General features: G+C 39.7%; 2 protein-coding genes and 1 long non-coding RNA gene across 3 annotated transcripts in view; all 3 read right to left on the reverse strand.

The window, feature by feature from the left end:
* Window positions 1-9,696: 9,696 nt before the first annotated feature.
* On the reverse strand, window positions 9,697-59,820 carry LOC140549424 (scavenger receptor cysteine-rich domain-containing protein DMBT1-like). The gene is given in 41 exon segments (XM_072673066.1): window positions 9,697-10,279; window positions 10,578-10,649; window positions 11,618-11,680; window positions 11,911-11,988; window positions 12,248-12,310; window positions 12,579-12,641; window positions 13,565-13,654; window positions 13,784-13,942; window positions 14,035-14,088; window positions 14,728-15,036; window positions 15,254-15,325; window positions 15,479-15,784; window positions 16,744-17,058; window positions 17,326-17,649; window positions 17,832-18,146; window positions 18,377-18,691; window positions 21,707-22,009; window positions 23,816-24,118; window positions 24,243-24,551; window positions 30,949-31,038; window positions 31,892-32,017; window positions 32,147-32,305; window positions 32,399-32,452; window positions 32,722-33,030; window positions 33,187-33,258; window positions 33,471-33,776; window positions 34,424-34,738; window positions 35,044-35,397; window positions 35,717-36,031; window positions 36,198-36,503; window positions 37,274-37,573; window positions 37,685-37,985; window positions 41,348-41,352; window positions 42,650-42,952; window positions 43,060-43,368; window positions 44,809-45,108; window positions 45,465-45,797; window positions 55,210-55,512; window positions 58,895-58,897; window positions 59,267-59,581; window positions 59,740-59,820. Coding segments are annotated over 41 exon segments (8,499 nt in total). The 5' UTR covers window positions 59,798-59,820; the 3' UTR covers window positions 9,697-10,229.
* Window positions 59,821-64,060: 4,240 nt separating this feature from the next.
* Window positions 64,061-65,269, reverse strand: LOC140549435 (uncharacterized). Its single transcript, XR_011978981.1, has 3 exons — window positions 65,201-65,269; window positions 65,031-65,093; window positions 64,061-64,136 (listed from the first exon to the last, which is right to left on the reverse strand). It is a non-coding gene; the product is annotated as an uncharacterized lncRNA (long non-coding RNA).
* A 604-nt stretch (window positions 65,270-65,873) lies between these two features.
* LOC140549730 (scavenger receptor cysteine-rich type 1 protein M130-like) overlaps window positions 65,874-72,089 on the reverse strand; it is a 15,823-nt gene continuing 9,607 nt past the window's right edge. Inside the window, exons 9-20 of the mRNA XM_072673474.1 lie at window positions 70,956-71,270; window positions 70,512-70,826; window positions 70,085-70,412; window positions 69,258-69,583; window positions 68,744-69,052; window positions 68,504-68,572; window positions 68,095-68,409; window positions 67,362-67,415; window positions 67,100-67,246; window positions 66,512-66,622; window positions 66,306-66,371; window positions 65,874-65,995 (exon numbers count right to left, since the gene is read on the reverse strand). Coding sequence (XP_072529575.1) covers window positions 65,874-65,995; window positions 66,306-66,371; window positions 66,512-66,622; window positions 67,100-67,246; window positions 67,362-67,415; window positions 68,095-68,409; window positions 68,504-68,572; window positions 68,744-69,052; window positions 69,258-69,583; window positions 70,085-70,412; window positions 70,512-70,826; window positions 70,956-71,270 — 2,477 coding nt within the window. The remainder of the gene's footprint in view (window positions 65,996-66,305; window positions 66,372-66,511; window positions 66,623-67,099; window positions 67,247-67,361; window positions 67,416-68,094; window positions 68,410-68,503; window positions 68,573-68,743; window positions 69,053-69,257; window positions 69,584-70,084; window positions 70,413-70,511; window positions 70,827-70,955; window positions 71,271-72,089) is intronic.

A 72,089-nucleotide genomic window follows, 5' to 3' on the forward strand; every position in this document is an offset into this window, starting at 1 on the left:
ACAGTAAGAATTTACCAGCTGTGGAGAGTGTGATCATGGAGGACAGAAGAATGAGGAGCACACAGCTGTCCATCTCCCTCTGACCTGCACACACTCCGTTCAACTCAGCAGCAGAACAAACTCCCCCAGAGAGACTGAAGACACTGAGAGAGAGAGAGAGAGAGAGAGAGAGACCCCCCAGCCGCCAATCACACTCACTATGACCTTATTAGAAAGAGGAGAGGAAACCATCAAACATTTTCAGTGACAAATCAGAGGAGGCATTTTTTCTTTCTCCATATTTATCAAAAGAGCGTCAGCGCTGATCAACCCAACTCCACCTCCCTCTTTAGAGGAGTGTGTGTGTGTATGTGTGAGTGTGTGTGTGTGTGTCTGTGAGGAGAGACGCTGGCAGCAGTGTGGTAGGAAACCCACCAACATACAGGAGACTAACTTCAGAGAGAGGAAACACTCCAGCTTTAATGCTGCACCTGCAGAGAGCTGATCCATACACTGATAAAGCCCCTCCCAACACTCTCTCTCTCACACACACACACACACACACAAACACGCACACACACACACAAACACACACACTCACACACACACAAGCTGTTGGATAGGATTCACTTGTAGTTACATTAAATGTAAAGTATTACTGGATATTTTGGACTAATACTTTTGTATTTTTGTGGTTTAAAAATAAAAACAGTTCAAATCCTACATGTTTTCCCTTGATGTCTACTTCTGACATTTGTGGGACTTTTTTATAGAAATGTATTTATTTTTTTATTTCTACAAAATCGGTTTCCAACTTCTCTTTAACCATCAAAATTAAACAGACTTTTTTAATTCCTACCTCTTTAAAATGGATATAAGATAAATTATGGCTTCAGAATCTCACATGTAGGCCTAGCAGTGCTTCACTTTTGTAAATGTAATGGTAATTCTGTAGGAACTCTCTATGTTACATTCCCGTGAAGTTATAACAGCCTGTGAAAGAATTTGTTAGAACATAAATGATGCTCCAGTGGCCTCTTTAAGTCTCTTTAAGTTCAACCTGTGTAGAGAGTCCATACCTGAACATACATATTAAATATTATTGTGATTGAACAAGTCTATTCATATGAAATATCTGCAGAAAGCTGACAGGTCAGAGGTGACCATCTAGTTTAATTTATCAAGTCTTCATTACAAATTCACAAACAAGTACAGGCAACGATGCAGCTTATTCAAGTTTCATCTTGATAGGACAAGCGGTTTTTGAGAAACAGATATGTGAAAGTTATAGCGCCCCCTATATTGCAGTGGCACCAACGTATATGTATTACCCAGGAGTCCTTAAGTGAACACATGTTTGAAGTTTTGTTACAATCTTTACATTTTCAAAATTTACAGAGTTATAGATTTTTATGCACGAGGCCTTTCTTGTGTGTTGATCTACTGAGGGTGGTAGAACTGTCTATTGATTGTCAACAGAGATGTCAGAAATACATAACTCATAGTTAAGTTTCTGATGTGGTTGTATTTGCAGTGTTGTTTGGGTGTGAAAAGTTAAATCCTGTGATATACATGCCAAAATGAGGCCCAATACACCCCTAATAGGACTCATTGGAATACAGGAGAGAAGTAATAGTAAGTTAAACTTGTCAAAAGGTGTGCATATGATTATGATTATTAATCAGAAACCGTCATCCAAGGTGGTCAACAACTTTTATTCAGATTGACCTTTTGACCTTTGTATAGTAAGCCCTAGACTTTGAATGGATGTCAAAATACCAGACGGGAACTTCAGAATATCATTGTGGTGGAAATGTTAAGTGTTTCTGAGTGCTTTAGTGCACCTTTTAGAACCACAGCTAGCACATCTTAGTCTCAACATATACATGTGATTATAATTTTGAGATGCTGATGAGTTAGTGATATAAATGAAAAATACCATACTTCCAATAACTAATTAATAGTCGGAGACCACGTTGAGTAAAAGAGTCAATAGAATCAAATTCTAGATGAAAAAGTATGAAATATGGCCTCAGTCAGTGATATGTGGGGTCCAAGCTGAATCTCACAAGTAGGCCTAGCAGTGCTTGACTTTTGTAAATGTAATGTAAGGAGGAGCCCCTAGGGTACTATTCTGTGAATGGGCATCTTTGGAATACAGGAGACAAGTGAAAGTGAGTTAGAATTTGTCAAAAGGTGTCCATATGTTAAAGGTATTCATCAGGAGTCTTCCTCCAAGACATTAACTGAGTTTTGTTCAGCTTGACCTTTTGACCTTTGTACAATAAGCTGTAGTCTTTAAATGAATTAGTCAAAATTCCAGACAAGGAGTTACATTTCTGACATAACATTATTTTATTATTACTATTATTTACTATTACTATTATTATTATTACATTATTATAACAAGTTATTCAGGTCAGAGAACTGAATCAAACACTATGGATTCTTTATCTGTAGACTTTATAATATCATAATAATAGAGATTTTAATGATTTTAAGTGTTTGAGCTCTTACCCAGAGTGACTTACAAAAGTACTTCACTGTTTACTCAGAAAAATAACCTTAGCTAGTGTATCAAAAATACCTCTAAGCTTACATACTTCTAAATACAAGTCAGTATAAGAAACATAACCTGAAATAATTACTGCATAAAAAGTCAAATTTTTAACAACATTAAAGTCATGTATTATAAGTAAGTCATACCGGGGGACACGCTGCCGGAGCCTGCGGAGGCAAGGGGACCCCCATTCACGCGGTCAGGCAGGGGCTGGATTCCCGGAGGCGTGGGGGACGGAGACAGCGCTTCGGGGTCCGGGAGGGGTATGGTCCCGTGGTGCGCTACTGGGTGCCGGCCCGCAGGCTCTCATGAGGACTTTCAAGTTCACAGTCATGGTCAAGTCATGTTTCAAGGGACTCTTATGTTGACACAGACTTTTATGTTGACACTTTGTGTTATCGTCATGTGTGTGCTCACAATTTAATTAATACGTTCCACCTGTGGCTGGTATATTTAAGGAGGGCTAGCGCTAGCTGCTAGTCGCCGACAATTGAATCTATTGGGCTCATCGACGGACTCAGTGAATAGAAGTGAACCTTATGAACTTATTGAATCTATGATTTTTTTTGCCGTGCTACAGAGTGACAGTATATATCTAAGACTAGCATGTCTCTTTTTCATGCTTTGGATTGGAATGATCATTTCCATGGTTCATCACACTATATTGGAAAAAATCAGTTACCAAATCAATTACCAAACTTGGCCAAATGACTGCATCTGGGCAGAGTGATAAATCATGAACGTTCTTGATTTCCTCCCCCAAACTATTCCTTTAAAAGGTTCAGGTGAGATTTAGGAGTTTTTGCTATCAGTGGTGATAATTAAAAACACTGATTATAAAGACAATACAGATTATTCCTTCATTTGTCACTGTCACTCAAAACCTTGTGGTTCTAGTTTTCCAGTATTTTTAAGTTTTTAACAAAACTGGTAGTGAACATGGTATTCAAATTTGATGAGTGGACCAATATAAATGCTCCAAAATGAAAAAAAAAATATATATATATTTTTTTTTTCCTGTAAATTTATGTTTTTATTAATATTTTTTATTGCTATAGTTTTTTTTTCTTTCTACTTGTCATTTATTCAGTTTAGCTGATTTTATCAGGCCAGCTCACAGATACACATCATTTAGTACCATATAATATAATACTGCTTTACCTCTTCATTAACAATTCATTTTTATAAAAAAAAATTATTAATTCTACATAGTAGCTAAACAGCTGAGTTTGTCAGCTCAGTGAGGCCTAATGCACTGATTGGGGTCTTTTTCCCAGAGAGAGAATAAATAGTCAAGTCGGAGCTTAATACAATGTTTGTATATATATAAAATGTTGAGCACAAGTTTCGAAGGATGATATGTGAATGTGTCAGCGCTGATCAACACAACTCCACCTCCCTCTAGAGAGGAGTGTGTGTGTGTGTGTGTGTGTGTGTGTGTGTGTGTGTGTGTGTGTTGCACTGGTAGCAGTGTGGTAGAAAACCCACCAACATACAGGAGTCAGGAAACACTCCACTGTAATACAGCTTTAATGTTGCACCTGCAGAGAACTGATCCATACACTGATAACCACACACACACACGCACACACACACACACACACACACACACACACACACACACACACACACAAGCTGTTGGATAGGATTCACTTGTAGTTACATTAAATGTAAAGTATTACTGGATATTTTGGACTAATACTTTTGTATTGTTGTGGTTTAAAAATAAAAACAGTTAAAATCCTACATGTTTTCCCTTGATGTCTACTTCTGACATTTGTGGGACTTTTTTATAGAAATGTATTATTTTTTCTACCAACTTCTCTTTAACCTTCAAAATTAAACAGACTGTTTTAATTCCTACTTCTTTAAAATGGATATAAGATCAAATTTGGCCTCAGTCAGTAATACGTGGGGCCCAAACAGAAGTAGGCCTAGCAGTGCTTCACTTTTGTAAATGTAATGGAAATTCTGTAGGAACTCTCTATGTTACATTCCCATGAAGTTATAACAGTCAGTTATAAAATTTGTTAGAACATAAATGATGCTCCAGTGGCCTCTTTAAGTCTCTTTAAGTTCAACCTGTGTAGAGAGTCTATACCTGAACATACATATTAAATATTATTGTGATTGAACAAGTCTATTCATATGAAATATCTGCTGAAAGCTGACAGGTCAGAGGTGACCATATAGTTTAATTTATCAAGTCTTCATTACAAATTCACAAACAAGTACAGGCAACAATGCAGCTTATTCAAGTTTCATCTTGATAGGTCAAGCGTTTTTTGAGAAACAGATATGTGAAAGTTATAGCGCCCCCTATATTGCAGTGGCACCAATGTATATGTATTACCTAGGAGTCCTAAAGTCTACACATGTTTGAAGTTTTTTTACAATCAGTCAAAAAAACTTTGCATGCACGATTTATATGATCCAAGCTCCGCCCCTATTTGTAATTAGCATCAGGTATTAATGCACCGTTAAATTTCCAACATAGTTTGGTAATTATTAAAAAAAATGATAGACTTCTGATTCATTTGACACCAGAAAAGTGAAGATTGGTCGGAAATCCTAGGACAAGTTTGCATTTAAATTTGAGTGTGAAATGAGACAGGCGGAGCTGTATGGTTTTTGAGGCTTTTTTGGCAGGGTGTACAAAATGTATAAAAATGTATCTCTATAAATAGATGTGGATTAAAATGCTCAACACTTTTCTATAGAGGTATCGTCAGGCCGAAAGGGCAGCGCTCTCTCATTTGAGAGAGGATGATGAATACCATTAAGTGTTTTTTTTTTAGAGTTTATCCAAAGGCCTTTCATGTGTGTTGATCTTCTGAGGGTGGTAGAACTGTCTATTGATTGTCAACAGAGATGTCAGAAATACATAACTCATAGTTAAGTTTCTGATGTGATTGTATTTGCAGTGTTGTTTGGATGTGAAAAGTTAAATCCTGTGATATACATGCCAAAATGAGGCCGAATACACCCCTAATAGGCCTCATTGGAATACAGGAGAGAAGTAAAAGTAAGTTAAACTTGTCAAAAGGTGTGCATATGATTATGATTATTAATCAGGAACCGTCATCCAAGGTGGTCAACAACTTTTATTCAGATTGACCTTTTGACCTTTGTATAGTAAGCCCTAGACTTTGAATGAATGTCAAAATACCAGACAAGGAGTTACATTTCTGACATAACATGTAGTTGCAAAGTTATTCAGGTCAGAGAACTGAATCAAACACTATCGATTGTTTATCTGTAGACTTTATAATATCATAATAATAGAGATTTTAATGATTTTACCGTGGTGCGCTCCTGGGTGCCGGCCAATCAGGGTATTGGCCCTGAACGGAGTTGGGGTCTTCATAGGGGCGTAACCCGTCACTGTCAGCTTATTGAATCTTGTGTACCCGTTGAACCTGGCTGACTCATTGAACCTGAGGAACGGACTGAACCATAAGAACCTTTGGAGCAGATTCATGGTAGTGAGATTAAGTCACTTAGCTTCACTTACAAAGCAGATTCATGGTCTTGAGATCAGGTAACGAGCTGTACATAGTTAAGGTACTCATGGTAGCGAGCTGAACGTACCGGAAGTATTCAGGGTAGCGAGCCCCGTGATTGTATCGGTTCTGTCTTTTGGGTTTGGCAGCTGTTCCCTCAACAAAAGATGCATCAGTAAAAAACATGTCCAGATTCTCCAAGAATTCAAGGTACTCTCTATCTGAGCAACACAAATGAGGATGTGGAATTGTGATGAATGGGTTGAGAGATTTCTTTTGGTGTGCTACAGAGTGACAGTATATATCTAAGACTAGCATGTCTCTTTTTCATGCTTTGGATTGGAATGATCATTTCCATTGTTTAAAAAAAAATCAGTTACCAAATCAATTACCAAACTTGACCAAATGACTGCATCTGGGCAGAGTGATAAATCATGAACGTTCTTGATTTCTTCCCCCAAACTATTCCTTTAAAAGGTTCAGATGAGATTTCGGAGTTTTTGCTATTAGTGGTGATAATTAAAAACACTGATTATAAAGACAATACAGATTATTCCTTCATTTGTCACTGTCACTCAAAACCTTGTGGTTCTAGTTTTCCAGTATTTTAAAGTTTTTAACAAAACTGGTAGTGAACATGGTATTCAAATTTGACGAGTGGACCAATCTAAATGCTCCAAAATGAAAAAAAAAATCTATATAATTTTTCTTCTGTAAAGTTATGTTTTTAATAATATTTTTTATTAATAAATGTATCTATCTACTTGTCATTTATTCAGTTTATCTGATTTTATCAGGCCAGCTCACAGATACACATCATTTAGTACCATATAATATAATACTGCTTTACCTCTTCATTAACAGTTCATTTTTATTAACAAAAAATATTAATTCTACATAGTAGCTTAACCCTGGCAAGTAGGGGAGCTACTGGCTGCAGGACCCTATCACATGTACAAATATCATAAAACAATCAGTTTTAATGAACACTGACTGAATTCACAACAATTGAACTACTTTGTGATATTCTTTTAATACCTACTAGAGGCTGACTGAACCCAAATCTAGCATTTTGTGTTTTTATGAACATGATATGTCAAGTCTATTACCTGATGGCCCAAATCAGACAGTGCATGCTTGAGTTTCAAACAGCTCAAGTTCGTCAGCTCAGTGAGGCCTAATGCACTGATTGGGGTCTTTTTCCCAGAGAGAGAATAAATAGTCAAGTCAGAGCTTAATACAATGTTTGTATCTATATAAAATGTTGAGCACAAGTTTCAAAGGATGATATGCCAATGTGTCAGCGCTGATCAACACAACTCCACCTCCCTCTCTAGAGGAGTGTGTGTGTGTGTGTGTGTGTGTGTGTGTGTGTGTGTTGCACTGGCAGCAGTGTGGTAGGAAACCCACCAACATACAGGAGACTGACTTCAGAGAGAGGAAACACTCCAGCTTTAATGCTGCACCTGCAGAGAGCTGATCCATACACTGATAAAGCCCCTCCCAACACACACACACATACACTTAGCTCTTAGTTAGGATTCACTTACAGTTAAAGTAAATATAAAGTATTACTGTTTTTATTACTGTTTCTTTAAAATGCATATACAATAAAATATGGCCTCAGTCAGTGATATGTGGGGTCCAGGCTGAATCTGACAAGTAGGCCTAGCAGTGCTTCACTTTTGTAAATGTACAGTAAATGTTGTAGGAGCTTCCTGGGGAACATGCCCATAAAGTTATAACTGTCTGTGAAAGAATTTGAAGTTAGAGCATAAATGGTGCCCCCAGTGGCCATTTTAAGTCTTTTCACGTTCAACTGATACAGTCCATACCTGAACACACATATCAAATATCATGGTGATTAAACAAGTCTGTACTTATCAAATGACTGCTGAAAGCTGACTGGTCAGAGGTGACCATATTTATTAAATATCAAGTCATCATCACAGTTTTATCTTGATAGGATAACTGGTTGCTGAGAAACAGATTTGTAAAGATTATAGCACCACCTAGTGTTGCAGTGGCACAAGTATGAATATTACCCAAGGCCCCCAAGAAAGCACACCTTTAAAGTTTGCTAACAATCTGTCAATTATTTCAGTGACAGCTTTGTATGTATGATCTATATGATCCAAGCTCCACTCCTACTTTTAATTGTCACCTGCTATGAATGAGAGTATTGCAAATTTGAAAAGACAGGATCAAATTCAAGGCACCAGTTGGAAAAGGTGAAGTAATTCCTTAGACCAAAATGTTTAATTGAAACAGAGGGCAAGATGTATCCCTGTTGGTCATTGGGCAAAGAAATTATTTTTATTATTGTCACAAAATAAATTGATGTTTTCATGACTTGGAAATGAAAATACCCTCCAAAATCAACCAAGAGAGCATCCATGATAACAATATTCATAACAAAAGTAACAATAGCTGTAATTAGCAACATTAAATTAACCCTGAAATGGAGGAAAATGAGACAAAGGAACCAACAAAATATCCAAGGGACCAACCAATGATCAGGCAGCATGGACCAAAGCTTTATTAAAACAAAGAAAAAGGACAAGGGGAAAAGGACCACAATAATGGATCAGAATAATGTTTCATAGGTGACTTAACCTCTTTTAGTCCAGACTGCTCTCACCTCAGTCTCAGCTGAATAAGATTCATAAAAGACAAGTGTAAGATCTCCTCCTTTTTTATAAAGCTCTATTCTACATCACAGAGATATATCAGCAGTCTATCAGAGCAGAGAGAAATCTCACGCTTTTCTCAGCTGCGTCCAAAACTGCTCACAGTTAAGCGCTGATGTTGAGCTCCACTTTTCCTTCTCCACTTCTCCTAAGGAGGGGGTTAGAAACTATACTGAGATCTGCTTTATTTCTCCTCAGACAAAGATAAGAAAAGACATTTTTCCTTTGGGTCTCTAAAGTTACACAGTGTAGTTAGTGTTCTGAGCCTGAAGTAGCAACAATATAGATGCTATTCTTCCTATGATAAGTCAGTGGCGCATCAGCATGACTTTGAAGCTGTTATTCTTTTGTTGACTGTACTTCTGGGAATGTAACCAGCTCAGCACATAATCTCAGCACACATCGTTTTCCCACTAAATTCAGAACAAGGTGATTTGACTTTGCTGCACTCAAAAGGCTTAAGGTATTTGCTAGCTTCTGGCTGTAACTTAACGTCCCACCTTAAATGGTGCAGAATTTATATACTTATATATATACAGTTTGAGGTGACAGATGTTATATATATATATATATATATATATATATATATATATATATATATATATATATAACATCTGTCACCTCAAACTGTGGTGGGATGATGTCTATCTAGATGCCACACCTAAGCAGACCTTCCACATCCCGTGCAACATGAATAGCCTTCACTGAGCCCCAAGAAAGGCAGAACACTTCATTCATCCATTTGGCCGCAGTAAGTCTACTGCAGTGTGTGATTATTAGTAAATTTAGACTAAGGAATCTCCTCATATCTTCATCTTAATGGATGGATATAATCTGAAACTCTACAGAGAACACAGAGAAAACAGAGTGCAGACAAAAAGAAGTGAAACACATCATCTTTAACTGGTGTCAAAATTCACACTTTATTATCAGACTTGCTATATATTGTTGAAAGTACTGCGATCTATAACATTTCATATAAGCCAGTTAATACATACTTCAACCCCATCATAGGCAAACACTCTATAGCAAATAGTTTGAACTTATGCATTTATTTCTGATTAATAAACAGCATTTGAGTGATTGTCTTCAGAAACAAATAAATGTAACTCTGATTAGTGATTTCATATCAGTAGGAAATTGGTGGAAAGGAAATTGATACATTTATTGTTAGTTTTGATTTAAATATCTTTGGATGAAATGCAGATTATGTTAAATGTACACTTGCAGTGATTTGACTTTTTTCAACTATACAAACCATGAAATCAATGAAATCATCAAACCATAAAATCTAAGCTAATGTATGACGTGTAAGCATTTTCTGCCTTAAATTTATTACGTGTTCAAAATAATGAAAATAAAAACATGTTTACAGTAAAAGTCAAAAGTATGTTTACAAAAAAGTAAAAAAGTAAAAAAGTATTTTACTTCTGGTTTAGTTTGAAATGGCACAACAATTTCCTGAGCAGACAAACTGGTTGGACTCGATGCAATGGTCTATCTCTCCTTCTCAGACACCTCCACCACCTCTACCACATCATCATAGTCTGGAAGTAACAGAAAAGAAACAGATAAAAATCTTTATGTTTTAAATTGTAATTTAATGCTGGAAGCCTCAGTTTCTAATCATTGCATTTTCTTTTATTTAATAAATTCTATCCTTTTAAACACATAAATGACATTATTTCCATCATCATCATCATCATTACTCTGTAATCATCCATGTATATCATGAGTTACAGTGATGCAAATCCATATTTTACTAACAACACTCTGCAATAAGGTGAGCAAAGAAAAATGTTTGTTTTATCTCTCTCCACCTCAATAAAGCCATTGTATGCTCACCTTCATCACCTGCTACACCTCCTAACTCCTGTCTAGGAGTGAGGACATCATCATAGCCCTCAGGAGGGTACACTGCACCAACATATGTAGACAAATGTTTTGATGACAGTGAGCAACAAATATGATTTCATTATTGAATGGATGGTTTTTCACAATGAATTTTCCATTTTAAAAGAGTCAGACCTGGTGTACTGTGTGGGCTCTCTCCAGCAGGAGTCACATCGTCGTAGATCTCCACTTTGTTTTCTGTCAAAATGAAAAAATGACAGGCAGCCTCAGTGACAAGAGACTTGATTTTTACTAAACACCAACTCCAATTAAGATATTCATTATACCACAAACTGGGTACTTCACAAGAAAGAGTTGGTGGAGATCTCTTTTTCTTGTCTAGCTAAGGTTTATTAACTGGAAAAATTATATTGTGACAAAATTGTAAAAGACCATGTTTTAGACCATGGCTACTGCAGTAGTAAAGTAGTGAAAAATAGTGAAATAAGGCTATATAATGTTACCAGGCTATTATGCAACATGCCCTCTATACACTAATATCGAGATTATTGTAAATAAATTCACATGAACAAGAATGTGATATGTTATGTTCAGAATCACTTTTCCCCAGAAGACTGAAAGGATCTAATCTAATCTAAAAAGTTGAACAAGTGGATAATCGGGTAGCCAGTGCCACCCCAGCCACCCTAATGGCCTCAATCAATTGACAGTAATTTCACCAATTAACTATAATTTAATGCTGGAAGCCTCAGTTTCTAATCATTGCATTTTCTTTTATTTATTAAGGTGAGCAAAGAAAAATGTTTGTTTTATCTCTCTCCACCTCAATAAAGACATTGTATGCTCACCTCCATCACCTGCTACACCTGCTAACTCCTGCCTAGGAGTGAGGACATCATCATAGCCCTCAGGAGGGCACACTGCACCGACATATGTAGACAAATGTTTTGATGACAGTGAGCAACAAATATGATTTCATTATTTAATGGATGGTTTTTCATAATGAATTTTCCATTTTAAAAGAGTCAGACCTGGTGTACTGTGTGGGCTCTCTCCAGCAGGAGTCACATCGTCATAGATCTCCACTTTGTTTTCTGTCAAAATGTAAAAATGAAAGGTAGCCTCAGTGACAAGAGACTTGATTTTTACTAAATACAAACTCCAATTTAGATATTCATTATACCACAAACTGGGTACTTCACAAGAAAGAGTTCTATTCCTGCTCTTTATCTTTAATATTGAGTTAAATGTGCAAAGCTGTACACTGTAGTATCATAAATAAAACCATACAAATATTCACATAAATATTCAAACAGGAACACACTTGCTAATCTATCGGGTCTCTGTCCAGCAGTGATGACATCATCATAGTTGTCTGTTGTGTCCTCTGTGCCCACCTCACCTAAATCAAATAAAAACATTGACATATTTCATAAAGTTTGCGTAGCACAACAGATAACACCAGTACCTACCAGTGAGCTAGTGAGAGTCAATTCCTGGTCTGGGTGGCTATGCTGTGCTACACCAATAAGAGTCCTTGGCCAAGACTCTAAACACTACATTGTCCCACCTTTGTAATCTGAGTAACCTGTAAGTCACTCTGGAGAAGAGTGTCAGTTAAAAGTATAAAATTTAAATGATCAGTTTATAAAGTCACTTACTTCTCAGTCCACTGGTGGTGGTCTCATTATAATATTCAGGCTTTTCTTCATCCACTGTCTTTGCTAGAAGAGAATGAAGAGAATGAGCTTCTCCATTTTCTCATTCTAAAATAAATGTTGATTCTAAAAGAGGCTTTTGTGAATAATCTCAGATGCCTGACACCAGTAGCAGCTGTGATTCAAATCATGAACGCACATCTAAGATCCTTTCATAAAAATGTTCTTACAGAAGATAAATCAACACAAGCTACTGAGGAATGTGATTGATGTTTAGGGTAAGCCTCCTGTAAAAATACACAGAAGTAATAAAACACATGTTTTGCTGACTTACTTGAGAGAAGCTGCTCTTCCACATTTTCATATCCTGAATTCTGCTCTTCAGAGAGGATGTTTCCTGTTACATTAGAGCAGAACAGTCGTGGAAAACCTTCAGAATTCCAGACAAGTCTCACAGGAAACACAATTCCACTTTGACTGATGACCTAAACTACACACCACAAGATGAACTGAAAATCCACTACAAAAACTACATTTCCCATAATGACATGGTGTCTTGGTTTCAGTTTCGATTATACCAGGCCTTACAGAAACTGTTCTCAATAAAGGTCAATCAATGAAAAGCCAGTTAAAACACTCAAACTCATGAAAAACATCTTTAAGGAATTTAACAAAAAAACTGAATCAACCGTTTCGCAATTACAGCCATTTTTTCTCATAGACTTTCCATTCACACAGTCTCAAATGTAACTAAGGAACTGACAGATAAGCAGTATCATGACCACTTTTTCCTCGTTATTTCATGGCAGATGCAAGATGCACTGGTAACACTTAAAAAAGGAAGGTCAGATTGGACTAGAAAAAAAGGTCTGTGACAAAAAAAGGGAAGAATCAAGAACACGATTCTTTGAACAGATGAAAGCAATATTAAATTCTAGTCTCGTCTTAATCTATAATGGTGGATGAAACTGAAAAAAGAGACAGAAATCCAAAACTCAGTAAATAGTAAAGAGCATGTCCAGATTCTCTCCAGACTACTACACTCCTGTTATTAACTATTTTATTAAAGGAATTTTTAAGCAGCATTATGAAGAATTGGTCTGGAGAGGCAATGACAGAGATGCTATTCTCCATATTACAGTCAATGGAGCATCAAAATGATGTAAGATAAGGTAAAATACTACAGCTGCTTTAAGGCATGTAGTTATTTACAGCCATTTAAACACAATTATTTCTACATGCCAGCTAACATTAGCTCCACTTCCCATATTGTGAGCAACTATGGACAGCCTCCAGTAGAACACTCCACATATTATTTACCCCTTTCAGTATATCTTTTATTGACATGTTTATGGTCAATCTCCTCATAGACTGGCTCAGACAGAGTCTTCTGCCTCCTCTTAGAGAGCACTGTGAGAGAGACAGAGAGAAACATGGAGTCAGTTCAGCAGAAGAGAAGACTGATGACAGACTGAAGGACTGATGATGTTTAGAGAATGTACAGAAAGTGGATTGTAGATGATCTCTGAATCTCCCTACCTCTCCTGAGCACTCTGTTCTGGTTAAACAGCACAACCAGAAGCACTAAGGCCAGGGAGAGCAACATTCCCAGCACCAGGAGAGACACTGGATAGGCGTAGGGATAATGAGAGGATGGAATTTGTGAAGGAGAGATTGTCTGCTTCTCACTCAGATGTGCTGGAAATATACATAAAGAGTAAAACTCAGTGGAACATCACAGTGTATTTAGAGATCTGTAGAAAGATCACTTAAAGGAATAAAAGGAGTACCAGTGATGACAGTTGTGGTTGTTTCAGATGCAATAGTAGAGGTCACAAATATGTCTGCAAAAAGAGTAAAAGGCTCAGGCAAAAGAGATAAAATAGAGAGAGTGAGAGAGAGAGAGAGATAGATAGAGAGAGAGAGAGAGAGAGAGATTAATGCAGAATTTAGTGAAAATTGGTATTTCTTGCTCCTGGGCTCCCCCTACAGTTGGGAAATGTAAGATGTGCTTTGAGACACACCTAAAAAATAAACCTTACAGCAGCATTTCTGGACAATCAAAAACAATATAGAAAAGTCACTGAAGTGATGGAAGAATGTGGACTGAGATAAAGAGTAAAATCACAGCAGTTTAAACTAAGGTGAGGTGTTAAGAACTAAGAAGATAGTGAGGAGAGCTGAAAAGATCATAGGGGTCTCTCTCCCCTCTGTCACAGACATTCACACCACACGCTGCACCGGTAAGGCCATCAGCATTGTGAAGGACCCCACTCATCCCTCACATGGACTTTTTTCACTGCTGCCATCTGGCAGAAGGTACAGGAACATGTGTGCTGTCACTGCACAGTTCTGCAATAGCTTTGTCCCACAAGCTTAAAGTGAATTAATTCAGTGCAAAGAATATAGGTGTCTTTCCCAAAAGTATCCAATCACAGAGAACACTGATGAATATAACACAGCATAACAAATAATCCTCTGACCTGCACAGCTGACCTCAGCTCTGTGGGAGCAGTCAGTGTGTCTCTTCAGGGAATGAGGACAGTCCCACAGGTGAAGCTCATTCCCTCTACACTTCACTCTGTTCAGCCAGACAGTCCCTTCACCAGCACCAAAGGCAGCACTCCCACCAGCTCTCTGTGCTGGACCACAGCCAAGCTGCTTGCAGACCACCTCAGTATCTTTGATGTCCCATAGATCATCACAGACGGACCCCCACTCAGCATTATGATACACCTCCAGCCTTCCAGAACAGCTTCCCTCTCCTCCCTTCAGCCTGAGAGGCAGGTGATCTAAATTACACACACACACACAGACACACACACACACACACATACACACACACACACACACACACACACACATACACCATTTCAACCATATCAACTCATATAAACGGAAGTTTAGATGAGATTGATTTGTCAAAACAATTAAGAATGAGTGAGTTATCTGGGTTTATTAACTTCTGATTAATATTTTAATGGTTCAGTAAACAGAATGCCTCCATACTTGAGCGCTGGTTCAGGTGTGGCAATAAGGAGAATTTCAGATGGTTTTCCAGTGTGTGCTGTTTATTCTCTCCTGTGAATATGAAAACAATACTGTATTAATATCAAACTGAGCTCAACATCAGGCTTTCAAATCTTCAATATTCTTCAATCCTGCAATACTCCTAATGTCTGCTTTCAAAATGAAAATATGTTTGTCCATCTCCAAGAAAGAGAAAGTCCCTACCTGAGCAGGTAATGTGAGCCGCCTCATCAGTATTATCGCACTTGTTCTGTCCCCAGGGGGATGATGGACACTGCCACAGAGAGGAGTCATGCTTCCTACATTTCACTTCATCCAGCCAGTTAGGAGCTGATTCCACTCTTGCTTTAGTAGCCTTCTCACTCCCAGTTCTTCCACAGTTCAGATCTCGACAGATCAGACTTGCTGCTTCTTCATCTATGCCTGTCACACACACATTCCCCCAGGTTCCATTGTAGAACACCTCCAGATTCCCCTCACAGCCCTCAGTGAGTCTGATCTCTTTAAACTCTGGTGGGAGAAAGGTGTTGAATAATTATGTCTTGCAGGTATTTGGAAACGATCTAAACTATCTAGAACTATTTGGAAGATATCTGAAAACTAGCCACTTAGCTATCATAATTATTTTACATCTCCTTTCCCTAAGCTCAACCTGGCTTGATATACCCTGTATGTCCAAATGTATGTGGACACTCCTACTAATGAATGAATTCAGCTACTTTAAGTTGCACTCATTGCTGATAAAGATATGCCAAAAGATTTCCTAAAAAGTAGATAAGAACCAAACAAGATATTAGACTCTGCCTTTCATTTATTGAAACAAATGATCTGAAATGATACAATATTATATTAAAAGTGTATCCAATATTTAATAAATAATATCCAATTTTAAAGTATGTGATCCACTAGGATTAACAGAAGATATAATCAGAGTCAGATATTTTTAATCAATGGGATGACAATCAGGTTTAAGTGGGTGCCCTGTTTTTTATAAAGAAAGGGGATCAATTAAAGTCAGATCTTTACAACACATGGCAAGAACAAAGAAGATTGATGAAGACCTCAGATGAGGTGTTGATGCTCATCAGACTGGAAAAGGTAAGTCAAAAGGGTTCGGACTCCACCAATCCACAGTCAGACTATTATTCAACACCCTTAAGACCTAAGACCATCATTACCATTATTATGGTTAACCAACAATGGTCATGCCAAGAGTAAGACATGTAATAGTCTGTGAGATCACAAGGGAACCCAAAATAACTAAAGGCCTCTCTCACATTGACTAATGTTAATGTTTATTAGTCCACCATCAGGAGAACACTGAACAACAGTGGTGTGTATGGCAAGGTTGCAAAAAGAAAGTTTACCAAAGATTGCATTGACAAGCCAAAAGGCAATTGGCATAAAAGCAGTACCACACACTTTAACAACTGAACATATTATAAATAGCAGCAGTCATCAAATGTTACCTGAGCACACGACTCCTACATCATCCTTGTGTCCACATTCACCCTCTCCACACAGCTGATATCTGCAGTTCCACAGAGACGTCTCGTTCCTCTCACACTCCACCTCATTCAGCCAAATGGGTCCAGTTCCAGCTCCAAACCGGGCTGGTACCAGAGCATTGAGGGCCACTCCACACTGTAGCTGTCTGCAGACCACCTGTGCATCCTCAATATCCCACAATTCATCACTCACTGTCCCCCATGAGCCACTGTGAAAAACCTCCAGCCTTCCTGCACAGTCTCCCCCAGAACCAACCAGCCTGATGGAGCTACGAGCTACAATTCAGAGAAAATTTACTGAGCATGACTTCTTATAATAATAAAATTATTATCCCCAAAATATTATTCATTTCTATGATGATACACACACGTGAAATATTATATATGTCTAAAGACTTGTTTGGACATGGTTGTTTGGTTAAAACCTGATCAACACACTTACTGTTGCCCTGTTCCTCTAATCTGTCACTCTATTCTGTATAGTTGTAATATTTTCTGCTATATTAACAACTAAATTATTCTAAATGATTCCAATATTTTTACCAGAGCAGGTGATGTACAGCTGTTCTCTGGAGCTGCAGTTGACTGCTTGTGCACTGCTGCAGTTCCCCAGATGAGCTTCACTCCCAGAACAGTTGAAACCCGTCACACACATGTAGCTGTGTTCAGAACTGGATGGAGAGGAGCTGGAGATACTGAATACAGAGCCACAGCCCAGCTGTCTGCAGACCACAGAAGCCTCAGACTCACTCCAGGAGTCCAGCAGAACTCTCCTCCAGTCCTGCCTGAAGTACACCTCCACCTCCCCCTCACACTCCATCCTTCCAGACAACCGCACTCGCCCCTCATGAAACGCCAGAGAGGAACCTGAAGATACAACAAAAATACTTTAAATTCAGGATTGTACTTGCAGTCATTTGTTTTTGCATTTTCTAAAGAACACTTTTTTCTAATTCAACCTTTTTTATGATAAAAAAGATAATTCATGCACTATTTGCCCATGTCCCAGTAGTTGAGAAAGCATTACCAATAAGATTCGTAAAGCTCACCATTGCAGACGACTCCAACATCCTGTTTATGAGAGCATGCAGTTCGACTCCATGATGAAATGGGACATTTTGACAGGTGTGTTTCGTTCCCCTGACAATCAAACACATCAGCCCAGATCCGGCCACTCCCCTCCCCAAACCAGTCTGACCCCAACACTGCCACAGCACTCCCACACTTCATCTGACCACAGAGGACACTGGCAGCTCTCATATCCCAGCTTACATCACACACTGTGCCCCAATCACTGAGGTACTGGAGCTCCACTCGTCCAGAACAGGAGTCTGAGCCGTTCACCAGCCGCACCTCAGTGTGACCTGAAACCGCAGATTATTCAAAGAGCAGATAAACAGGAATGCAGGTATTACATTTTAGACCAATTTCCTGGCCAGGAATTAAACTGTGTGTGGTCCAGGACTACCTGTACTGCCTGTCCAGGAAATTCTCTGTCTTATGTAATGAGATGTACATAAATAATATGAAATGTTATACTTTACCAGCACACATGGAGTCAAAACATAAAAACTACAAAGCATGTAGTTCTTACCAGCACATATGAGTCCCACATCACTGTCATGGGAGCAGTTGTGTTTGAGTGAAGATGATATTGGACAGAGAGTAATGTCAGATTCTTTTCCTCTACACTGAAGCTCCTCTGACCACACCTGACCCTCCCCTCTGCCAAAAGCAGCTGCTCCCAGCACCTCCACAGGAAGCCCACAGCCCAGCTCTCGACACACAACCTCTGCATCCTGCTGGTCAAAGCCAGCATCACACACTGTGACCCAGGTCTCTCCATGAAGAACCTCTACTCTCCCAGAGCACTGATGAGGACCATCCACAAGTCTGGACATTCTGTGACCTGTGTGTATTGTAACCTCATTAAAATACAACAATATATATTTGTGCACCTCAGGAACTTATTATATCATAAAAAAGTTTATTCATTATCACAATTTGATTCAAACGGTTATATTTTATATTTATTACACACATAATTACATATTTCAAGCTTTGTATTTATTTATAAATTTTTCTTGGTAATAATATAAATTTTCTTAGGATTTAATAATAAAACAAAAAAAATGTGTCACTTAAAATGTAAGGAATATAAAATATGACTGTTTAATACAATATTCAGAGGAAGATACTTACATAATTTCCTAAGCCGCTTTAGGTTAACATGCAGTGTTCAATAAAGTGCATATTCTCAATTGATAAGGGGTTGCATATTGTCAGTGATGGATTAACACCAATTAATGTTGCATTCATAATGTAATTCTCCTTTCAAAGGTAGGTTTAATTTTGAGTTTGGAAAAATGGCCGTATCAACAAAAGAAAAGTCTTGAAAAATTTAACTTTAAATTTAATAAATCTGAAATATGTGACGGTTTTGCATCAAATTATGAATACAAACGATTTTCACAATATTACATTTTTTAGGTGAACTGGTATATTGTTAAAAAGAAAAAGAAATGTAATACTGAAATCCACTTTTGAAAAAGTATGTTAACAAAACTCTCTCACACTCACTGTCAAACTCTACCCTGAATATGGATCAAGTTTAATATTGAATTGTTAATGTTTAGTTATCTTTGCAGGGTAATGTTTCCAGTAACAGAAAGAGTACACACACAAATACATTGGACTATTTTAAAGAAGTTAATATGGCACATGTGTAAATCTGCCAAGAGCAGGACACAACTGAGGTGCTGTGCAAGAAGGAGGCTAGTGAGAGAGGCCGCCAAGACACATATATTATATAGGACATTGTATATACAAATCATCGTGGTGCAGCTTAAGGTCTGAGATATATGATATAAGATATAAGCAGTATGTTTAATGCAACATAAATAAGCAGGCTTGAGCAACTATAACAGGATCCAAATCCTTATTTCTAAATAACTGTTGAATCATTCATCAAAATGTCAGCAAACAACACTTGCTGTGTAGTGATTGGAGGGCTAAGGCTAAACCCCTTATATTGGCAGTCTAGTCATGCCCCCAATAATGGATTTTTGATACAGCCTAACTGGTTGCTAGTTAGTTTTTATTTACTTAGTTTTTATTTCTACAGGAATTCTTTACAGGAAGTTTTTGTAATGAGTAGAACATTAGTGATATTAGTGGTAGCAAAGTACACAGTAATATTTTGTAAGTAATATTATTAAATATAGCCACCATCAGAACACCTGCTCTCTAGTCTAGTTGCAACATTTTGCTAATAGGTTTATAATACAAAGACATTTTTAATACAGCTTGTGTTTTGACCCTCTTTTGTCCCGTGGATCTTTGTCTTTTGTGCCTTGATATCTGCATTGATCTGTATCAACTAGGTTTCTTTATATGTAAAGTTGCTTTGCCTTCATGACCCTCTTTAAAGCTCCATACCCTGGGGCAAACTAAGGTGGTCAGCTTTACATGCAAATCTCTGGTTCCAACAGTTTAACTTAAACAGAAACGTTACATTCAAATTGTTAAATCTTGCACAACAATCACGTTACTTTTGTTAGTAACAGCGATTAGTAAGAACAATCTGCTTCTAATAAATACCAGTACTTGTCCACAGGATAAAAACAGTCATTGTCCTTTTTTTTTTTAGATTAGTGTTACGCTAAACTCATTTCTACCTCCAATGCTGTGAATCTGACATTCTCTCTCTCATCATTACATGTTTATTCAATAAAATTTGATTCATTTTAAACTGACATCTCTTCTGTGAGTGTTTATATATATATATATATATATATATATATATATATATATATATATATATATATATATATATATAAAAAAGGGTCCCTGGGCGGTAGAACTGCCTTCTGAGGTGAGACTAAATTTAATTCGTAACCATTCAGAAAGCTCTCTATTGTGCAGCAATACATGTTGACAATAACATACAATAGTATATATTTAAATGTTTTTTGTTTGACATGTTTTTGTTAACCAACATAATTAACATAACATGTTTTCTTTACTATATTTTGTTTGTTTTGACGCTACATATGTACTATGATAAAACTGATGTTGTACACAAACTGTTGTGGCACTGCAATTTTCCACCAAGAAGACATGAAGACAGGAGTTGTTTTGAAGAGTTTGTTAGGGGTAACATTGCCTTGCTTGTTTCAGAGATGTGTGTTTCTTTAAGTGGACTCATTCCCTAAAAATTAAAATTAAAAATTAGGGTCACCCTTAATGTACAAATGTATTTTTATTTTTTTTATTAGTCTAGTTTTTCTAATCTTTTCAGTAACTGATGAAATTGTATTTTTATATAATATCTTATATTATATCTTTATATATTATATCTTATTTTGTATATTTATATTATAATTTTTTATTATATTTTATATTCATTATTGACGCTGCATAATAATGACCTAATAACTATTTAATTTACCTGAACCATGGGAATCACATGCTGGATGTTAACTATAAGGAAATAAATGAAACCTCTCAAAACAAAATAACATTCTCAACCACTTCACAACCAAATACAATACAAGTAATACATTATATTACAGTAGATTGAAGCTTACCTGAACAGATGACTTCAGTATCCCACATATGATTACAGCTATGTTTACCCCATCCCAGTGATCCACATTCCAACCGAGAGCACACACAGTTCCCCACTGTCCTCTGTGAAGAACTTCTACTCTCCCAGCACAGCGACTTCCACCATCCATCAGCCTCATACTGTCTGTGTGATAGAAAGAGAGAGAGAGAAAATAAAGAGAGAAAAGAAAGAGAAAGGGGGCAGATGATGAGACTAAATGAGAAATCCACTTTATTAAATATTTCATAAAGTGTGAACATTTTATATTTATTATAAATGCAAGCAAATAAACAAACAAATAAACAAACAACTTACCAGAACACACCAGTCCCACATCATTATCATGGGAGCAGTTGTGTTTGAGTGAAGATGATGTTGGACAGAAGTGAAGCTGAGATTCGTTCCCTCTACACTGAAGCTCCTCTGACCACACCTGACTCTCCCCTCTGCCAAAAGCAGCTGCTCCCAGCACCTCCACAGGAAGCCCACAGCCCAGCTCTCGACACACAACCTCTGCATCCTGCTGGTCAAAGCCAGCATTAGACACTGTGACCCAGGTCTTATTGTGAAGCACTTCCCCTCTCCCAGAGCAGTGAGAACCTCCAACCAGCCTGACTCCTAAAATATTTATCACAAGAAAAAAAGGTAAATCTAAGGATATGTAATGAGTCACCGCAGCCAGACCAGTCAAAACTGTTATATTACATTCATCCACAAGTACATTTCCATAATGGGTAATGATTACAATACTATGATGACTCCCTTCCTATGCTAATATACCACTCAATGTAGCAAGCATAGTCAATATAATAAGAGTCTAGTATAATAAGAGCTTATGTTATAAGTGTAATTTCATGCTCCTTATAAGTTATTGATGACAACAGTCACCACCACCACCACCAGTCAAAGTCCTTATAAGCAAGTCTGTTCACTCGGCAGCCATCTTTGCAACTTCGCCAGGAAATAATTTCTGGTCACACAAGACTAGGCTCCCTAGGATCTCTTTGAAGACTAAATAGAGACTAAAATACTCAAAACTGAAGGTCAAATTACCATTTTCAAAACAAACTGCTGATAAAACCTGATAATCACCTCCTGAATTGTAAGTAGCGTTTGACTCAATAATGCACAGAAGATTTTTCTGATTTTTCTGGCTACTGAGCTTGAGCAGAGTACATACTACAGAGTAGTAACTAATTATTGTTAGATGAAGTGATACACTGTAAACATTGGTTTAAACTGGTGTTAAGCACTGGTATGATTTAAATGGATAGGTGGAGCGAGTGAATGAGTGAGTGAATGAGCTAGCAAGTGAAGAAGAGAGAGAGAAGCAGAACGAGGGCAGAGTGTGAATGTCACGAGTGAGAGTACAGTTCAAGTAGCCGCAGGGCAGGCTGTTCAACATTAAAATAAAGTAAAGTAATGACCGAGTTTCCTCCTCTCACTCAACCAACCCACAGCCCAAGATTGAGGTGAACTAGCCTAAAAGAGACAGAGACTCATTCATCCTTGTGTTTAAGTGAGCAGTTGTGTTTAAGTGAAGATGATGTTGGACAGAAGTGAAGCTGAGGTTCGTTGCCTCTACACTGAAGCTCCTCTGACCACACCTGACCCTCCCCTCTGCCAAAAGCAGCTGCTCCCAGCACCTCCACAGGAAGCCCACAGCCCAGCTCTCGACACACAACCTCTGCATCCTGCTGGTCAAAGTCAGCATCACACACTGTGACCCAGGTCTCTCCATGAAGAGCCTCTACTCTCCCAGAGCAGTGAGAACGATTAACCAGTCTGACTCCTAAAAGAGACAGCTGCTTAGAAGAGAAAATTGAAAATTTCAGGGGTCACTCTGGGCACAACAGAATGAAGCAAGTTTCTGCAGCTCAATCTGAACTCAAAATCATCCATAGATGATCACCACAATAGCCAGGACTCATGCCTGCCATCGCTACCACGTAAAATTATCCACAGTCATAGATGAACTCCACACGTTAGGTTTGCTAGGGTCCAATGGCCAAAAGAGGGAGCATCATACATGGTGCACCAGAAGACAAAAGCAAGCAAGCTGGAGTTCACGCTAGACTAAACATTAATTGTCCGGCTGTCCTGCTCATTCTGCTATCCAGCATTTGCTCCTTGGACAGCATACTGGATCTTTCCTGGTGCGCACAGGGCTGAGTCCCACTCCCACTACAGCAAAGACCACCATAATGTGTCGTGCTAATTTCATCTTATAGACTGCTTATCAGATGTACCAAATCAGAGTAGAAGAAGCTAGAATGTAACTTTACTTTTCAGATCTGTTTTGAGCACACTGACATGGACATGTTTATGGAGGCTGAGACTGCAGGAGATTCCATGAACCTTCCGTTTGTCTACTGAATACATTTCAAACAGTCATCTGGAAGAACTACAAAACACATTTCTTACCAGCACACACCAGTCCCACATCATTATCATGGGAGCAGTTGTGTTTAAGTGAAGATGATGTTGGACAGAAGTGAAGCTGAGGTTCGTTGCCTCTACACTGAAGCTCCTCTGACCACACCTGACCCTCCCCTCTGCCAAAAGCAGCTGCTCCCAGCACCTCCACAGGAAGCCCACAGCCCAGCTCTCGACACACAACCTCTGCATCCTGCTGGTCAAAGTCAGCATCACACACTGTGACCCAGGTCTCTCCATGAAGAGCCTCTACTCTCCCAGAGCACCGAGATCCACCAACCAACCTGACTCCTGAAATATAAGAGAATGAGCAAAGAGAGGAAATAAGCAATAGAAAGTCAGGGCAATACTTCTGTATAAAAAGTTCTCATTCAGATTTTCTAAATTAAAATCTACTACACATTGTGTTTCTTACCTGAACAGATGACTCCAGAATTTTGAGTCGGACTGCAGTCATGTTTACCCCACAGTCTTGATCTACAGTTCTTCAGTGTAGACTCTGATCCACTACAGTCCACATCATCCATCCAGATTGGTCCTGATCCTGATCCAAAGTTAGCATCACTCAGTACATCTACAGCCTCTCCACAGCCCAGCTCTCTACACACCACTACAGCATCACTCATATCCCAGTTATCATCACACACTGTTCCCCACTGTCCTCTATGAAGAACCTCCACTCTCCCAGCACAGCGACTGCCACCATCCACCAACCTTACACTACCTGTTCAACAGAGAGAAAAAAAGGAAGTGAGAACAAAAGATTAATGGAAGTTATACAAAGCATAACACTTGAGCAGCAAGTGTCAGCAGTGACTCTGCCAGGGATTTTAGTGTCTCATGAAAAGATATTACATTGGGTCTCACAACTCTAACAATTCTGACAAAATACTCAATGCTCACTTAATGCATTTTTAGGGTCAGTCACGAGGCCCCAACCTCAGCATTTCTGTTCAGGATTTGATAGTTGAAACGATTCATAATCTGCTTGTCCACCATTCTGCTCTTAGTATCCCATAATGAGAAAGTAACAAAATATATATATTTAAATTATTTACTAATTTATTAAAAAGAAAAAACTAAAATTTCACATTTACATAAGTATTCAGATCCTTTGCTTTGACACTTGAAATTTAGCTCTGAGAGCCTCATATTTCTCTTGATCATCTTTGAGATGTTTTTGCTCCTTGATTGGAGTCCAACTGTAGTGAATTTAATTGATTGGACATTATTTGGAAAGACATACACCTAAGATAAGATAAGGTCTCACAGCCGACAAAGCATGTTTGAGCGAAAAGCAAGCCATGAGGAGGAAATAACTGCCTGCAAAGCTCAGAGACAGGGTTGTGTGGAGGCACAGATCTGGAGAAGGCTACAAAAAAGGCTACAAAAACGTTTGGTTGAACTGAAATTTCCCAAGAGCACACTGGCTTCCATAATACTTAAATGAAGAGGTTTAGAACTTTAGAATACTTTAGAATGGTTTGTGCTGTTGAGGACTTATGAATGACTTGATATTACCAATGATAGTTCTGTTATTTCTGAAAAATCACATAAAATGTACAAAAAAAACAAATTTACATGATTCATCACACCCCTACCAATCCTACCTGATTTTTAGTTTAAAACAGGAGACACTAGGCTAGCTTTGCTTAAAAACACTGAACACTGAACGTTAAGTCATCTAATCTCTGTATACGTGATGATATTTTGTCATTCTTTTGCTCTGTTGTGTTCCTTTCCTGCTCCGTCAGTTTTGTTTGTCATGAGCTCTTTAGCACATAGCTCTATTTTGTTTATTCTTGTCTCCGCCCTCACCCCCACCTATACTTTAGTCTTCGGAGGTGTTCTCTACATTGTAGCCCTGCCCTGTTGTTAACTCCTGTCAGGTGTATTGATGCCCCCTTTTGTTTCAGTGTTGCTTGTCTTTTGTTTAGGGATGGGCAGAAGGAGGCTTCTGAAGCAACAACACATTTGAAGTGTATAAACATACGGCTCTACTATGCCACCTGTTGTAAAATAAAACTACTTCACCACCATTGTCTGATTCACTAGTGTGTGTAGACCATGCAACATGCATGTCAGCAGTTTTATCTTCTTATAATTGAATCATGTGAAGAAGTGAAATTTGTGAAGTGACATGACTGTGTTTGGAGCGAGGCACAGAATCATAGAATCTTCGAACCATTTTCTAAAGCACTAAGATTTATCTTCACCAAACAAAGGAAGATCTGCAATCAAGCCAAATGAGTTGAAAGAGATTTTTTTGGTGTGTATTTAGGGAGTGACAGTGTTTGTTATCAACCTCTTTCTCTTTCTCATATTTCAGATGGGAATATTCGCATGTCTTCGAAGTCTGTTGCACTTTTCTGACAAAAAACCTGATATCAAACTTTAGATATTAACTAATCAACTGCATCTGAACTGAACATTAAATTATGATTAATTGTAAAGATTTATTTTGCCAAACTATCCATTTCCCTACTTGTTTTTAACTATCTGTGGTGCAATTTATTTTTATTGCACTTATATTTTGTAACTTATTTATCTGCCATAATTGAACAAAAACAAGTAGTTACATCATTTATAGCCAGTTACTCGATCAGGCCAGTTCACAGACAACTTTCTAACTTAGCATAATTGAATGCAGCACTGTTTTACCTCTTTATTAATAGTTTAAACATTTTCATTTTTAAAAATGGATTCTACTGCTGTGAGACCCCATCACAGACCCTGAGAAAACCCCAAATCACTCTTTCAAAAAAACATATCCAGGTTTGGCAGAGGAGAATTAATCATGAATATAAATAATGCTAGTACTCCATGTAAAACTGTGATCAGTACAAAATAAATAATAAATCTGAAGATTGATTCACAAAAAACAGTGTTTATCACAATCTGAGGTTTTTTGTTCCTTACCTGAACAGATCATTCCAACATCTCTAGTGATCACACGTAGGATCAATAACTATCTCATTTCGTCCCCCACATTTGTTCATTGTAGACTCTGATCCATTACACACCCTCCCATATTGCCAGACAACTCCTGATCCTTGTCCAAAGTGATCAGCATTGACTACATCTACAGCCTCTCCACAGCCCAGCTCTCTACACACCACTGTAGCAGCTTTTATATCCCAGTAATCATCACACACTGTTCCCCTCTGTCCTCTACGAAAAATCTCCACTCTCCCAGCACAGCGACTGCCACCATCCACCAACCTTACAATGTCTGCACATGAGAGAGAAAGAAAAGAAAGAAAATATAAATGCCCAACAGCAGAATACTGACCCATAGCAGTATGTTCTGATTAGCATTAATGCTCTGATTGAATTTAATGTTGTTCATTTTCATTTGAGACAGTAAGAACTTACCAGCTGTGGAGAGAGTGATCATGGAGGACAGAAGAATAAGAAACACACAGCTGTCCATCTCCCTCTGATCTGCACACACTCCGTTCAACTCAGCAGTAGAACAAGCTCCCCCAGAGAGACTGAAGACACTGAGAGAGAGAGCGAGAGAGAGAGAGAGAGAGACCCCACAGCCACCAATCACACTCACTATGACCTTATTAGAAAGAGGAGAGGAAACCATCAAACATTTTCAGTGACAAATCAGAGGAGGCATTTTTTTCTTTCTCCATATTTATCAAAAGAGCGTCAGCGCTGATCAACACAACCCCCCTCCCTCTCTAGAGGAGTGTGTGTGTGTGTGTGTGTGTGTGTGTGTCTGTGTGTGTGTGTGTGTGTGAGGAGAGACGCTGGCAGCAGTGTGGTAGGAAACCCACCAACATACAGGAGACTGACTTCAGAGAGAGGAAACACTCCAGCTTTAATGCTGCACCTGCAGAGAGCTGATCCATACACTGATAAAGCCCCTCCCAACACACACACACACACACACACACTCACACACACACAAGCTGTTGGATAGGATTCAATTGTAGTTACATTAAACGTAAAGTATTACTGGATATTTTGGACTAATACTTTTGTATTGTTGTGGTTTAAAAATAAAAACAGTTCAATCCTACATGTTTTCCCTTGACGTCTCCTTCTGACATTTGTGGGACTTTTTTATAGAAATATTTTATTATTTTTTTTATTTCTACAAAACCAGTTTCCAACTTCTCTTTAACCCTTAAAATGAAACAGACTGTTTTAATTCCTACTTCTTTAAAATGGATATAAGATAAAATTTGGCCTCAGTCAGTAATATGAGGCCCCCAGTGGCCTCTTTAAGTCTCTTTAAGTTCAACCTGTGTAGAGAGTCCATACCTGAACATACATATTAAATCTCATGGTGATTGAACAAGTCTATTCATATGAAATATCTGCTGAAAACTGACAGGTCAGAGGTGACCATGTAGTTTAATTTATCAAGTCTTCATTACAAAGTTTCGTCTTAATAGGACAAGCGGTTTTTGAGAAACAGATATGTGAAAGTTATAGCGCCCCCTATATTGCAGTGGCACCAACGTATATGTATTACCCAGGAGTCCTAAAGTGAACACATGTTTGAAGTTTTGTAACAATCAGTCAAAAAAGTTACAGAGTTGCAGCTTTGTATGCATGATTTATATGGTCCAAGCTCCGTCCCTATTTGTAATTAGCATCTGGTATTATTGCATTGTTGAATTCCCAACATATTTTGGTAATTATTTAAAAAATGATAGACTTCTGATTCATTTGACACCAGAAAAGTGAAGATTGGTCAGAAATCCTAGGACAAGTTTGCATTCAAATTTGAGTGTGAAATGAGACAGGCGGAGCTGTATGGTTTTTGAGGCTTTTTTGTAGGGTGTGAGACATGAAATCAGTTTAAAAATGTATCTATATAAAATAGATGTGGATTAAAATGCTTAACACTTTTCTATAGAGGCATTGTCAGGCCGAAAGGGCAGCGCTCACTCATTTGAGAGAGAATGATTAATGCAATTAAGTGTTTTTTTTTTTTTTTTAAGGCCTTCATTTGTCTATTTCAAGTGTTGATCTACTGAGGGTGGTAGAAAAGTTAAATACATGCCAAAATGAGGCCCAATACACCCCTAATAGGCCTCATTGGAATACAGGAGAGAAGTAAAAGTAAGTTAAACTTGTCAAAAGGTGTGCGTATGATTATGATTATTAATCAGAATATCATTGTGGTGAAAATGTTAAGTGTTTCTGAGTGCTTTAGTGCACCTTTTAGAGCCACAGCTAGCAACTCTTAGTCTCAATATATACATGTGATTATAATTTTGAGATGCTGATGAGTTAACGATATAAATTAAAAATGCCATAGTCGCAATAACTAATTGATAGTCGAAGACCATGTTGAGTAAGAGAGTCAATAGGATTAAATTTTAGTTGAAAAGTTATGAAATATGGCCTCAGTCAGTGATATGTGGAGTCCAAGCTGAATCTCACAAGTAGGCCTAGAAGTGCTTCACTTTTGTAAATGTAATGTTAGGAGGAGCCCCTTAGGGTACTAGTCTGTGAATGGGCATCTTTGGAATACAGGAGACAAGTGAAAGTCAGGTAGAATTTGTCAAAAGGTGTCCATATGTCCATATAAGGTATTCATCAGGAGTCTTTCTCCAAGACAATCTAATCTCCAAGACTAAGTTTTGTTCAGCTTGACCTTTTGACCTTTGTAGAATAAGCTGTAGTCTTTGAATGAATAAGTCAAAATTCCAGAGAAGGAGTTACATTTCTGACAGAACATGTAATTTCAAAGTTATTCAGGTCAGAGAACTGAATCAAACACTATTGATTGTTTATCTGTAGACTTTATAATATCATAATAATAGAGATTTTAATGATTTTAAGTGTTTAAGCTCTTACCCAGAGCGACTTACAAAAGTGCTTCACTGTTTACTCTGAAAAATAACCTTAGCTAGTGTATCAAAAATACCTCTAAGCTTACATACTTCTAAATACAAGTCAGTATAAGAAATATAACCTGAAATAATTACTGCATAAAAAGTACATTTTTAACAACATTAAAGTCATGTATTATCCATCTCTACACCGGTGAAAAGAGTGCTGTCAAAAAGAAGGAAAACACATCATCCTTAACTGGTGTAAAAATCATACTTTATTATCACTCTTGCTGTATTTTGGCGTAAGTATTGTGTCACATAACATTTTGTGTTAAAGCATTTGGGTGATCATGTTCAGGAAAAATAAACGTGACTCTGATTGTTAATTAATTTTCAGCAAAGGAAAGTGATGCATTCTGTGAATCTATTTTCATTTACTCATCACTTTATACAACCAGGGATGGAGTGAATAATCAGCATAATACAGAATACACAGCCTGACTGAGAAACTCAATGAAAAGTTAAAGGAGAAAGCAAGAAATGTTGGCAATGTGCCAATAAACTGTTTCAACTTGACAAAGCATTAAAACTAAAGCTATTGTATGTAATGTAAGCATTTTCTACTTTCTACAATTTCTACTACTTTCTACATTATTTATAATGTATTTTTTTTTAAATAAAGAAAAGATAAAAATATACAGCAAAACATATTATTACAAAATTATACAAAAGAAGACCTAAAAAACTAATTCAATATGTTTTAAAATCCTTGGTTTAGTTTCAAGGGGCTTAAATGGTTTCCTGAGCAGATAAACTGGTCAGTCTCTGTCAGAAGGTCTCTCCCTCTTTCTTAGGCACCTCTACCACATCATCATAGTCTAAACAGAAGAGTAGAATGTATGTAAAATGAATAATGTACATTTTTAAAACTATGTTTAAAATAAAGATATTTAAAATATAGATCATTTTTATGCGAAACAAGTATTAAAACTACAAGCCTCAGTCTGTCATTATATTTACTGATGTTCAATAAGTGTCAATCCTGTCAAACTCACAGATGAATCACTGAACGCTTACATCATCAGTAAATTGTAATACCCCATTTATGCCACATGTTTTATCAGTCTCCACCTTAATACAATGTCTGTAGACTCACCTCTATTACCTGCCACACCTCCTAAATCCTGTCCAGAAGCGAGGACATCATCATAGTTCTCTGATATATGTACACAGATTTTTGATGGCAGTGAGTAATAAATATGATTTATTTACTGATTGATGGTAATGAATGACTTTTCCATTTTAAAATACTCAAACCTGGTGTGATGTGTGGATTCTCTTCAGCAGAAATGACATCGTCATAGATCTCCTCTTTGTTTTCTGTCAAAATGATGTTTTCTGTCTCCACTGTTTTTGCTAGGAAGAAGAAAATGAACATAAACCTTAAATCCTCTCATTTTTAAAATACATGTTGACTCTAAATTAGGCTTTCATAAAAGATTATTTTAGATGCCTAACCATCTTACAAAAGCTACTTTCCAGAGTAACAGCGGTAATATTTTTAAACTTTAGCAGATGCAACCATGCCATGCTCTCTCTCTCTCTCTCTCTCTCTCTATATATATATATATATATATATATATATATATATATATATATATATATATTCAGAAGCTACATATTTTGTTTATTTACAAATGAACAAATGCAGAATGCCAAACAAGTTGTACTGTAAATACACTAAATTCAGCAGTGAAATAGTAAAACTGTTAATCTAACCTACACAGCACACTATGGTGGTCATAGACATTTGCAAGTATTTAACAACAGGTCAACCAGCAGTAACACTTAGAGTTAGCTCTAGCAGCTTTGGTAAGCTTGGGAAGTTACAAAAAAAACTAAACTTATTTTTTTAGTCATGGGCATTATAAAACTGCATTTACAAAAAATGGTGTAATGTTTGCTCCAAGGCTCCTTCTACAGGTGGAGAATGTAAGCCTCCATTACACCACTAAAGATAAATCGCACATTAACACCACCCCCCCAACCCCACCCCACCCCCAACACCATCATGGCACATGTGCATTTCTGCAGTGGTCCGGGCTCGGAGTGGCAATGACAGAGACAACTTTCTCCCTATTATAGTCAGTGAAGCATCAAAAGGTAGGGTAAAATAAGTAGTAAATAAGACAAGTAGTTCATTTATTTACAGCCATTTAAGCAATAAGCATTTCTATATACCAGCTAACATTAGCTCCACTTCCCATATTATAAGCAACCATGGATCAATATTTACCTCTTTCAGTATATCTTTTATTGACACATTTGTGGTCGATCTCCTCATAGACTGCTTCAGGCAGAGTCATATGCCTCCTCTTAGAGAGCACTGTGAGAGAGACAGAGAGAAACATGGAGTCAGTTCAGTAGAAGAGAAGACTGATGACAGACTGAAGGACTGATGGTGTTTAGAGAATGTACAGAAAGTGGATTGTAGATGATCTCTGAATCTACCTACCTCTCCTGAGCACTCTGTTCTGGTTAAACAGCACAACCAGAAGCACTAAGGCCAGGGAGAGCAACATTCCCAGCACCAGGAGAGACACTGGATAGGCGTAGGGATAATGTGAGGATGGAATTTGTGAAGGAGAGACTGTCTGCTTCTCACTCAGATGTGCTGGAAATATACATAAAGAGTAAAAACTCAGTGGAACATCACAGTGTATTTAGAGATATGTAGAAAGATTACATGAAGGAATAAAATTATTACCCATAATGGCAGTTGTGGTTGTTTCAGATGTGATAGCAGAGGTCACAAACATGTCTGTAAAAATAAAAAGAATGAAATGGTCAGACAAGACAGAGAGAGAGCTTAAAGCAGCAGTATTTGAGATGTAATTTGTGCTTTGAGCCACACCTAAAAGACTCTATTTACAACTGTTCCTATTACAGGTCTGTGGAACATTACAATGATTTTAAAACTGTTATTTAACAAAACATTATGTTGTTTAAATTTGCTTAAAAGTGACAAATACTTTTGAATGTAACACACAGAAGTTAACACCAGCAAAAAAATAATAATAATCATCTCACCTGCACAGGTGACTCCAGCCCTGTGGGGGCAGTAAGTGTGTCTCTTCAGGGAATGAGGACAGTCCCACAGGTGAAGCTCATTTCCTCTACACTTCACCCAGTTCAGCCAGATAGCTCCTCCACCAGCACCAAAGGCAGCACTCCCATTAGCACTCAGTGCCGGCCCACAGCCCAGCTGCCTGCAGACCACCTGAGCATCCCTGATGTCCCACAGATCATCACAGACGGACCCCCACTCAGCATTATGATACACCTCCAGCCTCCCAGAACAATGTCCCTCTCCTCCCTTCAGCCTGAGAGGCAGGTGCTCTTAATCACACACACAAACACACACACACATGAACAGACAGAAATAAAAATAGGTGTAGTTAGCTGTGTTCAGTGACACATGCAAGCGCATGTCTAATTAACATTTTCATAATTCAGTAGTAGACAGTAAACAAACTGGTTGTCAATTATCCATACTTGAGCACTGGCTCTGGTGTGGAAATAAGGAGCTTTTCAGATGGCTTTCCGCTGTGAGCTGTTTATTCTCTCCTGTGAATCCAAAAATAATGTTGTATTAATATCAAACTGTTTCACTCAACATCAAATGTAACTTTAAATATACAAAAACGATTGTAATAACATAGAATAGAGATTTTGTGGTTAACCTAACTTATTTTTAAACTTCTTCACTTCTGCAATAATCTTTATGTCTTCTTTTCAAAATATATTTTTATTCATCTTCTAATAAAAAAAAATCCTACCTGAGCAGGTAATGTGAGCCACCTCATTGTTATTATCACACTTGTTCTGTCCCCAGGGGGAAGATGGACAGTGAAACAGAGAGGAGTCATGTTTCCTACATTTCACTTCATCCAGCCAGTTAGGAGCTGATTCCACTCTTGCTTTAGTAGCCTTCTCACTCCCAGTTCTTCCACAGTTCAGCTCTCGACAGATCAGACTTGCTGCTTCTTCATCTATGCCTGTCACACACACATTCCCCCAGGTTCCATTGTAGAACACCTCCAGATTCCCCTCACAGCCCTCAGTGAGTCTGATCTCTTTAAACTCTGGTGGGAGCAAGATGCTTAATATTAAGTCCTGCAGGTATTTTAGAATCAATATACTGTTATATTTTGTTTTTAATGTAAGCAGAAAATGTAACCACAGGAACCCAATGTGCTCAATACTGGAGTCAAATGACAAAAAAAGCTGTTTGTTTAAATCTGCCAAATCAGCTGGCCATGGCGCAATTACATTTATTGAAATGGACACAGTTCTTCAACTTCTATGCATGTAAGGGGTTTATTATGGTTCTATTTTTGCAAGTAATAAATAAATCTCTGTTATCGTTCAAAATAGTAGCTTGTGACAAAACAAAATACATGTCCACAAGTTGTTGGCTTTGTTAAAGTATGCTTATTACATATCAAAACAATAAGATGTCAGTTTAACAGTTTAACAAATATCATGGCAGGAATATACATGTTGCATATCAAGCTTAATCAGTGAATGAAGTCCGTAGATAAAATGTAAAAAAATCACATTAAGCTTTCTCAGTGTTACTTTACATTTTGCAAATTAAAATAAACAGCTATACAGGGCATATTTTCTTCTCTTGCAGAGTTACTCCTTTAACAAACGTTTATTTATGTATATCATCGCACATGTTACAGTTAGTCAGAAAAAGAGGTTAGCTCCAAACACTGTTGGGTACCTGAGCACACGACTCCAACATCGTCCTTGTGTCCACATTCACCCTCTCCACACAGCTGATATCTGCAGTTCCACAGAGACGTCTCGTTCCCCTCACACTCCACCTCATTCAGCCATATGGGTCCAGTTCCTACTCTAAACCGGGCTGGTACCGGAGCGCTGAGGGCCACTCCACATTTGAGCTGTCTGCAGACCACCTGCGTGTCCTTAATATCCCACAATTCATCACTCACTGTCCCCCATGAGCCACTGTGGAAAACCTCCAGCCTTCCTGCACAGTCTCCCCCAGAACCAACCAACCTGATGGAGCTGTGGCCTAAAATTTAGATAAATAGATGATCAATTTACAGAATGAGCATGATTTCCACTAAGTGTATCATGACTAGTTTGTTTCTAGTTTATACAAATTTGACCACCCCCATTATAATACAATATTTCCCAAACTATGACATTTAAAGACTTATGACTTATGACATATACACAAACAAATTGAAGGAAAACTTCAATAACTGTATGAAAACATAGATTTTGGAGAAATAATTCATCTAAAGTGTCCCTCTAATTTGTCATCATAGTCAAAATATTGGTAATAGTGTGTGTGAGTGTTACATTAAGATTTACAATAATTTTAAATTATTCCAATATTTTTACTAGAGCAGGTGATGTACAGCTGTTCTCTGGAGCTGCAGTTGACTGCTTGTGCACTGCTGCAGTTCCCCAGATGAGCTTCACTCCCAGAGCAGTTGAAACCCGTCACACACATGTAGCTGTGTTCAGAACTGGATGGAGAGGAGCTGAAGATGTTGAGCACAGAGCCACAGCCCAGCTGTCTGCAGACCACAGAGGCCTCAGACTCACTCCAGGAGTCCAGCAGAACTCTCCTCCAGTCCTGCCTGAAGTACACCTCCACCTCCCCCTCACACTCCATCCTTCCAGACAACCGCACTCGCCCCTCATGAAACGCCAGAGAGGAACCTGAAAGTGTCACAAAATATTTTGCATTTTACAGATATGAGGCAAGATTTATAAGTATAACACACTCTTCATTGTAACTATTGAGAGTTGACATAACCCCTGAATACAGCAAGGCTTATTACACAATAAGTTGTATTATTCAGTAAGTACAGGGACTTACAAACTAGTGGGGCAATTTTGCAGCCCACTGGCAGGCCATAAGTTGTTTTAGGGGTTTAGTACATGGTATGTTTATAGTGAAATAATGTATATCATGTTTGTAAATATCTATGGATTTCCTGCACAGAAACTTTGGCCTCAATTATTTTTCAGATCTCACCACTGCAGATGACTCCAACATCCTGTTTATGAGAGCATGCAGTTCGACTCCATGATGAAATGGGACATTTTGACAGGTGTGTTTCATTCCCCTGACAATCAAACACATCAGCCCAGATCCGGCCACTCCCCTCCCCAAACCAGTCTGACCCCAACACAGCCACAGCACTCCCACACTTCAGCTGACCACAGAGGACACTGGCAGCTCTCATATCCCAGTTTACATCACACACTGTGCCCCAATCACTGAGGTACTGGAGCTCCACTCGACCAGAACAGGAGTCTGAGCCATTCATCAGTCGCACCGCAGTGTGCCCTAAACCACAACCAAGAGATTATTAAAAGAGCAGGTAAACAGATATTACATTTGTGTCCAATTTTCATTCGAAATCCTATGTAATTCAGGACTAGCCTTAATGCCTATCCAATAACCCAGCCCATATATACTGAAATATATTTAATATCACATAATTATACTTAACCAGAACATTTAAGCCCCACATGGGAGCAGTTGTGTTTGATTGAAGATGATGCTGGACAGAGAGAAATTTCAGATTCCTCCCCTCTACACTGAAGCTCCTCTGACCACACCTGACCCTCCCCTCTGCCAAAAGCAGCTGCTCCCAGCACCTCCACAGGAAGCCCACAGCCCAGCTCTCGACACACAACCTCTGCATCCTGCTGGTCAAAGCCAGAATCACACACTGTGACCCAGGTCTCTCCATGAAGAACCTCTACTCTCCCAGAGCACTGATGAGGACCATCAACAAGTCTGGACATTCTGTGACCTGTGCACAACATCCACAAAAAAGGTTTACAGAAAGATACAAAGTTAAAGAACTGTAAACTCAAAGTAGAAAACTCTCATTATGGATATACATAGCCTTTCATCACAAGCCAAAACATTAAGATCTTTAACACTTAGATAAAGTGAATAATGCTTATCTTGTAAAATTTGACAAAACAGTTACTGTGGCACAGGTCACATAAATATTTAATGATGGCTACAGGTAGAATTAGTCAGGACATACTGCAGCATAGTTGCAGGCCAGTGGGAAAGCCTATGCCCTGTCCACCATCAAAAGCACCTACAATTGCCACATGTGCATTGGAACTGAGCATTGGAGCACTGGAGTAAATTGGCCTGGTCCAAAGATCTGTTTTGCTAAACTAACTAAGAATATACTCTGAGGTGGCTGTTGTTTAAAGCACTGTGCTAAGGAAGCATTCTCAAGTCAAATCTACAAAAAAAAGAATTACTTAATTTGTACCACCTTGTACTTATGCTTCTCCTTCATGTCTTCTTACGTTATATCTTTTTTTTTTGTCTTTTACTAATTACTAATTATGTAAAGCTGCTTTGTGACAACAACAGTTGTAAAAATCGCTATACAAATAAATTTGACTTGACTTGACTTCTCCTCCCTGTCATGTTAGTCATGGCTTTTAGTATTTCCTACCTCATACTGAATGTCAAATATAGGGAAACTTCGCAACCACTTCGTAAACACAATACAAGTAGTACATACACTGTATATGAAAGCAGACTGAAACACACCTGAACAGATAAGCTCAATATCCATATAATGATTACAGCTATGTTCACCCCAACCCAGTGATTCACAGTTCTTCAGTGTAGACTCTGATCCACTGCACTTAACGTTACTCATCCAGATTGTTTCTGATCCTGGAAGAGCTACATCAATACTAAGCGCCTCTCCACAGTCCAGCTCTCTACACAAGACTGCAGCCGCCATTGCATTCCCACCAACACTGCATACTGTTCCCCACTGTCCTCTGTGAAGAACCTCTACTCTCCCAGCACAGCGACTGCCACCATCCACCAACCTCACACTCTCTGCATGAAAGAAACAAAGAGAGACTTTAAAAAATAAGAGAAATGAACAGATGCCCAAATCAATATAACAACAAAACATTCCACAAATAAATAATAAATAAATACATTTACCAGCACACACCAGTCCCGCACCACTGTCATGAGAGCAGTTGTGTTTACGTGAAGATGATATTGGACAGAAGTGAATCTGAGATTCGTTGCCTCTACACTGAAGCTCCTCTGACCACACCTGACCCTCCCCTCTGCCAAAAGCAGCTGCTCCCAGCACCTCCACAGGAAGCCCACAGCCCAGCTCTCGACACACAACCTCTGCATCCTGCTGGTCAAAGTCAGCATCACACACTGTGACCCAGGTCTCTCCATGAAGCACCTCTACTCTCCCAGAGCAGCGAGAACCACCAACCAGCCTGACCTCTAACAATTTTAACATGAGAAAATAAAGATAGATAAAAACAAAGATGTGTATTGAGTCACTGCTGTTCAACTGTCTTTAAAATTATGGTTCAACAACTGAAATGAACACATTCAGAACAGGTAATTACATTACAGGTAATTAACATTAATTAATATGTAAATGTAAAGAATGGTTAATGATAAAAATATTCAATGAAACTATCAGCGACCTTACATAAGGTTTACATAAGGTCCAAAGGACCAGTGTTGAAAAAGAGAGATCTTGATAGTGCATTGTTGAAAATACAAACAGTACTATGCTGTAGGCAGTGAGCACGGTGTGCTTTATTTTAAGAAAGGTGAAACATAGGACAAACCTGCAAGAGTTTCCAGCCACCTGTGACATTTTGTTTTGGATTTATGATTGTTCCTGTTCTCTCATTATTGACAGTTTCAGGTTTATAGAGCAAAAATGGAAATGTGTAATCATTTTAATGTCCCAAAATGTGTACAATGTTACCTGAACAGATGACTCCAGCATCTTTAGAATGATGACAGTTATGGTTTCCCCACCCCAGTGACCCACAAGTCTTCAGTATAGACGCAGTGTCACTGCAATGAATATTATCCAACCAGATTGGTCCTGATCCTGGTCCAAAGTGAGCTTCACTCAGTGCATCTACAGCCTCTCCACAGTCCAGCTCTCTACACACCACTGCAGCATCTCTCATATCCCAATTATTACCACATACTGTTCCCCATTGTCCTCTATGAAGAATCTCCACTCTCCCAGCACAGCGATGGCCACCATCAACCAACCTCACACTGTCTGTGCATCAGCAAGCAAGACAGAGAAAGAAAAGAGAATATAAATAATTTAATTGCTTTTCAACACTATAAAAGGGAGGGAACCCTTTTATAACCTTGTCACAAAATTATTGAAATTTCAAAAACATACCTAAAATATGAATCACACAGGACTTTTACTGGACTTTCTAAATTTAATTTTATTGCATACTTATTATATTTACATCCTGCTCATTTTCACATCATTATATTGCACATTCCCCTTAGCAAGTTTTGCAATGTGCACTGTTATAATGCACATTAATAATGCTCATTACCACAATTTAATTTTTATTTAATCAAAACAATGTCTATTCAGGCAGTGTAAACAATGTGTATCAATGTGTTTTGTCAAGCCCCAAGTCAACACAGCTGTCTACCAGGAGATTTTACAGCACATTATGCTTCCATGTGAGGACAAGCTTTATGGAGATGCCCATTTCATTTTTCTTCAAAACATGTGCACAGTGCAAAACAGCTACCAAATTATTTGCTTACCATGATATTACTGTGCTTTATTGGCCAGCCAACAAATGACCATACTTATCAGAGATTGGACTCTCTGTCTCTATCTCTGTATCTACATAATTTTCTGTTTGTTCTTATGAAATTTTAAGAAATTTTCATGACCTATAAGCCATATTAATCAAAACTTACAGAAAGGTTAAAAGGCTTGAAATATGTCAATTTACTTGTAATGAATATGAAATATAAGACAGTTTAACTTTTTGAATTAAATGATGAACACATTTCTTTCAGGACCCAAACCAGCTCTGGTTTGTGTTGCGCTGGTATAAGTGACACTAATATCTACACCCAATTGCCAATTATTAAAGTAAATAAATAAAGTAGAAACAGGTTTTTAGAATATATGTAATTTTATTTGACTGACATGAACATGTTATTTAGGGGTTACATATCTGTACACACTTAGGTACATACTTGGTTGATGCACCTTTGGCAGCAATTCCAGCTTCTAAACTGGTTCTGCCCTAAATTGGTTCTGCCCAAATATTACCAGCACATTAACTTTCCCACCCAAAGAGGACAGATTCTAGATCACTGCCACACTGCACTTAAAGACAGTTACAAACCCCTCCCCCGCCCTGCCTTCGGCAAAGCTGATCACACCTCCATTCTTCTCCTGCCTGCATACAGACAAAGACTTAAACAGGCCAAGCCAGTCCTCAGATCAGTCTACCAATGGAGTGAGGAGGACATCTTCACACTTCAGCACTGCTTTGAAACCACAGACTTGCAGATGCAGCTGATACTGACATCAATGAATAAACTGACTCCATCACAAGCTACATCAGTAAATGCACTGATGACATTGTACCAAAGATCAATGTCAGAACACTGAGGTCCGAGCCAAACTAAGAGCTCGGACCACAGCCTTCAACACTTGTGACCTGGAGAGTTACAAGAAAGCCAGATATGACCTTCAGAGGACCATCAGGCTGGCCAAAAGGAATTACAGGGACAGAGTGGATCTGATCTTAGACGCATGTGGAATGGTCTCCGCACTATCACTGACAACAAAGGTGGTGGGATTGGTGATATGGGGTTGTCCTCCTCGCTTGCAGATGAGCTAAATGCACATTATGCTCGTTTTGAGTCAAACAACACCTCCCCAGCTACAAAACTTCCAGTAGATCAGGAGAGCTGCGCTCCATCTATTTCTGTGTCTGAGGTGGTCAGATCCTTCAAGGCAGTTAACCCACGCAAAACACCTGGTCCTGATGGCATTCACAGTTGGGTGCTAAGAGCATGTGCCATCCAGCTGGCTGAGTTTTTTTTACTGACATCTTTAACCTTTCCCTAAGACTGTCAGTGATTCTCACATGCTTCAAGAGAACCACAATTGTTCCAGTTCCCAAGACACCGGCTATCACCTGCCTGAATGACTACCGCCCTGTTGCACTGACATCAACAGCAATTAAGTGCTTTGAGCGGCTGGTCAAAACCCACATCTGTTCCTCGCTTCCAGCCACCATGGTACCTCACCAATTTGCATACCGCTCCAACAGTTCCACTGATGACGCTATTGCACTGACTGTGCACTCTGCCCTCACACACTTGGACAGGAAGAACACCTATGTAAGAATGCTGTTCACAGATTACAGCTCAGCATTCAACACCAGCATCCCAGCTAAACTCATCCCCAAGCTCACAGACTTGGGTTTGAATGCTCATCTGTGCAACTTGGTCCTGGACTTCCTAACAGGTAGACCCTAGGTGGTGAGAGTAGGAAACAGCTTCTCATCCACGCTGACTCTGAGCACAGGAGCTCCTTAAGGCTGCTGTGTCCTCAGCCCACTCTTGTATTCCCTCTTTACACATGACTGTGTAGCCAGACACACATCCAACATTATCTTCAAGTTTGCTGATGACACCACCATCCTAGGCGAGACTGCCTACAGAGACGAGGTCAGCGCCCTGTCAGAGTGGTGCTACCACAATAACCTCAGTCTCAACATCACTAAAACTAAGGAGATGATCGTGGACTACAGGAAGCTGCAGAGGGGTGGTCACTCTCCCTTATTCATCAATGGAGCTAAAGTGGAGAGGGTCAGCAGTGTTAGGTTCCTCAGAGTACACCTCACCGAGGACCTCTCCTGGTCACTCCACACCAACAAAGCAGTGAAGTCTGCCTGTCAGCGCCTCTTCTTCCTGAGAAGGCAGGAAATTTGGTCTGCCTCCTGACATCCTCACCAACTTCTACAGATGCACCATGACCATCCAGGCCAGAACAAACCGGCTAATGAACAGTTTCTTCCCACAAGCCATCAGGTTCCTGAACAAGATGTGAACCTTTCACGAACACCACTGCACTCTGTCACTTTATTATTAATACTATATATATCACTGCTATGGACAACATCACTAAGTCACTTTATACAACAGGAAGACATAAACATACATATTTATATTTAGCTCCACTCTCTCTCAGACTCATAAATGTACATATCAAAGAATTTCTAAAAATCATTCTGTCTTTGTATATTCTGTATTTTGTGTATATTTTGCATTTATTTAATATAATTGTATTTTTAATATGTTTAGTATGTATACAGTTTGTCCTCCTGTAGAGCATAAACCTAAGCCTCACCATCAGCATTCCAATGCATAAATGTCCTGACATGTTGTGCAGATGACAAATAAACTTGAAACTTGAAACTTGAACTTGAAACTAAGCATCTAGAAAAATAAGCTATGAAAACCTTTACCCGAGTGTAGAGAGACCAGAGTGCTCTGGAGCAGGTTTTCTTTAAGGCACCTTGCTCTCCAGATGTGACACTTGGTATTCAGGTCAAAAAGTTAAATTTTAGTTTCTATCAGACCAGAGAACCAGTTACCTTTTGACAAACTCCAAATGGACTGTCATTTGCCTTTTTCTAAGAAGTGGCTTCTAAAGGGTAAGGATATGTTAAAGGTCTGTCAGAGTGACCCACTGTGCTTTTTGGGATCTGTAACGCTACGGCAATTTAACTGTCCCTTCTCCTGTTCTGCAGATAATTCATTTGATCAAATGGCTTCACATGCACTGTTAACTGTGGGACCTATATAAGCAGGTGTTGGCAGTCCCCAATCATGTCCAATCAATACAGTTCACTTTTGAATGTCAAATCTAGGGATTGGTTTATAATATTCTAATATGACTGACATATTTGTATTTTTCTGCTAGTTGTAATGTGCATAGATGAAAAAAAGACTTTGATTTGATTTGACTAATTTGATAAAAAAATAACATAAATAACCTTTATAAATGTATTTCCTTTAGTATTTTCTAAAATGTGGCTACAATTAAATGAATTATGAAAATATAGATCTTACCAGCACACACTAGTCCCACATCATTATCATGGGAGCAGTTGTGTTTGAGTGAAGATGATGTTGGACAGAAGTAAATCTGGGATTCGTTGCCTCTACACTGAAGCTCCTCTGACCACACCTGACCCTCCCCTTTGCCAAAAGCAGCTGCTCCCAGCACCTCCACAGGAGGCCCACAGCCCAGCTCTCGACACACAACCTCTGCATCCTGCTGGTCAAAGTCAGCATCACACACTGTGACCCAGGTCTCTCCATGAAGTACCTCCACTCTCCCGGAGCAGCGAGAACCACCAACCAGCCTGACTTCTAACAATTATTATAAAAGAAAATAAATGATTTAACAATCATGAAGTATGACATTTAATGTAATGACATTTAGAAAATATTATGCAATTGATGGTCCTACACCTTACCTGAGCAGATGACTCCAGCATCCGTAGAGTGATTACAATTATGTTTTCCCCATCCTCTCGACATACAGTTCTTCAGTGTAGACTCTGATCCACTACAGCGCACATCATCCATCCAGATTGGTCCTGATCCTGATCCAAAGTGAGCTTCACTCAGCACATCTACAGCCTCTCCACAGCCCAGCTCTCTACACACCACTGCAGCATCTCTCATATCCCAGAATTCATCACACACTGTTCCCCACTGTCCTCTATGAAGAACCTCCACTCTCCCAGCACAGCGACTGCCACCTTCCATCAATCTCGTGCTTCCTGCAAGAGGGAGGAAGATACATATACAGTGGATTGCAAGTCTGGACAACATTGGTCAAATTATCTGTTACAATAAAAGATGATCATATTTCAAGAAGGTATAAAGTTAAAGATTGCATATTTCTTTAATATTTTAAGCAAGATTTCTTTTTGTCTCTGTCTTTTACAATTTTAAAATAACTTGATCTAAAGAAAATTGATCTAAAGAAAAAAATGTAGGCACTCTGTAGCTTTCACACATTCTTCTTCGCAAGAGACTACTGTGAAATTCCGGGGGTATTTTGCTTTTAACAGATTTCTAATTATGCATAGGTTGGAGAGACTGTGAGGGCCATAGCAAAACTTTTAGCTTAGGTTATTTTGAGATGTGTTGAGATGTGAATTTTGAGATGTGTTTAGGATCATTATAGATGCCATATGTGGATGACATTCTCTTTTCATCTTTAGCCTTTTTACAGACCCTGTACGATACATGTCCAGTATGTGCTGGCATTTAAAAGAATCCATTCTTTTACCCAAGAAGAAGATGGAGTACTTCATGCTTCCATCTGCTGACAAGCCTTATGGGGATAATACACTCTAAAAACAGGTGGAAAAAAACAGTCCCACCATAGCTGCAAGTTTTACAATGTGCTAAGTTCAAATGACAGGGAATGCAAGTTAACATGGATGACCCTGTCTGCTGAATATGCCTAAAACAGTGGAAAGTACTCATAAATCCATTCACTTGATTTTGTGCTCTCAGATATAAGGGTTTCTCTTCTAAACATGTGAGTTGAGCTTCAGATTAGCTAGAATAGTGTGCTTTAGTGTTTATCCTCCTAGCTAACTAGATAGCCAGCTACAAGTTCTTTTTGTCACTCTAACACCAGACGCTTAACTTTGTTCTCTCAGACACAAGTTTTATTGTAGACACTCATGTCAGTTAGTCATCAGTTACACTGGGCTATCTGATACTCTGTGTATCTGTAGCCGAGCTAGGATAGCTTTGCCAGTGGGCTACAGATTCAAAACCACAGAAAAATATAAATAAGCTTTCTGTTCTTTTCATAGCTTTTTGTTCTTTGATTTGTAGTTGCTCGATCTGAGTAATTATCGTCTAAATGTTTATAAGTGAAGTGAAATTGCAATTGTTCAGTGGTGAACATTATCATGAAATGCTTCAGTAGGCTTGTCATGAGGCACATTAAGAACCAGCTACCCCCTCCTCACTGGACCCACTGCAGTTTGCGAATAGTCCCAACCAGATTATGCCTCATGTACTACTGTTAGCATATAGTTTCATTGTGATTTTTAGCATGTTAATGATAATATAACAAAAAATCATGTCTATGTGTAAAAAAGAGGAGTAACACACTTCAAGCACTACATAGAACAATTGCTGAATACATTTCAAACATGGAGTTAAAACATAAAAACTACAAAACATGTGGTTCTTACCAGCACACACCAGTCCCACATCATTATCATGGGAGCAGTTGTGTTTGAGTGAAGATGATGTTGGACAGAAGTGAAGCTGAGATTCGTTGCCTCTACACTGAAGCTCCTCTGACCACACCTGACCCTCCCCTCTGCCAAAAGCAGCTGCTCCCAGCACCTCCACAGGAAGCCCACAGCCCAGCTCTCGACACACAACCTCTGCATCCTGCTGGTCAAAGTCAGCACCACACACTGTGACCCAGGTCTCTCCATGAAGAACCTCTACTCTCCCCGAGCAGCGAGAACCACCAACCAGTCTGACTCCTGAAACATCATGACATAATAAGCAATGAGAGAATGAGAGAACATCAACAATGATAAATCAGTGCAAAAGTGCTTAATCCGATTTTTCTAAATAAAATATACATTATTTTGTCAAACAACAACATGAAGTAAATACAGCGTTTGCTGTGGTGGTAAGGAGGCAGAGGAGAGCCACCCCACACTGCCCGGATGCCTGTGGCCATTCAGTCTAACAAGCCCAGGTGGCCTGCTCAGCCTCACACGAGGGAGAATGAACACGGTAAGCATGAAGGCTGCCAGTAGACTAAAGTGACATACATGGTTGTTGAGGCACACACACATTCTTATATAACCACTAAATATAGTATATAGACATCTGAAAACATAATGCGGCTTGCCTGAACAGATGACTCCTGCATTTTGAGTCAGGTTGCAATTATGTTTACCCCACACTTTTGATCTACAGTTCTTCAGGGTAGACTCTGATCCACTACAGTCCACATCATCCATCCAGATTGGTCCTGATCCTGATCCAAAGTGAGCTTCACTCAGTGCATCTATAGCCTTCCCACAGCCCAGCTCTCTACACACCACTGCAGCATCACTCATATCCCAGTTATCATCACACACTGTTCCCCACTGTCCTCTATGAAGAACTTCCACTCTCCCAGCACAGCGACTGCCACCGTCCACCAACCTCATACTGTCTGAACAAGAGGTGGAAAGGAGGAAGCAAGCAAGAAAGAACCTTACACCACAGCAACTAATACCTTAGTTTGCAGGTTTTCAAATTTTAGTCAATTATTTTGTACATTAAAAAGATGTAGTTTACAAATCAGATGTTTAAGAACCCATACAATAGATTTTAAAATATATAAAATACTTTTTATGCATTATACCACAAAGAGATCATATATCACCAACACACATCTCTTGTTTGATCCTGAATTAAATGCAAAATCATGCTTGAAATATTGTGGTGATGATAAAGTGAAGGCATGATATGGACAAAGCCCATAACAGAGGAAATTGTAATGCCACCTTAAACACATCATTTGATTCCACATAATATACAGTTGCATTGAAATCAAAACCATTATAAATGAGGTGTATTTGCAAAATATACAAACTTTCATTATTGACTATCACAGTCATAATGCAATACATCAATCAATCAAGACAAATGTAGATCAACACAAATAATTTAAAAAGAGCTTTATCCAAATTCAACACAGTTTAAACTACAGTGGTATGAATAAGTTTGGACACCCCTGATAAATTTTCTTTATAAATCATTGGCTGTTTGAATCAGCATTTTCAGTTAAATATATCATATAGCAAATGAACAACACAGTGATATTTGATATGTGAAATTGTGTGTAAAAAAAGTTTACAGGATTTACAGAAAGTGTGCAATAATTATTTAAATAAAATTAGGCAGGTGCATACATTTGGTCACCCTTGTCGTTTTATGGATTTGAATACCTTAAGCACTAATTATTGAACACAAAATTTGTTTTGTAAGCTCATTGACCCTTGACCTACATACACAAGTGAATTCAATTATGAGAAGGAGGTTAAGGTGGCTAATTGCTAGTTTTTCACTCTTTGCATCTTTTCTGAAGAGTGGCAACATGGGAGCCTCAAAACAACTCACAAATGACCTGAAAACAAAGACTGTTCAACATCATGGTTTAGAGGAAGGATACAAAAAGCTCAGAAATATCAGCTGACAGTTTGTACTGTGAGGAACATAGTGAGCAAATGGAAAACCACAGGCACAGTTCTAGTTAAGGCTAAGGAAAAGAAAAATCTCAGATAGGCAAAGTGAAGGATGGTGAGAACAGTCATAGTCAACCCATAGACCAGCTCCAAAGACCTACAACATCATCTTGCTGCAGATGGTGTCACTGTGCATCATTCATCTATTCAGCGCACTTTGTACAAGGAGAGGCTGTATGGGACAGTAATGCAGAAGAAGCCTTTTCTGCGCACACGCCACAAACAGAGTCACTTGAGAAATGCTAAAGCACATTTGGACAAGCCAGCATTATTTTGGAATAAGGTGCTGTGGACAGATGAAACTAAAATGGAGTTATTTGGACATAACAAGGGGCAGTATGGATGGCGGAAAAAGAACACAGCATTCCAAGACAAACACTTGCTACCCACAGTAAAATTTGTTGGCGGTTCCATCATGCTGTGGGGCTGTGTGGGCAGTGCAGGAACTGGGAATCTTGTTGAGGGTCGCATGGATTCCAATATCAGCAGATTCTTGAGAACAATGTTCAGGAATCAGTGACAAAGTTAAAGTTGTGCTGGGGCTGGATACTTCAACAAGACAACGACCCTGAACACTGCTCAAAATCTACTAAGGCATTCATGCAGAGGAACAAGTACAACATTCTGGAATGGACATCTCAGTCCCCAGGCCTGAATATTTTAAAAAATCTGTGGGGTGATTTAAAGCGGGCTGTCCATGCCTGGAAACCATCAAACCTGACTGAGCTGGAGATGTTTTGTAAGGAAGAATGATCCAAAATACCTTCAACCAGAATCCAGACTCTCATTGGAAGCTATAGGAAGTGTTTAAAGGCTGTTATTTCTACAATAGGAGGATCTACTAAATATTGATTGATTTTTTTTTCTGTTGCGTGCCCAAATTTATGCACCTGCCTAATTTTGTTTAAATAATTATTGCACACTTTCTGTAAATCCTTTAAACTTCATTTCACTTCTCAAATATCACTGTGTTTGTCTGCTATATTATATATTTAACTGAAATTGCTGATCCGAACAACCAATGATTTATAAAGGAAAATCTTCAAAATGATCAGGGGTGCCCAAACATTTTGATACCACTGTATAATTAATGACGACTGCTGTTTCAGAATTCTTTAGGTCATTCATGACATGCATCTAATGTACTTAGTAGAGCACCCTTTTGCTGGTATGACCTACTGCAAACATAATGCATAGCCGGACACTACGTTCTCACAGTTTCTCTGAGAAGTCTTAGTCCATTCCTCATGTGCAATGAACTAATATTCATGAGTTTGCTTACATACATAGCAATGATCCAAACATACCTGAAAAGTTCCAATTTTGTTTCATTGCTCCACGTTTTGGAATTCTGTTCTGTGGAGCGATGAAACAAAAATGGAACACTACGTCAGGAGGAGGAAGAATGAAGCATATTCTGAAAAGAACACCCTGTCTACAGTGAAGCATGGCAGTGCTTCGGCTCTGGGGCTGCTTTACTTCCTCCGCCACTCTGCATGTGTGGACGGCAAGATGGATTCAGTCATGTATCATCCTAGGGGAAAAACGTGAGGAAGCTGAAGCTGGGCATCATTGGACTTTTCAAAGTTCACCAAGGTTGGTTTCAGAAAAAGTTCTGGAAGATTTTAAAGTGGCAGACACAGTCCATTTGTTATGTTAGTTGTGTAGTGTTGGTTCTTGTTTGATTTGTTTATTGAAAACAGCTGACAATTTGTATAATTTGCTTATAAACCTAATTTTAAATGAGGGTTGATTCATTTTGATTACAACTGTTTTAGATACTTGCTATCAAAAATACAATCAGAAACATACCTTTTGCTATGGCCTGTTAACACCTATATAGTAATGCTGATGGAATGCACACTCAAAAAACGTCTATAATACTCACAAGCCCCAAGAGTTGAGGGCTTGTAGGAAGGTGAATAGTTTTCTTTGTCAAGAAATGTATAAAGAACACTTAAAACCTTCACAGAGGGGCATTAGATAACAAAAATAAGTGTTTATTTCAAATATAATATTAAAATATCAGCCATATGCTATTTAAATTCTCCTCATATTTGTATGAGGAGATTTGTATATATCTGTCATGGTGGGGGCAGGCCAGACACAGAGGGATGAACACTCGTAGAGATGGGTCCAATCTAAGTACTTTAATAACACAATAGAAAAACATACAAGGAGCAAAACAAAGCAAACAAAGCAGCAGCTAACGGGGATAAATGGGAAAACACGACAAACCAGAGGGCGATGTGATGAGTCTCCACGCTTGTCCAGGGGCCAAAGGGGGCTGGTGCCCCAGATAACATTGGTAGGGGGTCAAGCCAGTGGTCGCGCACGTCAATGAGACCCCCCGATCTCATACTATGTCCTCCGGATTCCCGAAATTCCAGAGTACATGGTCCACCAAGGCAGAGAATGGAACCAGGGGCATAGGATAGGGGTACCTTTTCATGATGGCGTTAAGTGCACAATAGTCTATAAACAGCCTCAACACCCCTCCCTTCTTTTCTTCTTGAAAAAGAAACCTGAAGATACCGGGGACGTGGACGGTGTTATGTATCTAAATCCATTGCACAATCATACAGATGATGGGGAGGAAACCTAGCAGCTTGGGTTCGGGGCTCTCTACTGAGGTTGACATGACTCTGAGGGGGGCAAGGCTAAGGCAGTGGTCGCAGCAGTATGGGGATCATGAAATATGGGGGTTATGGTGGCTCAGCCAAGGCAGACTGAGTGTCAAGGAGCTGAACCCTGGCGGTGACATGGGTGATGGCCCGGGATGGCCCGTCCAGGGCGGTGATGCGGAGAGGCCTCAGGAGCAGTTCAACCGAGATGTTGAGACGGTCCACGGCATTTGCCCACAGGAAGCTGCCCTCCACACTGCAGTCGATCAACGCTGCAACAAGAGACTGGCACTGGTTGGATATAACCACAGGCAACTCCTGGACAGGAACACTGCATTAGAGTGAGGAGACTCCTCCCCGTACTCACCGGTGACCTTGCATGATGGCCCTCTGGATCGCCTTGATAGGGCGACCTAGGAGCTGGTCAAGCTGGATGGCGAGAAACTCCAGTGCGTATTACCCTGCTCCATCCGCAGCAGTAGGTCACCCTCGGTGAGCTCTTCTCGGGAGTGTTGGAACATCACCTTAAAGTGTTTAAGGTATTCCGAGAAGGGCTTATCACTCCGCTCAGGTGGTGGTGGCGATTTTTGCCTGGTCAGTGCCAGTCGGTTGGTTACTAAAGGAGACCAAGCACTGCAACAAGGCTCACAAAGCTCTGGATCGCCATTGTACGTATCTGGTTTGCCTACCGGATACAAAATAGGGGACAAGGTGACTGGGCTGGGAGGACTAGTGGGCCCCAACGAAGCCTGAACAAGCTTTGTGAGCCCCTGAACGCCACCCGCTAGTTGGGTGACTTGGTGCCGCTGGTCCACCTGCTGCTTTGCCAGGTCTCCGACACACTCTGAAGAGTGAGCTGCTGCTGCCCCAAGAACTGCCCTTGGGCGTGAACAGCCTGATTCAAGGCTTCTATCCCTGCTGCTCGGAGGGTGTCGGCTGAGAATTCTGTCATGGCAGGTCAGGCCAGAGGGATGAACACTCATAGAGATGGGTCCAATCTAAGTACTTTAACACAATTGAAAAACATACAAGGAGCAAACCAAAGCAAACAAAGCAGCAGCTAACGGGGATAAATGGGAAAACAACATAAACACGACAAACCATAGAGCGAACACAAAGCACACCTGAGACCGGGGGGCCTCTGGGAGCTGAGCTAGGTGAGCAGGGCAGGGAAACAGGGGGAATACTAACAAAATCTACAGGCAGTGCCTAGTGAATCAAAGCGGGGAACTAAGGACGCGCGAGAACCGCGCTGAGACTACTCAAAAAGGGGAGAAGGGAGCTAGGGAACCAGCTGCAGTACCAAAAACGGCTAGGCCGACCAAATCTGGCAATGCAGCATGGAAGAGGGTCGCCTAGCTGGAGCGTGGGTATAACATGGGAGCGAGTGAAAGCATCTCGCTAAATCTGTGGATGGCCAGGTGGCCTTCTAGAGAGCGTGAACAAAGAGCCAAAGCTGGCCTAAACGCACCGTGATCCATATCAGGAACCTCTCGGGCTACCTCAAGGTTCCAAACTAGCCATTCTCTGCGAGGAGCTTAGCGCCAATGCTCGTTAAATACCCCCAGTCTCAAGTGAAACACTCCGGAACTCCGGTTCCGGTTTGCGGCGCGTTAACACGCAGGGGCCACTCTTGGTCCGAGAAATGGTGCTTTTTGTGTCACTGTTTGTGGATATCTACGTCCTCTCTGCAAATATGTGCACCGGAACACCAGTGCACATATTATATAACCGCCAGACCCTGCTACAGTGGAAAAATCAGCCTAAAAACAATCTTCCGGACGAAATTCTGCAGACGCTACAAGAGCTCAGCCTGCTACGAGACCCAGGCCTGCAGTCCGCGGTGTTTCCTGATGGCGGAGCCCGGCGGAAGTGTCATTACAAGCGGTGAAAGTGGAAGCGCGGTAAGAGAGCCGGGGTTCATGCGAGGCTAAAGGCTAGCCCTAGCCGTCCGGCTATACCATCGCTATTCCTCACAAACGTTTTCTCCCTCGACAATAAACCCGACTACATTCGACTCCAGCGAACGACCCAGCGTGAGTTCAGAGACTGCTGTGCTTTAGTCCTTGTGGAATCGTGGCTTAGCGACAACATTCCAGACAGCGCCTTTCAGCTAGACGGGCTAGCCTCGTTCAGAGCGGATAGAAGCGGCTCTGTCCGGGAAGACCCGCGGTGGAGGCGTGTGTGTTTACATCAACACGGAATGGTGAAACAATGCTGTGACTGTCGCCAAGCACTGCTTTCCGCTGGTGGAGTTCATGATAGTCAAGTGCAGACCTTTTTATTTAGTACGGGAATTCTCCGCCTTGCTGATAGCCGCCGTGTACATACCACCTAGCGCTAGTGCTAATGCTAATGCTAAGGAGGCACTATGGGAACTGCACGGGGCCATCAGCGATCTGCAGACAAAACATCCAGACGGACTGTTCATTGTCGCCGGAGATTTCAACCACGCTAATCTCCAGTCAGTCCTCCCTAAATTCCATCAACATGTGGACTTTGCAACGAGAGGAGCGAACGTGCTGGACCTTGTTTACACAAACATCCCCAGTGCGTACCGGGCGGAGCCCCGCCCCCACCTCGCGTTCTCGGACCACATGTCTGTGTGGCTGACTCCAGCCTACACACCCCTCATCAGACGCTCCAGACCAGTTCAGAAGCAGGTGAAAACCTGGCCGGCAGGAGCCATTTCTGCCCTTCAGGACTGTTTTGAGTGCACTGCATGGGACATGTTCAGGGAGGCTGCAACTGAAGGCGACTCTCTTAACTAGGAGGAGTATACAGCATCAGTCACTGGCTACATCAGCAAGTGTATTGATTATGTCACTGTCTCCAAGACCATCACCACACGCCCAAACCAGAAGACGAGGATGACTTCTGAGGTGCGAGCTCTACTGAGGACCCGCGACTCGGTGTTCAGAGTGGGTGACAAGGCGGCCCTGAGGAAAGCAAGAGCCAAATTGTCATGAGCCATCCGAGAGGCAAAGCGCACACACGCCCAGAGAATCCACAGCCACTTCAAGGACACGTGGCGCATGTGGCAGGGCATCCAGGAAATCACAAAGTACAGGACAATGCCACCGTCCTGTGACAGTGATGCCTTCCTCCCTCCCCTGAACGACTTCTATGCACGGTTTAAGGCACAGAACAACACGTTGGTGAGCAAGATCATGCCCAATTTGGACGAGCAGGTGTTGTGCCTGACTGCAGTGGACGTGAGGAAAACTCTGCACAGAGTCAACCCACGGAAAGCTGCAGAGTGCTCAGAGAGTGTGCAGACCAGTTGACAGATGTTCTCACGGACATCTTCAGCGTCTTCCTGTGCAGCTCCACTGTTCCAACGTGCCTCAAGACCACCACCATTGCCCCCGTGCCAAAGAAGTCCACGGTGTCCTGCCTCAATGACTACCGTCCTGTTGCTCTCACGCCCATCATCCTGAAGTGCTTCGAGAGGCTAGTCATGAGGAACATCAAGACCCAACTGCCCTCTTCATTGGACCCCCTGCAATTTGCATATCGTCCCAACCGCTCCACGGACTATGACATTACCACCATCCTTCATCTCTCCCTTACCCACCTGGAGAAGAAGGACACCTACGTCAGAATGCTGTTCATAGACTTCAGTTCAGCATTCAACACCATCATTCCACAGAATCTCACCAGGAAGTTAAGCTTGCTGGGCCTCAACACCCCCCTCTGCACCCCCCTCTTTCTGGTACATGTACACTTTCCCTCTCTCTCTCTTTCCAACCATTTACCCCAGATAACATGGGAAGCATTTTTTGCACAAGCATTTGCACTAATAACTTTACTACCTCACTGGACTCTATTTATTGCACATTGCACAACTTGCACACTACCGTCATTATTTATTATCCTCTGTCTGTACTGTGTTGTGTTGTCTGTCCGCACTTGTTTGTTTGTGTTGCACTTGTGTCTTGTATGCACTGTCTATGTTGCACCATGGTCCTGGAGGAACGTTGTTTCGTTTCACTGTGCACTCTGTATGTAGTTGAAATGACAATAAACCCACTTGACTTGACTTGACTTGACTTGCAACTGGATCCTGGACTTCCTGACAGGGAGGCCCCAGTTAGTCTGGTTCGGGGACAGCAGCTCCAGCAACATCACAGTGAACACTGGGGCACCCCAGGGCAGTGTACTGAGTCCTCTGCTGTTCACTCTGCTGACTCATGACTGTGTTGCGAAACACAGTTCTAACAGCATTATAAAGTTCGCCGATGATACAACTGTGCTGGGTCTCATCAGCAAAGGCGACGAGTCAGCATACAGAGAGGAGGTGCAGCAGCTGACAGAGTGGTGTAAAGTCAACAACCTTCACTGGAATGTAGAGAAGACCAAGGAAATGGTTGTTGACTTCAGGAAAACAAGACACGACCACTCTCCACTTAACATCAACGGCTCCTCTGTGGAGATTGTTAAGAGCACCAAGTTCCTTGGTGTCCACCTAGTGGAGAACCTCACCTGGTCCCTGAACACCAGCTCTACAGCCAAGAAAGCCCAACAGCGTCTCTACTTCCTCCGGAAGCTGAGAAAGGCCCGTCTCCCTCCACCCATCCTCACCCTCTTCTATAGAGGGACCATAGATAGCATCCTAAGCAGCTGCATCACTGCCTGGTTTGGGACCTGCACAGCCTCTGACCGCAAGACCCTCCAACGCAATGTGAGGACAGCTGAGAGGATCATCGGAGTCTCTCCCCTCCGTCATGGACATTTACACTGCCCGCAGCATCCGCAAAGCAACCAGCATTTGACTTGACTTGACATCAATTGACTTGACTTGACTTGACTTGACTTAACTAAACAAGAGATGATGAACATGGCAAACTAGAAACACACGTGAACAAAACGAACTGAACCAAACACACATGAATGTAAATGAACAAGAACCGAGTCACTGAATCGATACAAGAACAGAGACATAACAAAAAGTCCTTAAAGAACCTGCGGGCTGCGGCTCCAGTCCGCCCCAGGGGAGGACGCAATGACGCGTACCTGACAGTATCTCCTCCAATTTCACTTTAAAACTGACGTTATTAATCTTACGAAATGTATGTTGTGTTTTTCTAATGTTCTGTTCTTGTGATGTGAATTTGCAATACGGTGTGGAGTTACATGATGTAATAGAGGTCTTGTTTCTACCATTTTTCTAACATCTCACAGAAAATACACACAGAATTAATGACAACAACGACAACACGCCTTCTTACCTGTCTATTCATTACTCTGTGTAAAGACCATATTAATATTTCTGTTAACAAACCTTTTATATGCAGATCTCGTAGAATCTGTTATATTTTTAGATTATATTTTTTAGATTACAGTTTACCCTTAGCTGGGTAAGCCTAATATAACATCCAGGCCACATCTAATAAAATAGGTATGTTTTTTGTCTAATACATATGGTCCGGTTATCATACAACAGACGGTCACCTTGTTTTAGCTTTATGAGAGTCCAATTCTGTTTTAGTGTTCCATCCTATGTATTTACATCCTATGCATTTACAACAAGAACCTCTAATCCTGGTTCTTCTTAGGTAAGTAACTAATAAATGACCCAACCAAGGGGATACAATTTAAGAGTGTTTGTTTCAGATACAAGTTAGATCAGACTGGGCCAAATCAGCCTGGATCAGAGAGGGCTCCTCTCTTCATTTGATGTCAGACAGGTTCTACCAGATTCACCACTTACCAGCACACACCAATCCCACATCATTGTCATGGGAGCAGTTGTGTTTGAGTGAAGATGATGTTGGACAGAAGTGAAGCTGAGATTCGTTGCCTCTACACTGAAGCTCCTCTGACCACACCTGACCCTCCCCTCTGCCAAAAGCAGCTGCTCCCAGCACCTCCACAGGAAACCCACAGCCCAGCTCTTGACACACAACCTCTGCATCCTGCTGGTCAAAGTCAGCATCACACACTGTGACCCAGGTCTCATTGTGAAGAACCTCAACTCTTCCAGAGCAGCGAGAACCACCAACCAACCTGACTCCTGAATTGAGGAATAGAGAAAATATGGCATTTTCTATTATCTAATTGATATAGCTGTTACATATCACTGATAACAAAGGACACAACATTTTTAGCATTTCACTTTTAGTTATGAGGAGAAGTACTTTTAGCAATAGTTTGAGTCCACCATTTCACCTTGCACACAGAACACACACCTTTCAAACATGAAGAAACATGGAGCAAATTACAGCATCATCTGGCTTCCAGAAATAAAATAACATTAAATCAATAGTGCGAATGCTTTGGAGATTTGACCTCTCTGATGAGAATGTGTAACTGCACCAAGCATGTGGAGAAGTACTCATAAAGCATGTGTTGTGGTGTGAATCTGATCATTGCAAGTTTACAATCATTCAGTCAATGGAGTAGTTCAGAGTTGAGTATTCAGAGGGAGCTCAGGCAAATAAATTGGTTTAAAACCATTTAAATGCAGATAGATATGCAGCAACAGATAAAACACTGGTTATATACAGTAGTTATATCAAGCATCCACTCAGTCATATAGGTGTCTATATAGGTGATCGAATAGGTTGTGTTTACAAAACAGCAAGGATAGCACTTGAATTCTGATTTGCTACACAGCTGATATATCTGTAATGGTACTGTTAGGTTTGTAGACCATCATGTAAAATACATAGTCATCCTATAATTGGAAAGTAAAAGGTTGTGTAAGGACTGGCTCCAGGACTAGGCCCATATTACAATATAGTTAAACTGAAATAAAATTAAATTGCATAAAAACATTACAATTGACATGTTAGGGCAGTCATTGAATCCAGAGGGTTAATAATTTCCTTCAGGACATGATGGGCAGGTTTGTGATCACCTACATCAATGACATTTCTGTCTATTCATCGGATTTACCCACTCATGCAGCATGTCTGTCAGGTCCTGTCTAGTCTTCTAGGAAACCAAGTATGTGAAAGAAGAGAAATGTTTTCATCTTTTCATCCACCTTGTTCCTAGGTCATATTATCTACCAATGTTTTATTAGAAATTATAGTAAATTATGGCTGCCAAACTCACTTCACTACCCAGAAACAAAGCTGATTTTCTATCATGTATTTACACTCCTTATAGATCTTGCCTGAATATTGCCTAGTAAGGAATAACTATGTTGGCATCACCTCATTACCTGGGCTCATTCATTGTCTGTTCCATAATCCTGAGGATATAGTTTCAGACAGGTGTACACAATGCACCTTGCAGGTGTGGTCAGCCTTTATGGAGAGGTTAGGTATTACTGTTTTTTACTTTTGGTTACCACCCACAATCGAAGGGACAATATGAAGAAGTAAACCAAGAACTAGGTAAATTCTTAAGACAGCTCCACTACAAATCTCACACCCTTCACCATCTCATGTTTTTCACATATAAGCCTGCAGCCCCTGGTCTGCTCTACAGCTCGCCTCCTTTCCGGCCGAAGTAGGCGCCCCCCTGATCTATGCTGTTTCTAGAAGTTAGTGTACAGTATCTGGTCTATTGGGAGGGTTACAGACCAGTGGAGAGAGAGTAGGGTCTTAGTGTTCCTGCTCATTACTGGCACGCTAGCCTAGCTCCTTAGGTTCCACCAGCTTTAGGTGTGCGTTTTGTGTTGCCCACGTTCTGTTGTCACGGTTGTATTTTGGTTTATCTTTTGTCCCTGTCACGTTTGCTGCTTTTTCTTATGTTTACCCCGTTTATTGTTTTGAATAAACATTCTCACATCGAGCCATCCCCTGCAAGTGTTCACCCTCATTGTCTGACCTAGCCAGTCATGACACACATGGACAAAATTGTTGGTACAATTGGTACCCTCAATTAATGAAAGAAAAACCCACAACTAACTTGAATCGGTAAAGAAAAGTAATAATAAATAAAAATGAAAAATTAACCAATGAAAGTCAGACATTGCTTTTCAACCATTTAAAAAAATAAACTCATGAAACAGGCCTGGACAGAAATTATGGTACCCTCAACTTAATATTTTGGCAATCACTGCAATCAAACAATTCCTGTAACTGTCAATGAGACTTCTGCACCTCTCAGCAGGTATTTTGGCCCACTCCTCATGAGAAAACTGCTCCAAGGTGCCTTTTCCAGATGGCATGTTTCAGCTCCTTTTAAAGATGCTCAATAGGATTTAGGTCAGGGCTCATAGAAGGCCACTTCAGAATAGTTTATCCTCTTAGCCATTCTTGGGTATTTTTAGCTGTGTGTTTTGGGTCATTATCCTGTTGCAAGACCCATGACCTGCGACTGAGACCAAGCTTTCTGACACTGGACAGCACATTTCTCTCTAGAAATCCTTGATAGTCTTAATATTTCATTGTACCCTGCACAGATTCAAGACACCCTGTGCCAGATGCAGCAAAGCAGCCCCAGAACATGACAGAGCCTCCCCCATGTTTCACAGTAGGGACAATGTTCTTTTCTTGATATGCTTAATTTTTTTGTCTGTGAACATAGAGCTGATGTGCCTAGGCAAAAAGTTGTCTCATCTGTCCATAGGACAAGCTTTAGGGCTTGTCAACATGTAGTTTGGCAAATTCCAGTCTGACTTTTTGATGATTTGTTTTCAAAAATGGGTTCCGTTTTCAACAATTGTATCCCATGAAGTCCACTTTGGCTCAAACAACAATGGATGGTGTGATCTGACACTGATGTTCCTTGAGCTTGAAGTTTACCTTTAATCTCTTTTGAAGTTTTTCTGGGCTCTTTTGTTACCATTCGTATTATCCGTCTCTTTGATTTGTAATCAATTTTCCTCCTGCGGCCACGTCCAGGTAAGTTGGCTACAGTCCCATGGATCTTACATTTCTGAATAATATGTGCAACTGTAGTCACAGGAACATCAAGCTGCTTGGAGATTATAACCTTTACCTTTAACATGCTTGTCTATAATATTCTTTCTAATCTCCTGAGAAAACTCTTTGCTTCGCTTCCTCTGGTCCATGTTGAGTGTGGTACACATCATGTCACCAAACAGCACAGTGACTACCTGTTGCCCTATATGTAGGCCCACTGACTGATTACAAGATTATAGACCTGTGACCATTGTGGGTTTTTCTTTCATTAACCGAGGAGTACCAACAACTTTGTTCATGTGTGTATAAGGACTTCACACCCACATTTAAATTAAAAATTAAAAATGGCTCATAATGGAACCAAAACTGCTCTTAAGTACTAAAAATGCTCGTTAAGAAGGGGGTGGCTAATTCTGAGTCATTGGCGTTTTTTGTTGAATTTGAAGAAAGCACTTGTATTAGTTATATAAGTGGTTCTAGTTTGATTGGTTTATTGAAAGTTTGTAGAATTTTCTAATAATCCTAATTTGCAATGAGGATTGATTAATTTTGATTGCAAATGTAGTACTGTTTTACCTCCTTTACGAATAAAATATTATAAAAAAATAACATTTTTATTTAAAAAAATAATTCTACAGAGTAGCATAACCATGCATATTAGGGATGCAGCACCCAATTACAGTCACAGATCCTATAAGAAGCCCCCACATGTCTGTCAAATGAAGATGTGTGAGAAGACAATTGAAAAGAAATCATGATTTTAAATACAAAAGTGTGTCATTTAATTTAAACAAATGTTGCCACTATATATCTGTAATCTGTCTGTATAAGTCTGTAATTCTAGTACATAATAATTAATCTGAAGGTTGACCAATGAAAAACAATCACTTAAAAACAAATTTAAAATTCAAACATTTCACTTTTATAACATATTTTCTTGTACGTTACCTGAACAGATCATTCCAACATCTTTATTATGATCACAGGTAGAATCCAAAAATTGCACATTGCTTTCTCCACATATCTTCACTGTTGACTCTGATCCATTACAGACCCCTAGATATCGCCAGAGTGGTCCTGATCCTGGTCCAAAGTGATCAGTATTTACGACTTCTACGGCTTCCCCACAATCAAGCTCTCTACACGCCACTGCAGCAGCTTTTATATCCCAGTAATCATCACACATTGTTCCCCACTGTCCTCTATAAAGAAACTCCACTCTCCCAGCACAGCGACTACCACCATCCACCAACCTCACACTGTCTGTACAAGAAAGAGGAAGAATGAAGAATAAACAAATGCCCAACCTCAGAATACTGCTTATAGCCTTGTATAATCGAAAAGAGAATTTAATTAGAAATGATATTCTAAACAAATACATTTGAACCCATAATAGTAATTTTTTGAGTATAAGAACTTACCAGCTGTGGAGAGTGTGATCATGGAGGACAGAAGAATGAGGAGCACACAGCTGTCCATCTCCCTCTGACCTGCACACACTCCGTTCAACTCAGCAGCAGAACTAGCTTCACCTCCTCTCCCCCAGAGAGACTGAAGACACACAGAGAGAGAGAGAGAGAGAGAGAGAGAGAGAGAGAGAGAGAGAGACCCCACAGCCGCCAATCACGCTCACTATGACCTTATTAGAAAGAGGAGAGGAAACCATCAAACATTTTCAGTGACAAATCAGAGGAGGCATTTTTTTCTTTCTCCATATTTATCAAAAGAGCGTCAGTGCTGATCAACACAACCCCACCTCCCTCTCTAGAGGAGTGTGTGTGTGTGTGTGTGTGTGTGTGCGCGCGCATGTGTGTGAGGAGAGACACTGGCAGCAGTGTGGTAGGAAATCCTCCAACATACAGGAGACTAAATTCAGAGAGAGGAAACACTCCAGCTTTAATGCTGCACCTGCAGAGAGCTGATCCATACACTGATAACGCCCCTCCCAACACACACACACACACACACGCTCTTAGTTAGGATTCACATATAATAAATTTAATGTAAATAAAAGTATTCCTGGAGTGAAATAAGCAGCAGAAAAAAAGTATTGCTTTTTATTTTTTTTGTGGAAATAAGAACAGTTCACCTCTTCTAATTAATGCATCATTACTTTCCATTGCACTCATTGCTGACACCTATGTGCATAGCTGGTCTATTCCCTGTAGAGACATACTGCCAATGGCATAGGACTGTCTGGAGCAGATAAACATGAACATATTGGCACTATGCTTTGCTATAATAAAAAAAGGTCTGTCTGGTCATTATGTGAAGAAAATAATCTCCCAGAAAATAAGTGAGAGACACATCACACACAGCCATCTGTCTCATTGGCTTTGCTTCAGAAAGGTCAGCGACAAACAAGGAAAAAGATTAATTTGTTTGACAAGGTCACAAAACTGAGCATTCACTCAATGCTGGGGGGCTTTATACCCCTCTAGCCCATGCCTGCCATTAAGCAGAGTGGCAACAGATTGTTTATCTGCTCCAGGGAGTCTTATTCTATTGACAAAATCCCTTCTCTACAGGGACTAGACAAGCTTTGTGCATGCATTTGAACATCTGTGTTGGCATTGGGTGCAACTTAAAGTAGCTAAATGATGAACAATGAGTCATGAACGTGTATCAGGGGCCTTTAACAAAGATGTTTTTTAAGACTGACTTTTTGACCATGTTATGTTAAGCTTGGCGAAAGCCTATGCAATCAAACTCCCACACCAATACATACCTAATACGTTCACACTAATAGACACTAAACACCACATACAGGCGCCTTTGCTCCCTTTCCCTGTATTAGCTCCATACCTGTTTTGTATGTTTGCCACAATAAGGCCCAATTCACCAGTTTGGGGCCATAATCACACACAGAAAATAAACTATAGAAATTAAGACTTAAGACCTCAGAGTTATAAATATTTTGGTGCCTTTAATAAGACATTTTTCAGGTTTTACAACAAATGACCTTTTGACCTTGATATGTTAAACTTTTAGGCCTATACATTCAAACACAACAATACACACCTAAACAAATATACACTAATATACATTGACTAAGCACTCACAAACACCCCATGCAGCACTTACACACACATAAAAAAAAAAAAATCCAGTTAATGAACACTGGTCAACAATTGAAGTACTTGAAATATTGTTTTAACACCTACTAGATGCATTTTGTGTTTTTATGAACATGATGTGTCAAGTCTATTACCTTGTGGTCTAAATCAGACAGTGCATGCTTGAGTTTTAAACAGCTGAGTTCATCAGCTCAGCTTTTTCCCCAGAGAGAGAATAAATAGTCAAGTCAGAGCTTAATACAATGTTTGTATCTATATAAAATGTTAAACACAATGTTTGAAAGATGAGATGGACCTTTTGACCTGCATATTATGTATCAGGTAAATACAACTTGTGAGCTCTTACTGGTTGATACTGTTTTAAATGTACTGACTGTAAATTTACTTAATCTGATGTGTCATGCCTGCCCCTGTTGTCATGTCTGCTTTTGTTTTGCCATGTTCTCCCAAGCACATGGCTCTGTTTGTGTCTTGTCTGCCCTAGCCACACCTGTCCATTAGTGTTCTCAGACAGCTCCTCTGTCCACACCTGACCCTTCCCTCTGCCAAAAGCAGCTGCTCCCAGCACCTCCACAGGAAGCCCACAGCCCAACCTCTGCATCCTGCTGGTCAAGGCCAGCATCACACACTGTGACCCAGGTCTCTCCATGGGGAAAAAAAAAAAAAAAAAAAAAAAAAAAAAAAAAAAAAAAAACACACCTCTACTCTCCCACCAAAGAGAACCACGAACCAGCCTGACATCTAAGAAAAATTTACATGATTTGAATACCCACTAACATACAGCAGACTGACTTCAGAGAGAGGAAACACTCCAGTGTAATGGAGCTTTAATGCTGCACCTGCAGAGAGCTGATCCATACACACACAGGGCTTAAATAGATCATATTTTATTCAATAAAAATGATACACATAAAGTGGCATATTGAAGGTGTGTAGCAGATGTGAGATGTGAAAACTGTCATGATCCACACGGTCTGACAAGAATGGGTAAACACTCGCAGGGGATGGACCAAGGCGAGAGAGTTTATTGATCACAATAAACCATAAACAAAACAGAAATGCAGCAATGGGTTAAGGAGGAACAGAAACAACAACCGTGACAACCAATACCGGGCAAACCAAAAGAACACACCTGGGGCTGGTGAGGCACTAGGGCTGTGCTAGCTGCCGGGGCTGAGCCAATACCATTACTCAGAAACATAAACCTCCAAGCCGAGCCTGGGAAAGCTAAGAACTAGGACATATAGAGGAGCGCTAGTCAGGCGCATAGAACTTACTAGACTTGAGAGCGTGAGGAGTCAGCCACCAAACCTAGACGACTGTTCCGGTCCGACAATGAAGAGAGCTAACTGCTAAAACAAGCTGGAGAGTCGCTCACTCCTGGAGCTCCAGGACCCCAGCTTGCAGAACCGATGAAGCCTGGCGAGAGATCGCCGCAGACCTGCAGTAGCTCCCTAATGGACCTTGAGACGAGAGCTGCCTAGCTAGTTAGCTTCCCCTGCTAAGCTAGCTAGGTAGAGAGAGAGTCCTCTGTACAAGGATGAACTCTACAGACCAGACCTGTGAATCCTGAGTCTCTACCGTGAACTCAATAACCTGGGTGCATGCGGTGCACTAGGGGTAATCCTCAGCAACCAGCAGCTGACACTAGCCCTCCTTAAATGCACCAGCCCACAGGTGTAACACATTAACCAAACAATGAACAGACACATGACAAACACAACCTAAAACCAAGATGGCGACGATGGGTGTCAACACAAGAGTCCTTTTCAACATAATAGAACATAACTAAACATGACATGAACATGACAAGACTTTGAAGGGGGAGTTCTAGATTGCCTGTGAGCCGCAGCCCGAGACCGCCCCTGGGGCGGGCACGGCGGCGCGGGCGTGACAAAAACAGATTAATTGTATTTATAATATACAAATATATTAGAAATACAATTCAACAGGCCTGCTCAACCACAGTCTACACTATATATATATATATATATATATATATATATATATATATATATATATATAAATATATATATATAGTGTAGACTGTGTTTGAGCTGGACTGTTGAGCTATGACAAAAAAAAAAATGCTGCTATTATTTTTTTACCTTTTATTACATAAGGTAAGATACATATTTATGTATCTTATAATATTGAATATTACACATTATAGCCATGACAAGAAGACTATTCCTCCATCAGAGGCTTATTCTTTCAGGTACACTTCATAGTTTGAATTTGCATTTCGTCTTGCTCTCTGGACATTTAACTTTATTTAAAAACAAAATTCAGACTCAGTAATACTCATACTATTGTATTTATTATTTATTATTAAATCATTACTTTATTTTTCATAAAACATTTAGTTTCCTAAGGTACAATTCAGGTAATGTGTACTCCATAGGTAGATATGGCATATGAGTTTAATGATATATTCATTTTACACAACTAGGATGAATTAAGTAATTATGCATCTTACAGGCAGGAGTCAAATAAGCAAATGAAGAACGCAGTCAAATACATGACAGAATTGTACAGAATTGAGACAGAATTGAGACACTCAACCTTTTTTTTTTGCATGTAAACTCTGCTTTAGGGTGGGAAAAATCTTTTTAACTTTGTTGTACATCAAGATATGAAAAAGAAATCAAATAAAAATTACTTTTGGTACTGTTGCATCCTTGAGTTTCAACATGCTTCTGATGCTTCGCTCTCAGGCACTTCTAACACATTATTATAATCTGAAAGTAGAAGAACAATAGTAAGTATGGCTAAATAGATGAAAATGATAATAAAATATTACATCACATTTAAAAGGTTTTGTGCTGGATACCTCTTGTGTTGTGTGTACTGCTGTTTATTAAGTATAACACTTCTCAAAATTGATCATCTTAGTCATTACATTACAATTCCCACAATTCAGTGCTTTCTTAAAGTGTAATAATGACCTCTGCCAAGGAACAATGATGCGTACAAGCTTTCTGTGCAACACATTCTTGTTATCATTTCAGAATGAAAATTTCAAAGGATTTGTATACCATGTGTAAGATATTATATGTTATTTGTGTGATGATATCATGTTATGTCAGTGCATCTTTTATCTTTTTCCTAAGGCAAACAGTTCATATTGAATCTTAAATGTAATGTAAAATCATGCTTAAAACCTGGATCATTTTAAATGTACAGTAAGTATTTCTGAACCCTAGTCATTCACTTCCTCTATGACACCACCCTTCATCTCGTCAGAAGGCAGGACAATGACGCTAACCTCTAAGACTGTCTAAGTGCACAGCTCCCAGGACAGTTCACCAAATTACCTCTTGTTTGTGACCACAAGGCCAATGTAATTTAATAATTTAAGTATTTAGCACAGAAGTTCTTCTGCTTTATGTCTAAACTTGTAATCCATCATGTTTAACCACTTCAGAAACTTTTGCAGGATATTACTGCCCCAACATTAAAGTAATAATAATAATCATTAAGAAATACATTTCTAATGCACTAATTAAAATATGAGTTACAATAACTACAGCTGTCACCTTCTTTTCAAACACTTCCCCTTTGTGTGGAAATGTCGTTTGCAACGAATCTCACCTGATACATTTGTAGAGAGACTGAGTAAGCTTCAGACATACCTGCTACACCTTCCAGGTCCTCTACTGCAGTGATGACATCGTCATAGTTTTCTGATGTATACTCTACAACAATATTTGTAGACAAAAATAGATGTCAGTAAAGAACAAATGCATTATTATAAAACTGATCATTATTACAAAGTCCTTTTACCATTTCAAGAATAACAAACCTGTTGTGATCAAAGAGTTTTCTCCAGCAAACAAGGCATCATCATATATCTCCACATTGTTTTCTGTTAGAAGATATAATACCAAGCTCACTGTCAACAGACATTGTCATTATTGTCAACCTTTAACCATTACCTGATATAGTGTGACTTAACACTCACAATTGTTTATCACTGTTTTTAAAGAGAGAGAGAGAGAGAGAGAGAGAGAGATAGAGAGAGAGAGAGAGAGAGAGAGAGAGCTTAGTAAGAGAGCCTATCCACCCTTACAACATATGTGCTAAAATATCAACACTTTAAAATGACAGTATTACTGCAGAAGGAAAAAACTTTCAGAACCTTCAATGGAAGTTAAAGTAAAAAGATTTTACATAATCATTTCTATTGGTCTATTTATCCTGACACTCGAACACAATGTAAAGGACAGCTCCAAGATTCAAATTATGTTAATTCAGTTCAGTTTAAATGTATCTGTATAGCGCATTTCACATCAGATTAAGTCAAGAGTGAGAGCAAGAAAACTTGAGATGAACCAAGACTTAAACATGGGCCAATCTCTCTCTGGTCAACACCGGACAACCCCAAAAAAGAAGAAAGCAAGTCTAGGTACAAGTCTATTAATGTTGAAAACAGCAAAAATGGATGCATGGTTTTTGCATGTCAGTGGCGATATGGATCAGTGGGAAAAGGTACTATTTTGCAGACAAATCAGGAACCTACGTGCTACATTATTCTCTAGCACTCCAGGAGTGATGACATCATCATAGTTCTCTGGTGTGGTTTCTAGTCCCACCTCACCTAAATCACACAAAGAGCAGATTTTACAGAGAGCTCAGTCCTCAATATTATGAAGAATCATTTTTATAAACATTCTCAATCAAATATTTTATAATAAATGTTATATGATAAGAAGCTTGATCATAAGATTATTTATTTATTTTTGTATTTACTGCCAAAAATACCCTTCCCTGTGATAAAATCTCTGTAACACACTGTCCCTTGTGACTCAAAAACACTAGCTCTCTGTCATTATTATTGGTTAATTGTATTATTTTTTTTCTATTCACTTTTTTTCAATATTTATCTTAGTAACATGCTCTGATCTTACCTGAGAGAGGGAGCTCCTCATCCACACCCTCATATCCTGAATGCTGTACTTCAGAGAGGAAACTTGCTGTGGAACAACACACAAACATACAACACATTTATACAGACTCACTTATCATCTCTCACTCTGTCCTTCTCATGCCTCACCCCAGAGCTCTGGTCTTGTGTGACACCAACCTTAAATTTAACATGCCAAATATCATTTACCTCTTTGAGTGTTTCTGTTTGTGACGGATCTGCGATTGATCTCCTCATAGATTACATTAGGCCCTTTCCTCAGGCCCTCATAGACCACCATTGGCCCCTTCTTTGAGAGCACTGTGATTGGAAATGTGTGTTATGGTAGGAATATAAATATGCAGAACAAAAGACTATAGTAATTGCAAAAAAAATTTAAGAATTTGAAATTATTATTCAAATGATTAAAAGACATGAGATTCCCAACAAGATTTGTAATCTAAAAATGAAACAAACTAAAACAAACATCTTGACTCCCCCCCACAAATTATTATTATTATTATTATTATTATTATTATTAGCCCAACATGTCTAAGTGTTTAATATATACCTTTGCAAGATAAAGTGTATAAAGAACATTTGACTCTACCAATAACCTTAAAAAAGGCTGCTGTGATGTTAAACGTGCAGTGGGTTAAAATGATCAGACAAATGTTTAATATTTAAAGACTAAAGTCATTGCTAGGTTTTATGCACCACTCTAAAGAAATGTATAATAAAGAAAGGTCTTGTTGATTTACATAAAGTGGAGTTAAAATTATCTCTGAATCTTCCTACCTTTCCAGACCATTCTGTTCTGGCAAAACAGCACAACCAGAAGCACTAAGGCCAGGAAGATCATAGTTCCCAAAACCAGGAGGACGAATGGAGAAATGGATAGAATGGCTAGTGATGGAGAGGTTGTTTTGATTGTAGTGTGATCCACTAAAAATAAAACACAAAACAGAACATTGAGCAATCTTTTTAGGACATTATTTAAGATATTATTAATGATTTCTGTAATTAAAGATTCAAATAACAGAAATTCAAAAAAGAGTACCTGCAATTGAAGTGTCTATAATTTCAGTTGTTGTAACAGGGGCCAAGGATACATCTACAGAAAGAGTGAAAACATGGTCCATAAGCATCAACAATATGTTGCAAAAACAACTGGATAATGACAGTGAAGGTGAAATGAGCATCTTAAGTAAATATTATCAGAGCATTGACAGTTTATTTGCAGTCAATGTACCATAACTGAATGATCTTATACCATACAACTGGATTTAAGGTTAGACTTAGTTTTGGGAATGTACATTTGTAAGGTACACATAACTTGAATGCATGTTGTTTAGATTATGAATTTACCAGGACATTATGTTGCATAGTTTCTTCAGATTGGACAGTGGCACATTCTTGCTCTGGGCAACCCTTTCCATAAAATCCCAATAATATTCAATAGGGTAGAGATTCACAATAACCACCTGGTAATAAGAGCCTTATGACATGCATATGCTATGCATATAAGTACAATTACCCTTTAGGGATCATCAGCGGGAGTGGGGTGGGATTGTCTGTATGATCAGGCAGTATGACACTATGCTTCTAAGTTGAAGATATTTAACAAAGAACTGCATGTCAAACAAACATTCACACTCTTGCCAGGGTTCTGCTAATTCTACTCCATTCTACAGGTCCAAACTGAATGCCATATCTAAATATCTGTAAACTACACTCATGTTTGCACATGTTTGGAAAAGTTTTTTAGATCCAAGTCAGCCGGCTCCTCTGACCTGCACAGGCGACTCCAGCGTCCTGCGTGTGGGAGCAGTCAGTGTGGTTCTTCAGGGAATGAGGACAGTCCCACAGGTGAATCTCATTCCCTCTACACTTCACTCTGTTCAGCCAGACAGTCCCTTCACCAGCACCAAAGGCAGCACTCCCATCAACACTCAGCGCCGGCCCACAGCCCAACTGCCTGCAGACCACCTGAGCATCCCTGATGTCCCACAGATCATCACATACAGTCCCCCACTCAGAATTATGATACACCTCCAGCCTTCCAGAGCAGCTTCCCTCTCCTCCCCTCAGCCTGAGAGGAAGGTGCTCTACAAGTCAAAAAGTATTGAATTAGACAATGATGATGAAGATTATGGAAATGCATCTAATTAACAAAACTCACTACTTCTTCAGAGTCCTTACTTGAGCACTGTGCTCGGTGGGTTAATGAAGAGCATTTCCGAGGGTGTTGTAGTGTAAGATCATTTTTCTCTTCTGTGAATATAGTAAAATAAAATTTATTAGCCGCAGTGTGTTAGATTCAAAATATTATAAAGCATGGAGATTATCTGTCGAATTCTTAGATGCTTCATTTTTGCAGTCATGTTTGGGCCTACCTTCATTAAAAAATTCTTAAGTACAGTACTGGAGTAAGGAACTGACCTCTTTTGCAGGTAATGTGAGCTGCCTCGGTGGTATTATCACATGAGTTTTCTCCCCAGGGAGAAGATGGACAGTGGAGTGGAGTGGAGTCATGTTTCCTACATTTCACATTATCCAGCCAGTTAGGAGCTGATTCCACTCTTGCTTTAGTAGCCTTCTCAATCCCAGTTCTTCCACAGTTCAGCTCTCGACAGATCAGACTTGCTGTTTCAGCACTCATCCTATTCACACACACATTCCCCCAGGTTCCATTGTAGAACACCTCCAGATTCCCCTCACAGCCCTCAGTGAGTCTGAACTCTTTAAACTCTGGTGGGAGAAGAATGCTTTACATTGGGTCAAGGTAATACCACCTACTGTGCTTTTATTAACTTCCTAACAGCCCGTCTTAGCCTGTGGATATTTTGGGAATATTGTTTTTTTATTTTTTAAATATATTTTATCATAATTCTAAAATAATATTCAACACAATATCCTAAAGAGTACAAATAAACCATCATGTATCACACTTTACCTGAACATATGATTCCTACATCCTCCTTGTGTCCACAATTATTCTCTCCCCATGGTTGATATCTGCAGTTCAACAGAGACGTCTCGTTCCCCTCACACTCCACCTCATTCAGCCATATGGGTCCAGTTCCAGCTCCAAACCAAGCTGGTACCAGAGCATTGAGGGCCACTCCACACTGCAGCTGTCTGCAGACCACCTGTGCATCCTCAATATCCCAGAAGTCATCACACACTGTCCCCCATGAGCCACTGTGGAAAACCTCCAGCCTTCCTGCACAGTCTCCTCCAGAATCCACCAACCTGATGGAGCTGTGTGCTGGGTTAAATGCACAATTTACAAACATTCAGCTGCTCGCCATAAACCAATCAAAATATATATTAAAAAAATCTAACACAACTAATATAACAAGTGGTTTATCTAAATTCAACTCAAAATGCCACTTATAATCACTCTTGTAGTGATGTTTTGACCACCATGCTTCACTGTAGACAGAGTGTTCCTTTTAGCATATGCTTATTTTTTCCTCCTGCAGATATAACGCTGATCCAAACATGCCAATAACATTTTCTTAGAAGTTTTGGGATTCTGCAAAGCCTAATTTTTCTTGAGCTTCAGGCCATGAACTGAGAGGCGGACATTCTCATTCAGTATTTGCTGAGTTTTCTTTAATTATATTATAATTGCACATTGACCTTAACTGAAGCGAGTGAGGTTTGCAGTTAATTTTATCTGGGTTTTTTTGTGACCTCCAGGATAAGTCATCGATGGTGAAATAAATCTTAATGTGCATTATGTGTTACTTGTGTTGATTTCACATGATTTTACACTTACCAGAGCAGGTGATGTACAGCTGTTCTCTGGAGCTGCAGTTGACTGCTTGTGCACTGCTGCAGTTCCCCAGATGAACTTCACTCCCAGAGCAGTTGAAACCCGTCGCACACATGTAGCTGTGTTCAGAACTGGATGGAGAGGAGTTGGAGATGCTGAGCACAGAGCCACAGCCCAACTGTCTGTAGACCACAGAGGCCTCAGACTCACTCCAGGAGTCCAGCAGAACTCTCCTCCAGTCCTGCCTGAAGTACACCTCCACCTCCCCCTCACACTCCATTCCTCCAGACAACCGCACTCGCCCCTCATGCAATGCCAGGGAAGAAGCTAAAGGAAACAATTGTGACAAAAGAGCGCCATACCTTTTAATAAAAACAAACAAACAAACAAAAAAAAACATGTAAATTCTGCACACAAATAGCTCACCAGTGCAGATGACTCCAGCATCCTGTTTATGAGAGCATGCAGTTCGACTCCATGATGAAATGGGACATTTTGACAGGTGTGTTTCGTTCCCCTGACAATCAAACACATCAGCCCAGATCCGGCCACTCCCCTCCCCAAACCAGTCTGACCCCAACACAGCCACCGCACTCCCACACTTCAGCTGACCACAGAGGACACTAGCAGCTCTCATACCCCAGCTTACATCACACACTGTGCCCCACTCACTGAGGTACTGGAGCTCCACTCGACCAGAACAGAAGTCTGAGCCGTTCATCAGATGTACACTAGTATATCCTAAAAACACCAATAGGAACTTATTAAAACAGCAGCTTGCACATTACGGAAACAAGATTTGATTATATACAGTGCCCATTATATTATTATATTATAAATAAGGTTTTAAACTCATAGTTTATACTTAACCAGAACATCTTATTCCAATATTGCTATTATGGGAGCAGTTGTGTTTGAGAGAAGATGATGTTGGACAAAGAGAAATCTGAGATTCGTTGCCTCTGCAATTAAGCTCTTCTGACCACACTTCTCCTTTTCCTATGCCAAAAGCAGCTGCTCCCAGCACCTCCACAGGAAGCCCACAGCCCAGCTCTCGACACACAACCTCTGCATCCTGCTGGTCAAAGTCATCATCACACACTGTGACCCAGGTCTTTCCATGAAGCACTTCTACTCTGCCAGAGCACAGATGAGGACCATCACTGAGTCTGGACTTTTTGTGACCTGTGTGTAAAGTTGTACGTACATTTTTTCAGAGAAAAATAGTCTTTTTAAAGTATTTATAAAGTTACACTCAATAATGTTACACATTAATATTTAGTTTTGAGGTTCCAGTCATGCCATATTGTTATAGCATGATGAAACACTGTAGAATGGAAGAGATGGTGGACAAAGACCTGAATCTGTATACAGTTAAGAGATAGGATGAAGGAAATTGCAAAAATGTAATCACAGACTTTCATCGAAATATGAGAATAGATTATATTAGAGTAGGTGGTGAGATAACTCTAGAAACCTGTGCAGCCTGTAAAACCTGCACCTTCAATGAATTCCATGTTAGAGTAAGACCTTTTCTGAGGTTTTAAACTGTCTTTGTGGTATGCCTGAGAATTCCAGAGGTCCCTGGTCTAAACTAATTGGTGCCTAATTCTAAAGGGATCATACGAATACATTGGAAGAGAACCCAACAGATTTTAAAAGTGGGAAGATATAGAGGATCTAAGCCAGCAGTGGTAACGCAAATACATCATCGCAAATACTTTAACTTATTAGCAAAATGTACAAACTTTTGGTTGTTTTTAATAAATCACTCAAACAAAACCAATTTCAATAGGTCAGTACAAATAATATAATAAGTGGTTCTCCAAAATTAACACAAAATTCCACTTTTAATGCTCATTGCAGTTTCAGAATTCCTTCAAACATTTGCAGTTTGGTTAGTTGCATCAGTTGTGCTAAAACACATCAAATACCTGGACTGGCTCGGGGTCTGTTGAATGTGATGTTTGATTGCTACATGGTTATGCCAAGTGAGCTGTGTAA

The sequence above is a fragment of the Salminus brasiliensis genome, chromosome 2 (assembly GCF_030463535.1).
Source record: "Salminus brasiliensis chromosome 2, fSalBra1.hap2, whole genome shotgun sequence".
NCBI classification, from domain to species: Eukaryota; Metazoa; Chordata; class Actinopteri; order Characiformes; family Bryconidae; genus Salminus; species Salminus brasiliensis.